Source organism: Xiphophorus maculatus, chromosome 9 (genome assembly GCF_002775205.1).
Source record: "Xiphophorus maculatus strain JP 163 A chromosome 9, X_maculatus-5.0-male, whole genome shotgun sequence".
Classification (NCBI taxonomy): domain Eukaryota; kingdom Metazoa; phylum Chordata; class Actinopteri; order Cyprinodontiformes; family Poeciliidae; genus Xiphophorus; species Xiphophorus maculatus.
In genome coordinates, this window is record NC_036451.1 from 20,204,045 (window position 1) to 20,264,992 (window position 60,948).

Below are 60,948 nucleotides of genomic sequence, written 5' to 3' on the forward strand. Positions count from 1 at the left end.
AAAATGCCCGGCCCGAAGCTACAGCACGTTAAAAAAAAAAAAAAATTACACTGAGCTCCAGAAAAGGTAATTAATTTGACGCAATGTAAATAAAGCATTCAAATGAAGGCTTTTAAATGTTTCAAAACAAGGCATTCCTGCAAGTAGAGGGACTGTGTGTGAACGGAAAACACGGCCTGACATGTTGCATGCATTAATGTTTGCAAACTGAAACGCGTTTTTTTCTACTCAGTTTTGTGAAAATTAATCTGATTTATCATCCCAAACTGGCCTGACTCCAAAGTCCTACAAGTTAAAATAAACTTGTACGAATTAGCGGGTGGTTTAATATTTATATATGTCTATAACAAATCCATAGCAGCCGGTTGGGTTCTATGAAATGAGTTTCGTTTGTTTTTGTTTCTGCGGTTTATTTAAAAATAATAATAACAATAATATTAATGCAATAAAATTGCATACATTTTTTCCCCATTATATTCATTACATTACTTCACACTTGTAACTTGTGTACAACTACTAACACGACAAAGAACTCGATTGAAATCTTAATGAAATTGTTATGAACATTTTATCGCGAGATTTGACCGTTGAACGTTTACACGTGTAGCTCGTTAAAGTCTGACATTTATTTATCTTTGTTTGAAATGTTATATTTGTGGAGAGCAAATCCAGCAACAACGTGCGCTTTGGGCTGACAGTTCACTCGAAGCATAAAAACGACAATTTTCTAGAAATATAATATTTATTTTGTTGAAATCGCGATCTTGAAGAAATACATTACAAAATGTAATGCTGTATTTTACATACATACATGTGTAAATATTAAAATGCCTTCTTATCTCTTATTTATTGCATAAAGATGATTTTGTAACAAATCAGCTTCAAAAGGAACGCTGTTCATCCTTTTAAATTAAATGTCAAGATTTCAGGATGAAAATGTTGCATTTTCATGTTTAATTAATTTGAATTAATTCAATTGATTTATAATATGCAGATTTTGCTGAAATTAATGTTACAATTAATTGCACTTTAATGAAATTGTACTTGAATAATAACAATAATAATAATGTTCAGCTATATGCACATTGTGAAATAAAATGTAAAAGTATGGCATTATTATTATTTTCTACATTTGGATGATAAATAAAACATGACATAGCAAACACTAATAGAAGATGCGGCCTAAATAAAATTCTTAAGATTCCAATCTTCCTCGTCAGAAAATGAATCCACTTTGCTTTCTGCAAGGATGCATTCTTGTTCCACTTAAATCACCACCATCATCTATGACCTAAGTGAGCCCTGTTGGCTTCGGTTGCCAATAACTGACCAATTCAAGTGGCCACTTTTGGGAATTGTAATGACAGAGCTTCAAAGAGGTCTGACCTGACACAGGAGCATGAAGATGTCAAAGGTCAGGCATGCGAAACCAACAGGGTGCCAATATTTGTCCCTCCCTCTGTTGTGCTCCCAAATCAGAACCCTACGCTGCAGTGCTGCAGCTCATTCAGTGTGTTGGAGACGACCACTCGTGTGCAATTACAAAAACTTTGAGATGGACTGAAATTAAATTGCATGAAGATGTATTATCTATCCATACTTAGTGCGGAAGAAATCCACCTATAAAACCAGCAACAACAAGTTTCTGCTATCTTTTAAACTGTGGCAATTTGCAAATAGTTTAATTCCCCAATCTTGTGGTACATCCGTAATTACATAATTATTGAAAGAGAGCAGTTAAACCAGAGGGGAAAAAGCTTGTAAATGGCATTTAAATAACCCGATGACTCAACTGTCTCCACAAGATGAGGCAGCATCAGTTTTCTCTGTTTTAGATCTTTAAGACCAAACAGTGCTGCCAGTCAAATCTCCCTCTGTTAGGTTTACCTGAACGCCCTGAAGGCATAGAAGACCAGCTCAATCCCCCAATCTCAAATGTTACAAGATTAGAGCATCTCTTCGGATCCACATAAAGTTGTTGTCAGTAAGAATCATTAAATACTCTAAAGCTGCAGGAACAAGTGTGTTAAAGCTTCAGTTGAGGTGGAAAGCATAATACAAACTATCACAATGTTTCACACCAGCCAGTATAGGGGTAAAAAAAAAAATGTAGCAATCCCAGTTTAATGTTGAAACCATTTAAAACAAAGCAACCCCAGAGCTTACCCACAGTTCAGCTGCAGCTCCTGGCTCTTTGTTGGTCTGTCTGCAGAGGAGATGCTGGCCCATTCCCGGCCATGTGAAAACAGATTGATGGCCTCCCCGCTCTCCTGGTTTAATTGGGAACAGGCTGAAATTTATGCTAATGCGATGACATCAGTCCCGCCAACCTCCTCTCTCCATAAAAGAGCGGAGCAGAGCAAAAAAAAAAAAAAAGGGGGGGGGGGACGGGGGGCCAAAGTCGCGCCTCTTTTCCCAGCCAGTTCCGTCGGTCGGTCAAGTTCAAGCGCGCCGCCGGTCGCGCTGCTTTTGTCATTTAAATGCGTGACCGCGCTTATCAAATTAACGCAAGGTGGAAGGGGAAGGTTGGGGGAGGGGGAGGGGGTGGTACGTAGGCACGTGAGTATATCCATGCATCTGGTTTGGTTATTTTATTGGTGAAACTTTTGTGTCACTAGTGTAACAAAACGGGGTTAGTTTCCACCGGCAGCAGAGAGGGATTGTGCACCCGTGTTTAGGTTTTGAATTGCAACCGGACCAGATTTGTTTTGCAACGGATCTAAAATAAAAAAAAATGTGACAGAGATGCAGCCTGCCAGCCAGTACACGCACGAGTGCGACTTTTTAAACATTTGTGAAAATAACATGAGTCATCCGCTGTCACACTGTCCACCTATGACAAAACAAGATCCCTGTAGCAGAATTACAGACAGAGGGTTCCTTGTTTTCTCCAAATGCACAAATTGTGTGAGGACATAAGCAACAACTTCAAGAACCACAGCGGAATCGAGCTGAGCCTTAGTGGATGTGAGGCCTCTACATGATGTGTCATGACGGGCCTCTAAAAAAAACAACAAAAAAAAAACGTGCAATCACTTCCGACTAGCATTAACATCCAAAACTCCCTCCCAAAAAAAAAAAAAAACCCAAAATAAAACTTTGTGTGAAGCACAACTGAAAGACATCTACCATCCTTCTTTCTTTATTTCTTTATTTCTTTCCTTTAGAGTCGTGGCTCTGTAACTAGACTCAAGTGATCAGAAGGTTGTAGGTTAAGGCACTTAACCCCAAGTTGTCCACCAATCTGTGTATAAATGTGTGTGCGTTTGTGAGTATAAATGGGTGAATGTGACTCTAATGTGAAACGCTTTGAGTGGTGAAAATGATTGGAAAAGTTCAGAACATTTTCTTTCTTTCTGTCTTTCTTTCTTTCTTTTTTTTCTTTCTTTCTGTCTAGTAAGTAAGGAACCCCCTGGGTCACGCTGCGCATGGTATAATCTACATCGAAACCAGCACTGACTCTCCATAAAAGATAGTCAAGTCTGTAGATAGGCATCAAACAAAAACACGTCGACCAAAGACTTCATAGTCATATAAACAGCCAATATTCAATGTAGTGTTATATATATTGAGTAGAAATTTTGCTGTCTAGATTAAAATCTCAACACGTGTTAATGTCAGCTAGGTGGGTTGGCTGAGGCCTTTCTACATGGAGTCTGCTTTTTCTGCCCATATGTATTTTTCTGTGTAAGGCTTCCTCCCAATGTCCAAACAGCAACAACTGGATATTGGCACCATGCTCCTCTGTGAACCCGATGGACATAGAAAATGAACCAATGTATAAAAATGATTCATTTCCTGTATTTGTTCTGTGGACACTGCAGGGATTAATGAGATATCATGCTGAACGACAATGTACCACCTACTCAGCCTCTTTCCATGCACTTCCTTGTTTCCCTTAGCCTACCATGAGCCTGCTAATTAACAGTCATGAGTTGTAGTACTGTTTTAAAAAATCCCTGTGACAAAACAGATCTGGTCCTCCTTAGCTTGTTCCCACAATTCTTCCTCTCTCTCTCTCTCTCTCACACACACACACACACACACACACACACACACACACACACACACACACGCACACACACATTACAGAAGGTGCAGCAGTTAGGACTGAGACAAAAACAGACAAAAGCGGGTAAAATCAAGGCAGATGATAGGGGGGACAATAAGCACAGAGGGAAAGGGGCAGTTTCCTTTGACAGGCCACCTCTGCAGCATTTGCATATATTCAAATCAAGGGGTGAATGCCATGCGTGGGGGTTGACAAAGACGAGCCAATGGGAGGGCTGCGTTCCTGCTGCAGGCTCAGAGGCTGCCTCCAGTCTTCCAGCAGCACCCTGGGAGAAACCGAGGGAAGTGGTGGGAACCAAGAGGCCCCAGGAGCTGGACAGAGGGAGGGGAGCCACTTGTAGCCCGTGATGGATTTGCATTTTATTTGTGTCCATTTTGCTCAGTAATTTCTGCCCCTGCTCTTCAGCCACAGATGGCGGACATGATAGAACGATTAGCATTTGTGTCAAAGGTGATAATGATGGAAGTGTTGTTTTTTTTTTTACCCAGACAGATTTTTCGTCCTTTTGTTTGACTGGCACGGTAATGTCGGACATGATGGGCAAACCTTAAGAACATTTAATAGATTTTTGGATCATTTTGTTGTCTATTCTTGCTTCAAAAATGTGTTTTGTATATTTTAAGAGTTACAAAAAAATCCTAAACTGTTCTGAATGATTTCAGCAACTCACAATGTGCCTAATGGATGTTGAGTAAGACAAAAAAAAAAAAAAGAGATAGCAACTGGTTTTCTAAGGACAGCACTGTGCAAAAGCATCCATCCAGCCATGCCATGTTTTCGCTCCACGTTGCCCCATGTTAGTTTTATCTACGTTTCACTGAACTCTGACCTGCTTTGGTATCCCGTCTAAAGAAAAGCATCCCTAGAGGATGATGTAATCATCGCCATACTGAGTTCATGGACATGTTCAGTGTTAGTTTTCCTCCACATATGGTTTGCACACCGAAAAAAAAAAAAGTCCGGTCTCATCTGGCATTCATAGCATCCTTTTCCACATACTTGATGTGTCACTAATATTATTTCAGGTTAGAAAAATGTGAAGAGGCCATCCTCCGGCTTTCTTTCAATGCCACAGTCTGCTTCTCTGAAGAATGATTTTCCATCTCAACTCTGTCAGTGAAGGTTGACAGCCATTCTTAATGTGTACGTTTTGTGCCATACTCTTTCCACTTTTAGAGGATGGATTGAGCAGCACTATGTGAAATGTTCAAATCTTGAGATGCTGTTTCACAACTTAACCTTGTTTTAAACCTTTCCATAACTTTATATCTGGCCTGTCTGGTGTGTTTGACGGCTTTCGTGACCCCTGGTTCTTCAATCATTTACACCACAACCCTTCAATATGATGCTGCATTGTTTCATTACTTGAGTACTTGGTGTTTCAAGAATATTTGTTGGATTGTTTTTTGTGAGGGGTACAGGAAAACAGGGGACTTAAATGTGCACCCCACTGTTTTCTATTTTCCAAATGATTTTGTAACCACGCATCATTTTCCTTCAACTTCACAGTTATGCACTAATTTGTGTTGGTCTATCTCACTAAGATCCAATGCAATACATTAAGGTTTGTGGTTATAACTAAAACAAAGGCAAGGAGTTTTAATATTCTTGTCAGGAACGATATAGTCACAATGTCAATAAAGTGCACTCAGTTTTTTCTTCTCAATGTGTCTCAAATTCAGGCAGAAACATATAGTTGCTAAAATACCAATAATATAAGTTGACCAAATAATGTGATTTGGTTTACACAGCTCTGGAAAAAATGAAGAGACCACTGCAAAATGACCAGTTTCTCTGATTTGACCTTTTATAGGTTTATGTTTGAGTAAAATGAACATTGTTCTTTTATTCTATGAACTACTGACAACATGACTCTGAAATTCCAAGCAAAAGCTTAGTATTTATTTGCAGAAAATGAGACATGGTCAAAATACCAAAAAAGATGCAGCGTTTTCAAACCTCAAATAATGCAAAGAAAACCAGTTCATATTCATTTGGAAACAACAATACTAATGTTTTAACTCAGGAAGAGTTCAGAAATCAATATTTGCTGGGATAACCACGAGGTTTTCAATGGTTCAGTGGGCTCTTCGTTTCTTCCAGAGCTGCATTTCCAGAGGTTTTCCTACCAGAAGTACAGCATGAATCTCCATCTCATCAAATTCCTAATTCTCTCTGAAATGTCACGCTCTTGTGAACAAACTACAAAGGATCAGATGTTTTCTTTTTAACAGAGAGGGAGTTGCCAATTAGCCAAAACTGAGAATCAAAGCCACAGTGGAAGAGCGCTTCAATAACATACCCAGGCTCACATCCTAAACACAGATTTGAGTCTTGTTGGTCTAAGAGGTTTAGAAGCAGATACTTTTCGCTGTTGGTGGCACATGGGGATGAGCTGACATTTGAATGCATGTACAGGCTGTGGCTGTGTCATTCACTCATTAACACTGGCCAAGCTGCGCCTGAGCAAGGCATCTGTGCACCCCAAGCTTTTGCCATGCATTGCCGTCTAAACACAGCGTACATATGTTAGTGGATTTTAGGGTGCAGAAAAACATGTGGGCAGATTAAGAGGCAACAAAGACATTACCTTGGTGTATAATGTGCACCACGCTGAAGCTTTTCAGAGTTTTATCCTTTAAAGTGGAAAAGAATGCTCTAGTGCACAATTACATCACACAATTATCCCTGTTGAGCAGTGTTTTAGTGCCAAAGAAGAGAGGAAGAGGAGCATATCTGAGACCTTAAGCTTCACCATTTGCATATTGTTTGTTTTCATGCAGTGAAATGTTAAGATGCATGATGGTGAAGCATGAGACCTGGGGATTATCATTAGGAGGATCACGGAGATGCATTCAGGGGTATGCTGAGGAACAACAAGAGGATCAAACTTTACGTTTGGAAAAGATTTGATGAGTTGAAGCATGATGGTAAATTAAAACTGCTAAGGGGTTTTCCTTGTTTGTGACGGTTTTCTCCAAGCTTTCCACAGTTTTTGTACATATGGTGGTCAATGTGTAAAGAGAGAAGTGCAACAATTATTAACTAAATCTTCACAAGCTGTTGAAAATTCTTCAAAGAATATTATTCTTTATATTATTATTCAAACATAAAAAAAACATTTTGTGATTTATTCTTACAACATTATTTAGCTAAATTTAGGACGTTTTCTAGAATACAGGACACAAATTAAAAAGAAAATATTTCATTTTCTTTATATGAAAGTTTTATCATTTTAAAGCCTCTTCTTAATGCAACGTCTTGCATTAAGAAAAGGTTTTATATACATACATACATATATATATATATATATATATATATATATATATAATATTCATATTTTTGGAACACTGAGAGGCGACAAAAATGCACGGTTTTACCTATTCCTCTGGTGCCTTCATGAACATCGGAAAATTTTCCTTTTGCATCGGATGTTTATATTTCCAATGCATTACTATTACTTTTGTAAAACCTCAAATGTTAGTAGCACGGAGAATATAATTTAAAGGTTGACTAAATTCTGAAACCCCAAACAGAAACATCAACTGACATATTAAAAATACATAACTAATTTAGAAAATGTTGACGTAATAGCGAAAAATAATTTATTAGCAGAACAGCATATGGAAACAGCTTCAAAAATATGTAAAAAAAAACCCCCAACAACAAACAAACAAAAAAACAAAACAAACTTGAAACTGACGATTTTCCTGTTTCTTCTTGATTTGATCATTATAATTTACCTAACTTTACTGAAGTACCTGAAGCTAACTCGGAACCCGATTCTACATCCGGGGCATTCAGTAGTTTCACATGTAGGTGGGTTCAGCTCCCATAGAGTGTCCTGGTACAGAAGCTCCGGGTGCTACTCTGGTGTTTACATCCACATTTGACAGAGATTATGGTAAATATTTACATATTAACTCAACAGTCTGTGTTTGTCTGGCTAACAGGCTCGCTCTATGGACTTCTAGCGAGCATTTAGCTAATGCTAAATGCTGCTTGCAGCGGGCTGACAGGTGCTGGAGTTTTGGCTAAATTTAGCCGGACAGACATCTGCTGAGTTTCATTCATTCTTGCTGGGGCTTTTCAGCTAACATATGTAGTTTAATTTATTACTTTTTCATCGAACGGTTTCACTCTTTGCAAGCGTTTTTCCTTCACAACAAAGTCGGAGTATCACTTGTTTTCTGGACACTTTTTTTTTTGGGGGGGGGGGGGGGGGTCATTTATGTTTAGTAACTGAAATTGTGCAGTCACAAATTAAACCATTCGAGCAAAACAAACAAACAAAAAAAAATAAATAAAATTAAGCTGCAAACATACCTAACTACAGTTGTTAAAAATGTACTTCATTCCTCTGCCAGGCACTAATAGGGATTCAACTGGTGGTCAGCTTGCTGGCCGCCAGCGTCATGCAGAGGATGGCCCCACACTGCTCATTTGCACGATGGCTCGTCTGCAACGGCAGGTAATGTCACACGCAGGTATCAGTTTGTGTGTTATACATGCAGTATAGACTGTGCTAACACGCGTGTTTTCTCCCAGTTTGTTCCGATTCAAACACCCGTCAGAGGGAGAGTTGTTCGCGTTGGCAGGAAAGCAGATGCCTAAACAGAACAGAAGAGACAGGTGAGTGTTTTTTTTTTTTTTTTTTAATCAATAAACTCAGCTTATAGTTATCGTGAGAGTTTTCTCCAAATTTGCCCTCTGTGTTGTTTTTTTTTCCCCCTAAGGAGACAGAATGGAGAGAACAAGCCTCTCACGGTGCCCAAAGACATTGACCTTCACCTGGAGAAAGCGCCGGTCAACGTGATGGATGCTCTTGGTAAAACAAGGCACTCCTCTATGTGCATTGCAAATATTATTAGTCTAAACTCTGTTACTAATCTGCAAACCGAGAGATTCTATGAACTAATCAGAGCCTTTTTGTTTTACTATTTCTGTTTGCAGTCCTGCGGTTTTTCCTGGAGTACCAGTGGCTTGTGGATTTTGCTGTCTATGCCATGGGCGTCTTCCTGTTTACTGAGTGTTATTATAGTGTGGCGGACGCCAGTAAAGAGGTCAACATCGGAGCCTTCTGGTGTGTCCTAACGGTTGTGTTTGGACTGTATCCTTCTGACTTTGTCTTAAAGCTACAGCAGCATTTTAACAGTGTTGGGATAGCAGAGGCAACAAATGCTCTCGTCACATTTGTGTCACTGGAATACATTTATATCAAAATATGAGACGGAGCAAAGAAGATGCATTAGAAAATAACTTCTGTTTTAAGTCTCTGTCCGTCCTTCTGTCCAGTATCTACACTTCTTTCAATTAATCCATATGACATCTGTTTTGTTTTCCATCCATTCACTCAATCAGTTGTCGATCTTTACAGGCCTAAATAAAATGGTCAGATGGATTTAACTCCAACTGATGCAATAAGTAGCTTCACATTTCTTGAATAGTCATAGACACACCCTGTGGTCGTGGAAAAGATGCTGGTATGTTTAAGAAAGATTGAATCAAGCAGAGAAAACGTCTGAAAATTTTGCAGAAACTACACCACAAAGTTTGGACCTTAACCCAATTGAGGATGTCTGGGATGGGGGCTTTGTGTAATTTTCAAACTCTACCATTATGAATACAAGATCCTGCAGAGTCTTATTGAAAAAAATGGGACAGTAAACACATGGTGTTATCAGAGCTAAAGGTCTAGGACAGGGGTGTCAAACTCCAGTCCTCAAGGGCCGGTGTCCTCCAACTTTTAGATGTGCCTCTGCTGCACCACACCTGAATAGAATAATTAGGTCATTAGCAAGGCTCTGGAGAACTGATCTACACAAGGAGGAGGTAATTAAGCCATTTCATTCCAGTGTTTTGTACCTGTGGCACATCTAAAAGCTGTAGGACAGCGGCCCTCGAGGACTGGAGTTTGACACCTGTGGTCTAGGAGATCCTGTCCCCTTTACTCCTTTTCTTTCTATTTTTGACAGAGTATTTTTTCCTCTCTCTTTCTTAATAGTCTTTGTGGATTTTTTATATTTAAACCAAAAATATTGTAAAAAAAATATATATATATATCTGCAAGAAATTTAGAATTGGACAAAAATGGTTGAGAACTTCAGAAGGTCGAATAATGTAACTTTAAAATAAAATATATTCAGGAATCCTTTAACCTGCTCTTTATTCCACGTATGAAGTCGTGTTTGTGTCGTCTTTTGCTTCCCATTGGCTCTCAGCCTGCTACCGGTCGCTCCTCCTTAGCCCGTCGTTTTTCAGAAAGGCCCTTCACACTCTGATGAGTCACTACTTTCGCTCGGAGGAGGGCGGCGAGCGCTCCGTGTGCCTCGCCTTCGGCTTCCTGTCTCTGCTGGTGGCCATGCTGGTTCTGGTGGTCCGAGAGGACTACCTGGAGTTCGGCCTGGAGCCCGGCTTTTCCAGCCTGTTCGACAACTTGGAGACGTTCGCTAAGCATCAGGGTTACGCTGATTGGTCGTAAGTAGAGACGTGGACTCAGCAAGGCGCGCTCGCGTCGGGAGGCGCTGTCATGCTGAATTTTGCGGCTGTTTTGACAACAGGATCCCGGTGACGAAGCTGAGTGTGAAGCTGGGCCTCGCTGCTGTCTGCGCTTACATCGGGTCCCTGCTGGCCTTCCCTGGACTCAGGCTGGCTCAGACTCATCTAGATGCTGTACAGATGAACTCTGACCGCCCTCTCATTCAGTAAGAACTTTTAGAGGGAGGGAGAAAAAAAAATAAAACTGTAGTCCCATCTTTTTCCAAGACATTTACCATTGTGTTTGCATCTCTCTGATTGCTCTACAGGATTCTGCTGCACATGAGTTTCTTATCTCCCGTCGTCGTGTTGGTTTTGTGGGTAAAACCCATTGCTAGAGACTTTTTGGCCAACGCGCCCATGGGAAAGACTTCTGTCACCCTGTAAGTGTACTTTTTAACTTTTTTTTTTACTCCACTAACTGTTTAACCTCAGTATAAATTAAGCTGGGAAGTTGTCGGCAGGAAGAAACCTCGCGGTTTGTCTTCGGCAGGGTGAGCAGCGCAGCATTCGACAGCATGCGCCTGTGGATCATCGTGGCCCTGTGCGCGCTGCGTCTGGCGCTGACCCGGTACCACCTGCAGGCCTACCTCAACCTGGCTCAGAAGTGGGTGGAGCAGATGAAGAAGGAGGCGGGACGAATCGCTGCCATCGATATCCAGCGGAAGGTCAGACACACTTTTTTTGTGACAAGAGAATTTTTGGCATAAAAATAAGAACGATTTTAATCGCTGTCACGGAGAAACCTTTTAACTTATCCCACTTTCTGTCAGGTCACGCGTGTGTTTTGCTACCTAACGGTGGTTACACTTCAGTATTTGGTACCTATTCTGCTCATCCTCTTCTCCACGTTGGCACTCAAGGTGCTGGGTAAGTGAAGTACTGGGAAAGTAAATTTTCTGGAGAAACCCTGATCAGGAAACCTTGAATGCAAAGTGTCATGACTTTATGCTTTTCTAGGGAACTTCTCCTGGGGTTTCGATGTCGAGGAGACACCGGGTGTGACGCCAGCGCTGGTGCTCCCCACAGCAGCACCCGTGCCGTCTGGCGGACTCGACGAAGACGAGGACGGGATGGAAGACATGGAGGAGGACATCCAGGCCACGGTGGCACGCCTGTCAGAGACGTTCGCCGCGCTGCGCTCCGTCCTCACTCCTCTCTTCCTCCGCGGTCTCTTCGCCTTCCTCACTTGGTGGGTCGCCGCCTGCCAAGTGATCAGCTCTCTGTTTGGTGTCTACTTCCACCAGTACCTGATGCAGAACTGAGGAAACTGGAGCGCCGGATGCACGCACGTCACTTCTAACTCTTGCTGTACGAGACGCTGCTGGAAGGGTGATGGACACAGGGACAATAGTGGATGACCACAAACTGAGACTGAGTTTGGTTGGAAGAGGTAAACCAGCAGGTCTCTGGCATCAGTGACACAAATATAGAGAAAGAACCGTGACTTGTTTCACAAAGCAAGTTCAGCTTGTATCAATTTGTACGACTTCACTTGGTCATATCATGGAAGCAGCATTTTTAGCAAAGGAGGAATGACCGAGAACAGATCTATGTTTCCTTTTTGGTTCAGATCTAACTTGACTGTACAACTTTAAAGGTATTCAAACCTATTTTTTTTATTCTCACTCTAGATCAGGGGTGTCAAACTCCAGTCCTCAACGGCCGGTGTCCTGCAGTTTTTAGATGTGCCACAGGTACAAAACACTAGAATGAAATGGCTTAATTACCTCCTTCTTGTGTATATCAGTTCTCCAGAGCCTTGCTAATGACCTAATTATTCTATTCAGGTGTGGTGCAGCAGAGGCACATCTAAAAGTTGCAGGGCAGTGGCCCTCCAGGACTGGAGTTTGTGCTCTAGATGAACCTCTAGAATCCAAATAGCCACTTCATTCTTTCCTTCATTCCTAATAAATCATTGTCTCCATTTCCAAAAACATACTCGTCCCCCTAGTGAAAGGACGACTTAAGATTTATAAATATGTTATGTTGAGTTGGTGTGACTGTAACTGTGAATCCTGGGAATGAAGGATTCCCAGTTAATTTTTAAAATTTTAAAGCAAAACTGCAAACTTTTTCAGAGGGAAAAGAGCTTTCTTGAGTAGAGAAAAAGCCAGCTTGAGGCGGTTGCATATATATGATGCACATGATGAACAGTAACTTCAAATGGCAATAATGGTCTAAGAAAGAACAAGCAAACAAAAAAAACAAAAAAAAAACATTGGCACTGGTGGTGTCATCCTGCTGTGGAAGTTCTTTGCAGATTTTATACAAAAAACATTTCTGTTGCCTTTATATTTAAAATCATTTCTTGATTCTCTTATCATGTTTGATCCAAGTTACCAAGAGCCTCTCTGGAAGATCTGAGGAGCCACACTCACATCAGTCATAGTTATATGTAAAAATGAAGATGTATTGTTTGAACCACTCATCTGTGCATCAAGAAGGCAAAAAAAAAATATTTTATTCTCTAGATTTGATTATAACTCACAATGCATCACTTTGTCTGTGCTGCCAGTTCCAGTTTTTCACGACTCTGATGTTGGACTCTATCTTTGACTCATCGGCTGCCACTAGCATGGTGATTGCAATCCCTTTGGTTCCCTTGACTCCAGCTTTTTGAGTTTAGCAGAAACTTACCTTGGACACAGATTTTCTTTCCAGGAAAGTTCATGAATATAACTCAATTAAAAGTCGCAGTATTTGCCTGCACAAGCAAGACACAGCAGTAGTTATTCTTAAAGCATTGTGTGTGTGTGTGTGTGTGTTTTTTAAACAAATTATTATTATTTTGTTGTTACTCGCGATGCTCTGTGAACCCAGAAAGCATAACCTTCCTTTTAGTACCGTGCCAGTTTTCAGTCCCTTTTCCTGCTGTCGCTGCTCTAAATTGCCTCAAAACATATTTTCCATATTTAAAAAGTGGAAATTATGGAGCATGTACTCATGGTGATCTGCAGCTATTAAGTGTCTGCTAACACCATAACGATTAACTTTCCATTAATTTTCTTTCCAGTCCTTAGCTTCAGTGTAAAAGCATCTTCTGCAGCTTTTGCCATGCATCTGTATAAGTGTAATGTGGACAGTCTGCTGTTTAATGCTGCATTTATATAATATGTAATTGTACCAGTGCAGGTTTTTGTGCCTCCTCCCAGAGCTGGAAGAGGATATATTTTGTGTGAGGGACTCCGTTTCCCTTTAAAGAACCGATTTAAGAGTGCTAAACAATTTCTTTTTTTTCTTTTTTCTTTATGTGAATGAGTTCAGACAGAATTCATCAAGAATAGACAAAGCTGTGTTGAAAGTGTCTGAAAGCCAAACACTGAAGAGTTATTTTGTTGTGACCCAAGTGCCTGGGAGCGTCAGGGATTGTTAGTTTCTCTAAAACTCCCTCTCTCCTTGTTTGTTTTGTATTTATTAAAATCAGCTTAATCACATTTTTGTTTATATATATACTGTATATATTCACAAAAGCAGTTATGGTATTTTCCCACGCCAGATAGCTAAAACATTTCATGCTACAAATGAGTTACGTTTTATTTATTGTGCGTCACCTCATGTTGTAAGTAATAGAGGAATTTAGCAGATTCTGACGTTTTGAACTTTAATTTTATTGTGTTTGTTGTTTTTTCGAAAATCATTATGCTGTGAAGTTTTTACTGAGATTTCAGATTTTGAATGCATGGTGTGTTGTGTCTTAAGATTTTTTTTTCGTGTGTGTGCGCAGCCTAATTAAAGACAACTTTCTGATTTTATGTGTTTCAGACATTCTGACTTTGTTCTGTTTTTGGGAGATTTCTGATACGTTTCTTTTGTTGAAGTAGCTCTCCGTTGATCATTAGCAGAAGTCTGGAGAACGCGACCGCATACTGAGGTCATCCAGGTGCGTTGGACCAGAGACGCATCTAAAAGCTGAAGGGTCCTGACCTTCGACCCCACCCTCCAGAGAGGATCATACTTCAAGGACTGGTGATAGCTGTGAACCTGATGGGCCTGAACAGTCTGGAAAAATCAAGTTTGCCGCTGCTCAACTTAACTGTGACAAAAATAGTCCCTATTAAGACGGTGGGACGTTTCAAACCTCTCAACTGTTTTAATACTTTGTAAAATTTCAATGCATTTTCATTAGGATTTCAGGTGACAGACCAAACTTAAGTTGAACATAAAATTGCTGTACATGTAAAGTGGAAGTAAAACCATGCAATATCTGTTTTTTTTTAATGCAAATAAAAATATGGCAATTGTGACATGCATTTACATTTGGTTTTGTGTTTCATGGTGGGGGTGATGCGTTCAGGGTCAGTTTTCCTCATCCCAGGCCCCATCGAAGACTAGCAGTGACGCTCATCCTGACTGACCTGTCTGCTCTGCTCCTGTGTCTTCATGATGTTTGCTCTCTAATGTTCTCCAACATTTTCCATTCATTCATGCAAAAGAAGGCAATTAATTAGTGGCACCAGAGGAAAGGAGGCTAATGCACGCCACAATTTTGAAACTTCGATAAAGTTTTGGAATGTGAAAAAGGGAAATGTACCCTGTGTTTTCTTAGAAAGTTCTTATCTTAAATCTGACATAAATTTCTGATAATTGTGCTTTATTTCCATTCTTTTTTTTTAAATCACAAATGTCCCATGACAGCAGTCAGGAGAGGAAATTTGAGTTGCAGTTTAATAAAATATCACATTTATAATAAATCGGGGAGAATTTGTGTCCGACGTCATACTGAAAGGTGACTCCATCTCCTCACCGATGTCTGTGCAGGAGGCCTCTGGTCACTTCAGACCTCTCTGCGCCTCCTCAACCAAAAGCTGCTGGCTACGGTTGCTATAGTGATTTCCTATGTATGTCTGTGCAGGGGACCCAGACATCCCCTACAGACTGGGCTGAGGCTGTCCTCAGGGGAGCAGACCAGACATGACCCTGGTGAAAGTCTCTTTTTTTTTTTTGGAGGGAAGACAACAGAGTCGGTCCATGCTGGGGTCAGCCTCTCCTCGATCCCCGTTTGGCTGTGAGCGGGAAGGCAAATTCTCCGCGGGTGGGGTTTCCGTAAAATGCCCCTTCACAGTCACTGCGAGACAACCAGCTGTGGAAATGAGCCTTTTTATACTGAACAATTTTAGTTTCTTTTCTCTCTCTCCAAGCCAGACATAAAGGTCTCTGGGCTTTTAAGCAGCCCATTCTCGTTCTCCACTCTGGCGGCTGCGTGGTGAGGAGCGTGACAGGGCCGTGACATGATAATGAGGGAGTGTGTTTGCATGTGGGTTCAAAAGACAGAAAGTAGGTGAGAAAAGAAGAAATAAAGGGAAACATAAAAGGTGCGCAGTAAATGGCATTTTTTATCAGCCTTCAGACAACGCAAAACATTCGCATTTTCTCTTCAAAGCGAGATATTTAACTAAATGTTAGATGTTAAAGAAAACGTAAAAAAGGACGAAAGTAAGAAGGAAAGAAACCAGGAGCATAAGGTACAAATTAAAATGTTTTTATTTAAACGGATTCACGACAAATATCAAATAAAAATCTGTCTCTGTTCTGCTGGAGAGGAACTCAACAAACATTAGGAAAGAAAAGAATCTGCAGTAAAATAAGAATACTAATAAAAACATTTTTTTTTTTTTAGATAGATATAAACGCATGAAATAAAAACAAAGCTAACTCCGCCGCAGAGGTTCGATGTGGCGACCTCTTTTCACTGAGGTAAAACATGAACCTGAACCTCCATCAGGTCATGGACATCCTTTTTTAAGTTAACCAATCAGCAACAGAAAGCTTACCGCATACAGCCTCAGCCTTATTAGGTGCGATAGTGTGACATAATACCACCCCCTGGAGGACAAGAAGAGGAAATGATCTGAACGGCCACCAGCAGTTTTTCCTACACATCAATACAATAGAAAAGCAAAGATTTATCACGCAGATATCTGTGAGCAGCATAAGCAGTAATATCTACAACATGAAGAGGCGAGAGACGGCAGCCATGGTAACAAAGTCTTATTTGACCACCTTCAATTCAGCACCCATCCACATTTATTATTGGTATTAAAGATGAATACAATAAATTCGCTGGGTTTTTTCATTTTATTTTTTATTGTAGCGTAATATTACACTGAAAAATGCAAGCTTTAATTTATTAATGATTCCCATGTCTTTTGGCAACTCGTTAGAAGGAAGGCATGTATTTTGTGCCAACACACAGTGAACAGAATGAGGGGAGAAGGAAAATCTGAGCAAATGGGGGATTTTTTTTCAGGTGGAGTTATCATAACTATCAAATATCAAAATCGTATCTTTTGGGGAGCCAAGTCGGGAAAACTATCTAACTTCTATTCGTAAGTATGGTGGAGTATCTATGGCGCTAATTATCTTCTGCAGGTTCCAGAAAACCTGCTGCAATTCATCACATGTTTATTGTTTTTGTAAATACCAGAAGATTTAGGGAAATTTACTGGACTCCTACCAGAAGACTGAAAATGTGTCGCCTCAAGATGTTTAAACACGTGAGCAAATTAAGCCAAATAGCTGATCAGGCAAATAATCCTGGTCATTTCAGGACCTCATCAGAGATGATAAGAGAGGATCCAGGACTTTCAGTGTGACATGATGCTGCCGCCATCAATGCCTAACGCTTTTACACATCTTTACCCGGGCTGCACATGTGTGCACAGGACTCTGTGAATATTTCTTTTGGTTTCGCAGGATTTAACATAAAGCTTGGGGATCACATTTGTGCATCATTAAAAAAAAATCTCCCTCATTTGAAGATATATATATATATATAAAAAAGAGAGTTAAAGCTTAAAATGTGTCAAACCTGAGAGCAAGAAGAAAAAGCATCAGGTTCCAATTCTGAGAACTCTGATTTTAAACAAGTCAGGCGTGTTCACATGGAGTCTGAAAACGGTTTAGACGTTAACGGATTAGCTTAGCATCACGGAACAAGAGCTGCTCCTACAGGGGGAAAATTAGTCTTTTCAAGTTTACATTTATGATTGAAGAACAGAATAAAAAAAAAAGATTGCTTTTGCATGCAAATGAACTTCACTGCATATTTTTAGACTGGTTCTTAAACAAGATATTTATTTATGTCAGACTGAATCCTTAAGTTTCAAATCAAGCCTCTTGCTAGTTTCAAAAGCCTTTTTTATTATATTTAGAGGTCTGTTTTTGACTGATCAATTATTCAGTCAATAATTAGCTTGAGCATTTTTTAAAAAAAATCTACACTTTCTAAAATAAAATAAATTTCAATGTTTATTCATAGCCTTTAAAAATGCTGTTTCATGTCTTGGTTCATTCCTGACTTGGAAGAGATGCTGTTTTAAAGGCCAAATGTACTTTCAGAAATCTTTAACCCAAAACCTGGGGAAGTTTTTTTCCCAGGTTTTTAAACTGGGGAAAACTCTTCCCCAGTTTGAAAACCTGGTCTCAGCTAGTCTTGAACTATTTTCCAAAAGCTGCAAAACAAACAAACAAAAATAAAAACATAATCAAACTGTATTTTGTTTCAGCACAGAAAAATCTAAAAAAAAAAAAAAAAAAAGAAGGAGAAAGTCTGTATGCGTCTATCGCCTCGTGGGATCAAGCGAGTGACTTGAAGGGAGGATTTCTTTCCCACCCTGAAGAGCCCAGCTCTGCGAGACGAGACGTCCCCAACGGGGCTGGGGGGAGGGGACGCTCTAGAAAACATCTCGACCCCGTCGGGTTTTGTTGGCAGCCGTTGAGCGGGAGGCGGTGGCAGCTGGCTATCTCTGCCAGCCGTCGCTCATCTCCAGCTGCCTGACAGGTTGCCCTCGCTCCTCTCCGTCCTGCGGGTAGCCGGCTTTGGGAAACTCCTTCGTCCTGTTGGCCGGGTGGGCTTCCGGAGGGCTGTGGCGCGCCACGTCGGCGTTGCCCGTGGGCGAATGCTGCCTGAGGTGGTGCAGACGAGGGGAGGACGGAGAGCACATGTGGTCAGGCGAGCTTCGCTCCGACTTGATGCTGAGGTTCAAGGAGGCAAGATGAGAGGAGTTGGAGGAGCAAGACTGAGGTGGGAAGGAGCACCCCCCGCTGGACATTCTGGGAACAACAAGTTAAAGTATTAGTTAACGGCACATTCACGCCACAGGGCCATCACCCTGCTGAATCACTGATACTAGTTAAGTGTCCAGTACAGTGCTGAACTATTCCTTCCCCTTGTCCTATGCTTGTTTGTTTTTTTTTGCAATTTATCCCGGTAAAGCAGCAAGCCTCTTGGCTTTTATGTTTTACACACCAACTCAAAATATCTCATTAGTGTAAAGTCAAAGAAAAATAATTTTGAAATAAAATAAAATGTTTAAAAAAATATCCTTCAAAGAAGAGTAGAGAGAATAAAATCAGTTTTGGAATAAAGTTCATTTGCAGTTTGCCACAAGTCATAAAGGGACACTGCAAACCTATCAAAGGAGGTGCTCTGGTTAGATAAGACCAAAATGTAGCCTTTGGCCCATATGCTTAACGTTATGCGTGGTGGAAAACTAAGATCGAGCACACCGTCCTCCTAGTGACATAAGGTAGTGGCGGTATTATGCTTCGGTGACGCTTTTCTTCAGTGGAGATAGAGAAGTTGGTCGGAGTTGATGGGAAGACAGATGGGGCTAAAAAAAGGGCGATGCTGAGAGAAAACCTGCTTGAGACCACAGAGGACTTGAGACCTGGGTAGTGGTAAACCTTCCAGCAGCACAATGACTCTAAACTTACACCCAGAGCTACAAAGAAATAGTTCAGATCAAATCATATTTCACATATTGCTTGAAAATATCTTGTTAATGTCAAAGTTGAGCCAATCTGACAGAGGTTGTGCTTTTCTACAAAGATGCAGAGCTAGTTGAGACGTTCTCCAAAACATTTGCTGATGTAATTATGGCAAAAAAAAAAAAGATAGCTGATAAACTGCTGACCCTACTACAGTACTGACTGAAGATGAATGCAAGCCACAATTTTCTTCCTCTAAATAATTATGCATTTTTATACATTTTTTTTAACTCTTTCTCATAAACTCACTAAAAACTACAAAGACATTTGTGTTTGCAATGGGAGACAATGGGGGACAGTTATATCGTGCTTTTGCACATAATTTCTGCATGTATAAGAAGAAGAAATCATCATTTCTTTTTTTTTCCTATTTTGTACTTTGGTCTTTCCCGTTTTCACAGTGTGACATGCATTTTTATCAATGAATGAATTATTTATTTCTTTGATTTCCACATTTGTGATTCAGATGCGAACACAGATTGAAAACCAAGGTTTTTAAGACTTTTAGACAACTTCCTCCCGAGGCGCCTGCAGTTTCTATTTCAAGGTTGAGATCATCAAACGCTTCGCATGTCATGGCTACCAGAAAGACAGAAACAAATACTATTTTATGTGTCATTTGCTTCGCTTCTACACTTCATCTGGAAGTTTTCTTTTCGTTTCTCACGATTTATCGTTTCATTAGAGCTAGTGTCAATTTTGGTTTTACTTTCAACATAGAGAAGTCTGACTAGCACTGTATTCTGTCATCTCTCAGTGACCTGATAGATAAAAACAATATTTTCCCTTTTCCGTCACAGAACTCTATCTTGAGGGTATCTATAGATGTGTCTCTGTTTGATAAGTCAAGACCTGCAACATTATTCCTCTTGCTTAAAATAAAATATACGTCTACAGTTGGTTCTCTTCAGGAAATCCGTTACATCGCCGCGAGACAGGTTCGTGCATTTTACTCCCCTAATTTTATGAAACACAGGTGGACACTACGAAATGAACATTTGAACGAGAGACAATCTCCTGCAGACGCAGGACCAGCTTTATGACTTACCCTGAGCTGATATGAGGAGTCTGAGACTCATGCTGCCAGGGATTCACCGGTCCTCGCTGTAAACTGACAGAGTGAAAGAAACCAGGCTGGCTGTACTCTAAAACAAAGAGACAGACAGGAATGTCAAGAAAATAATCTCCGAGAGATGGGAGACAACAACAACAAAACAACTACGCTGTATGAAAAGATATACCAGCTAATTCTTTTAGGAAACAACTCAAACCAGCTTCCTTTCTTAGGGTTGTTGTTTTTGAATTTGGGCGCAAAGCTTGAAAAACTGAACAATAAACTACTCGCTGCTCGGTTGAGCAAACTAAACTGAGGTTCCCTTAAGTATTTCTCACTCTTTACATGAGGGGTGTAAAACTCCAGTCCTTGTGGGTCGGTGTACTGCAACTTCAAGATACGTCTCTGCTTCAAAACTTGAGCAAGGCTCAGTTGTACGCTGAGGAGGTTATCTGGGAATTCAGCTCAGGTATTCATGACCAAGGACACATCTAAAAGTAGCTTGACAGCAGAACCTCGAGGCCTCACTTTACAATAGTCACTGTCACTTCATGTCACCTGATGTCCTTGGTTGTCTCCAAACATTGGTGTAGGAGTATGCTGGAACATTTGTCTTTCATAATTACGCCGTTAAAATCGAACTCCATCAGTCTTTTGGAGATAAAAATGACATTTATGGTTTCATTTGCCAATTTCATAGTAGTCGGTGCGGACAGCTGTTGACCATTCGGCGAACGCTAACTTGCCAATTGCTGTTTGAAAGCTGCCTTTGAGGAACGGGCGAGCTCGAGTCAGGAGACTGTGAGGAGGCTTCACTGTGCTGGTAAACCAGGAAAGTTAAAAATAATCACAAAAACATAAAAAAGCTTAAGAGAAAAATAGAAGAGGGAAGTTGAAACTACCGACAGATTCGAGATTCGTCTCTAAAATGGATGTAGTTCCCAATGCAATAGAGGTGTCACTTTCTTATTAGTGTCACCTGCCATTTTTAGTCTTAACTTGTGAAGAATGCAGCAGGTTGACTGCACCTCAAGCACAAGCATTTACATTTGTGGTCTTGCTGTGAGGTCAACATTTGTCCGCCCTACATACAAGTCGAGTATAACTTTTATCTTGGGCCTGGCTTTACTGAGGGCTTTTCAGCCTTTAGCATAGACCTTAGCCTTGGGTCCGTTGCATGTCCATTATACTATATAGCAACATATAATCAGTTAAGGAAACAAACTGATGCAAATTAGTGAAAAATTGAGGAGGTAAGAATAATAATGAATATTTTCTCTTTTTTTGTTTTGTTTGTACATATATGTATATGTTAAAAATATGATCTGGATTTGTACTTTGGCCCCTTTAGTCTGATATCCCCAAATATCATCCGGAGCAACCTTCATGAGTCACATTTAGCAGATAGACTCCCCCTGTTTGTCATGTAATTTCAGTATAAATCCAGCTGATTTATGAAGGCCTTAGAGGTTTGTGAACATTAGTGAACAAACAGCATCATAAAGACCAAGGAACACAGCAGAGATAAAGGGCCGGATAAAATCACGCCAGGGTTAGGCTTTAAAACCTAAACTAACAAGCCAGGCAAGGAGAGCAAAGTAACTCTGGAAGAGCTATAGATATCCACAGCTCAGGTGGAAGTTGACAGGAAGTATTCCAACAAAGTTTAGTCTGGAAGGCAGAATATAAACACAGGCTACAATTTTCAGATTTTGTTTTTGTAAAAAAAAAAAATATATATATATATTTTCTTTTTCCTTCTGCTTCCCAATTATGCAATGATTTCTGTTCGTGACATCAAATCACTTAAAACAATACAACTTAAAAATAAAAATTTGAAAAGAAAAAATTTACATAGAGTACACAAATATCTTCAAAGCATTGTGTACACTGTATTATATATATATATATATATTTTTACTGTAGAGAAAAATAATTGAAAACAGATTTACCAGAGGCTCCAGCAGGGGGGAGCCCGTAGCCCCCCAAACTGTGACTCAGGAGACCCGCTTTACCCATCGCCACCATCGAGCTGCTGCTGTGCAGGCCCTGGTACAGCAGACTCCTCTGATGATGAGAAGTACAAATAGTGAAACACAAAATGTGCAGTGATGTCACTCCTTGTGACTTGTAACCACTATTGTAGTGAGAGATGAGGATGAGTGAGAAAGCAAACTGTGAAATTATGTTACAACTGGCAGGTAAAAGAGTTGTGCACATTGGCTTATAAGCTCAGCAAGTGGCAGATTGTTTCATTTTGATCGCAACGCAATAGATACCCACAGCAGAGTTGTGGTTTACTCTTGTGGCCCCCATGGCCTGATTAGCAGGGTCTGCCCGCAGGTTTTCGCTGCCCATGCTCAGAGGAGGAGGGCTTTTCATGTCCAGAGCTCGGTTCAGGTTGCCATGGGAGAACACGGAGTAGCCGATGCCTAATCAGAGGGAGAGAACAGCGGGGCGTGAATGGAGTCCAAAGCTTACTTCACCTATTCACGACTCATTTATTAAGTGCCACATTCTTCACCTCCTTCTTCTGCAAACTAAAAGCTCAACACTAATACATTTCTTGATGCAAGTAAAAAAAACAAACTAACAAAAAACCACAGGAGCTTTTTTGCAGCGTGACCGAATCTGTCTCGAGATGACAGAGGTAATCATGTTGTCATTTAAAACCAAAATCATTCTGAATCGCTACGTGAGATCGGCAGGTAAAGATGAAAATGGTAAAAGAGGCCGACATGACAGGCAGGTGTGATGCATTCTGTGCAAAAACCACAAAACTGGTTATAGCTGCTGTTACACTGGTGGAGGGCCAGTTTCACAAAAAAAAAGGCTCACTGCATGTGTGGATTAGTGTACACAAACACACACACACACAGACACACACACACTTCCTGTGAGTTCACAGCCAGCTGCACAGACGGCTGACAGCATACACATGAAATTCACTGTGAACTCTCTGTGAGAATATAACAGAACGCTGGATGGATTTTTTTATGCTGTTCACTCTGCCTCAAATGGAAAGCTCTACAATAAATGTTTCAAATTTGACTTAGCATGAAATGTAATTTCGTAAATGATTTAAGATATTGTTCAGGCTTTGCTTTTGTAAAAAAAAAAAAAAAATCATTTGGTGTTTTATGAGAGCTGCTGTGCACACCTGGATGTGGGGACATGAACGCCGGGTGCGGTCCTGCTGGACTCGCAGAACCCGGACGAGAGCTCAGCGCTTTAAACCCAGGGGGCCGGTGGGAGGCTGCGCTGGACGCCGAAGAGTTGGGGAAGCCGTTCTCACACCCGGCGGACACGAGGAACTGAGTCTCCGGTGACAAAAGAGAGGGAGGCTGGAAGACATGAGAAATGGCGCAGAGGATCAGAACAACAGCGCAACTTCTAAACTGTCACCACCTGAGCATCTGTGCTGCAAAAAAAATCTGTGTCGACTCGAGCGAGTGAAAGCAGAAGTGTGTGTGTGGACTGACACAGAAGCGCTGGCGAGCCACAGACAGATCCATGCTGTCGCTGCCGGGATACTTGTCGGCCGCCGCCTGCGCGCTCTCCTCGCTGTCGAGCTCGGAGCCGTCCAGGCCGTGGCCTTTCCTGCGCAGCGTCTGATGCAGGAAAAAAAAGGTTGCATGTTGAAACGTGCCAATCATGGAAAAATGGTGTAGAAACACATCCTCCTGCGTTGATTTGTTTCGGAGTTTGCAATCTACAACTTTATAATGCATCAATTTATCATAAAACATTGTAAAACATTCTGCTAATAAAACTCTAGCAGGGCTACAACGACCACATCAGTTAGAATAAATTCAGATTTTCTTCTCTCTGTTTCTCATCTCAATTACGTTTCCAACATTCTCTCTTACCTTTTGTATTTTCGGCACTGTTAGATGTGTATATGGAAACTCAAATGTATACTAATGGCATGCAAGTTTGTGACCCTTCTACTATATGTGGAATATAAAAGCACCCAATTATTGCACTCCAAACAGTCTCTTGTGATGTCAATTTAGCAACAACTGATGTATTTTGCCTAGACTTGATTTTTCTAATTTCATGGGGTTTCTTTTACAAAGCTCTCACAGTACCTCCAATATGTCGGTGTTGGTGCGACTCTCGTGCGGCTCGCTGTACTCTGTGTATTTCAGCAGAACTTTGTCCATGTCAGTGCTGGCGTACTGGAACAGACGGTTGGTGCTGTTGAAGATGATGAGGGCGATTTCGCAGTCACAGAGCACGCTCAGCTCGTACGCCTTCTTCATCAGGCCAAACTTACGCTTAGTGAAGGTCACCTTCCACAGTGAAGGGGAAAAAAAACAAACAAAAGACAAATCAGCATGCTGTGAATAAATGCAATATGTTATGTCCTTTAGAGAGCTTAACACTGTCATTTTTAGTACCATTCATCAGTTCTTCTGCATGTTGTTAATGAGGATAAACAACAGGAGGGCACCAATGACAAAAGGTTTTCATTAATGGAGAGAGAGTTCACTCAGGTGGCCTCGTTCAAAAAATAATGTCTTTTGTTGTTTTTCTTTGTAAAAGATGACTTATTTTGTTCTAAAATCTAATAAGTTGAATTTCATTAGCTTTCAAATTTTTGTTAAAATTGATCAGATTCAGACAAATGTAATTTTTTAAAGCATCGGGGTAAAATTAGCTCTTTAAACCGAAAAGGTTGCTGACCCCAAATCTTAACTGTAAAGAGCACATCCTCAAACAGGCACTTTCTACCTGGACTTCACAGTATGTACAGTAATAAGGACTGTCTTTCATCACACGTGTAAGATACTTAAAATATCTCAGATTCAAATAACTCAAAAAGAACAGTGTTCAACGGACAAGCTGCGAACATCAGTCCTCTTCTGTTGTGACCTCAAATTTCTTTCATCTTGGACTTCGCTGTGTATTTTTAAACTATAATCGTCCCTGAACTGCAGGTTTGCACAAACACCTCAGAGTCTAGTGTCTACGTAGAAAAAAACTGCTGTATATAAACTTTCTTGACTCTAAAATATTTATTTTCTTTATCCTGAAGCCAATTTCCTCTTTTCATTTTGGTGTTTTGGTGTCCTCAATTCATTTTCTAAAACCTCTGCAGGTTACATAAATTTATAGGCAATAAGAAAAAGTTGAGTTGTTGACACCAGGACTTAGACCTGATTAGACTTAGAGCACTCCATCATAGCAGAAGTTGCCTCCTCTTACCAGACAATTCAGCAAATTATCATATCGACCCACTTTGATGGCACTATTTCTGTCTTGTCAAGACTTAGATAATAGTTTCAAAACCTTATTACTCCTGAAAGTATTTCCTTTATATTTTGGAGATACAAATGTTTTGTATTGTATCTATGTTATAAAAATATAGAAGTTTGCAAAGTGTTTCTTTGTTATTATTTTTTTTTAACTTGAGAGGTGTGCAGAGGTTAGCAGAGATGCAGCAAAGTATAAACCCAAGACAAAACAAGAAAACCCCTCCTTGTCAAAATGCAACACAACGAGCTTTTCTGCCTATCTGCTAATCAAATGTCTAAAAGTCATTTTCTGACTAAACGCAAAAGTTCATAAATGCGTAGAAGCAGAACATTTTAATCGCATCACACTGATTTACATGTCAGATAGGGCAGTGTTCGCTCTGGTTGTTTTGAACATGCAAAACACCACGGGATATTTTTTTCTTTATCTCTAACATGGAAATCTAAAGGATATTGATAAAAATGTGTGCACTGAAAATAACAAACTCTTGACATCCAAACTGCAGTCTCTACGGTATTTTTTGCTTTAAGAGGTGAAAACACTTTTTTTTTTACGTTGGCTTTTAATTTGATCTTTTATGTTGGATTAGCCGCTTCTTTTAGCCCGTTCCTACGCTTTGATTTTCCTGAACGTATTTTACTGAGTTTTGATCTTCGCAGCTTTTATTTACCTGATAAAGCACATTAGACATTCCATGTATTGCATTGCTTTGCTGAACATGAGAATATCAATAATGAAAAAGAAAATATCGCCAGAATAAAAAAAAAAAAGTCAGTTTGGTATCAAACATCTCTTAGCAACAGATATGAGACTGATATTAAAAATTCACAAAAAAGTCTGAGACAGTTATTCTTGTGGTACGTGAAGGCTCACCTGTCTGTTTCTCTGGTCAAGAATACGAGAAATTTGGATTTTCTTTCTCCCCATGTCTTCTCCCACGAGTCTGAAAACAAATGACAGTTGATTACAGGACTTTTAACGTTTTTTGCATTTTTGTCGCAAACCTGCCAGCTTCCCTTTCAAGGTTAAAAAAAAAGCATCCCCATACCACGATGCTGCCACTACCATGTTTCCTCATCAGGATGTTGGTCCCATCATTTATGTTTTTCTAGAAAATGCAAATGGCCCTTCTGATGGCTTTCTTCCACCAACTGTTTTGTCTTGCCACTTTTAAATAAAAGCTGGATGTGTGGTCTGTCGCTAATAGATTTTTGTTCAATAATGTTCTCTAATAAATTTACATGACAGCTGGGTTTATATTTTAAAAATTAAAGTAAACACATCTGGACTTTTTATTGAGCAGGTGACTCCAGAAGGCAACTGGCAACACAGGAGTTTTTTGGGGGTGGTATCTTGTGTGTCATTTAGGCAAAATCCTGATAAATAAAAAAAATATAAGAATAAAGGACATTTTTATGTTGTTCTATTCTTATGTGAATGCACATATTTAAGTTCAACACTTCTACATCCCGACTCCTGACGGAGTTAACTCAGCCTATTTCTGGTTACATAAAACTAAAATAAAAAATGCAAACCTTAAGATTTTACAAAATTATTTACTTTTTCAAGCAAAATCCACCTTTCTTTAACAAAAAAAAAACACAAGAAAAGTCTCTCACATCCGTATATTTCTGATGAGAAAATATCCTCAGTTTGGTTTAAGTGACTCAGGTTCCTTCCTCTCAGTTCATGGGGGGTGGGGGGGGGGGGGTGTTTATTTTTACCACCATAAGGCGATGTGGTCTGAAGTCAGAGCCACTTTTGCCAGACCATTTGTCCACGCAGACTCTTTCAGTCTGCGTGTGTTACTCTCCCCCCCTCCCCAGCCTAGCAGCGCGGTGCTCGAATACACCGCTTGGCCCCAAGAGACGGGGTTAAAAATACAGTCCACGGCTCCTTTTTAGAGGTTCAGCAGGCAATAGCTTAAACCAAACAGTAGAAGGAAAACGGTATGTGCGTGCGCGTGTGTGTGGGTGTGTTTGTATGTGTGCTTTTGAAAGATGGCCCGACGACGTGAGCCACCCACTCCTCTCTCATGCACAGCTAGGTCGGAGAAAAAGCGGGACTCTGAGGGGCAGAGGGCATAGACATGGATGGATTGCGGCTGGCTTGAGAATGTTTTGAAACTCTGTTTTCTTTATTTACTTGGTGTCAAAAACCTCGCTCTCACTCCTCTTCTACTGACCATGGGATTATAGTAGATAAAAATTTGCTACTTTTGCTGGACTCTTCCGTGCTTTGCAGCAAAACACTAACTTGCACCTCTTGTTGGTGACTTCATGATGACTGTACGATGCATCTCCAAACCCCTGAGGAATTTTCCCTGGTTTTCCCCTTTAATTCTAGACGTGTAGCAGAGTTTTCTAAATTTAGTCGCTTGCCCCCGCTGATGCTGCTTGAGCGGATATGGCGCCCATGTTCCCATGACCCCTGAAGTGCCCGCTTGCCCCTCAACATAAGTTTGGCACAAAGACATCTGGGTCACGTCTGGTGGAATCTGCTTCTTTGACAATTACCTTATAAAGTTAAATGAAATCCAATGCACCGGACATGTGACACATCGTCACTAAACCTACGATGCCCTTTGGCGAAACAGAGGACGTAATGGACAAATAGGACCACAAAAACCAGTGTTGGTCTGTCTGACTGACAACCTTGATACCACAAAGAATTCACACAAGGCCTCAGGCAAGCTCTTTAGCTTCTTTCACACCAGAAGTGAGACAATTTAACCTCATATCAAGACATTTTATGGGTGGAAAGACAGGGAAGTGGGACATATGTTTTAAGCAGCGCAAAAAGATCTTTATCTCGCGTCTTTACAGAAGGTTCCCCTCGTCTTCCAAATAACCAAATTACAGCTACCAAGCGCCACAGACTGCTCTGTGAAAAACACATCACTAAATGAGTAAATATAGCCCTGCATCCAGCCAGGCAGCGCAGAGCTGGCTGCAGTTCTCTTTGTGGTTTCACAGGTTTGTCAAGAGCCTAAAGGCCAAGACGGGCAGGAAAAGCCTGGCTGTGCCTCACGGCTCATAATGCAAGATTTCCCATATTAAAACGGCTATTTGAGGTCCGCGTGTGTGCAGATCTGTAAGGTAAACCAGAATCTACCTGCTCCTTGTGACCTTTCATCTCGCAGGTCGACTCCTGAGCAAGCCATCTCTGAGAAAAGGTGGAGATGAAAAGGAAAAAGAAACGTGTCTCGTTTGCATGTACTTGAAAACCTCGTGAATACGAGACAGAAGTACGATCATAGAGTGTTGATTGCACATAAAGAAAGCTGCTCATGGGTCTGTGATGGAAAATGACTATTAGATCCAAAAGACAGCAGAAAACACACCGGCTCTGCAACACACCGGGATCCTCTTGCAGATCACCAGGAACTGCACCAGGTGCAGAGAAAAGTAAAAAGAAGAGAAAAAAAAATCAAACAGGTCCATTTCAATCAGTTCGATTCCAATTAACTCACACTGACTGTTTTACACTGTATGCACCATGTGATCATGCTGAAGTAAACTTCACGCATGAATGAGAAAGGGAAAAAAGTAGGGCATTTGCACAGAATTGAGGGTTCTGCTTTGATGGTTTTCTTTCCATGAGTCATTCAGAGCATGGTGGCGAGTAAATGTTTCAGAAAGTTGGTAAACACGTGCAGGCACATCAACTGAGGCAGATTATAGCTGATTATCTGACATCAAAAGAGAGTACAGGGAGTCATCAGGAATTAACGTGTGTTAAGTGTGGCTATAGGAGCCTACACGTGGTTAGCAAGAGACACTGAGTCACTGTGTTATTCAGTTTGCTGTAAAACAATATTATTCATGTTCTTGACAGAAACTTGAGAAAATTCAGACAAGTGCTTACAAAATCTAACTGCAGCAGGAGCAAAGTGCATAACATCATAATCAATATGAAATTATAATTACAGCTGAATAAAGTTTGATCACTCCAGAGAAAATATTTTTGAGTTCTGTAAATGTAGCTAGAGACACAAAAATCCACTTCCTTTAAAATTTCTGACAGAGCAGCGTACTTTTAGGGAAGGTTCAAAACCAACAATATTTAATCCTCAAAGGGTTTGATCTCTAACAGCGTATGAGCCGTTCTTTGGGGAAAATGTTAGTTTAGTTCAATTGGGTTTATTTGTATTAACATAACATACAACAAAAGCCTCAAGGTACTTGGCAGAAAAAACAACAACTTATTTTCAAATTCACAGGTTCAAATTCAGTCCAAACCAGGTCAATTCAGTCTAAGAAGGTCTGAATGTCACATCCAGCACCAATAAAATATCCTGATCACAGCATTATTGATCCTAATCATAGCTGATCATTTAACACCACTTGGTAAAAAGCAGGGTACCTACGAGCAGCGGACCACCTTGAGCCATTGACTTTACAGAAATCCTTCCTCCGAAGCGAGCATGTAGCGAACACGAATGTCAGCAACACTAACATAGACGTAGCGTTATGTTTACCACTCAGTAACGCTTGGTAACAGAAATCCTTCCACACGGCTGTAATAAAGTCCAGGAAACCGTTTCTGTATATTTAGGTCAGTTGCAGTCTTTTTAAAATAGTGCCACAATGTTAGTTGTTCAGTGTTTGTCGCTCATTTTTTGACAATTTATTGTATCTTGAGATTTTTTTTTACTTTTTTAAATTACAGTGACCACTGCGGAAGATTCCCCGCACCAAGCAGGTCTGGAGAGATCGAGTACAGTTAAGGAATTATAATATAGTGGCTCAGCCAAATGCCGAGAGCAGCTTTGTCAGATTTGAAGAGCATCTTGGTATCTTTTTTTACAACCAGCCTTTTAAACATACATTATTTGTACCTCATTTTGAACCGTATTTAATTACTGCAGTAGTGTTAAACTATACTTCTGTATTTTTTTTTTTATATTTTATTTTGCAAATGTAACAAAAGAAATGCAAACAAATCACAGACAGTTTAAAGGAATCCATTAAGGTCGCATAAACAGAAGACTACTTTATAATACTGTATCAAATAATATTTTGCTAAACTATGTGGCATGTACAGACGTTGCGCAGACGGCTTCGGTTCCTCCTTTCAATTTAAGAAAGTTTTTTTTTTTGCCTAAGTGGCACTCAAGACGAAAGAGGGATTCCAGTAATAAATGATCTAAAGAGACGGACTGGGAAGGAGTGACAAAAAAATCAGCACCAGGTGAGTCCAAGCAGAGACACAGTCAACCTACTGATAACTGAAGTTTAATTCCCGTGCAAAGAAGCGTAAGCACTCCAGATCCCAAAGTTGTACTGCATCAACTTTGGGTTAAAAAAACAACTTTTGAGTTATGTAGTTAGACTTCTTAAAAAACATGTGTATTTTTAAATGTACTTATGATAACTCATAGCTTCTTAATAATTCACATCTACATGTAGCACAAAAGCCTATGTTTGTGTGCGTGTGTGTTTGGGTGTGTGTGTGTGGGGGGTGGTGTACGGGGGTGTGTGTCAGCTTGAGGGTCAGACAGTTCATAAACTCACGACAGGCCCGAGCGCTGTAATGGTGAGGAAATTTTTGTCTAATTTTAACTGGAGATAATTCAATTGCCTTGATATTTTTGATCAGAGAAGCAATGGTGCATACTCCGGGCGCAATCAGGACATTTGACCTTTCAGTAAATAGAGAATGAAAGATTTCAGGACTTTGTGTATTTGGTGGGCAGCCATTTAAAGAATTTTTATTTTCTGCAAATCGGAACCAGCCATCAGTGAAAGCTTACCACAAAATGGCACGACCTCAATTTCCTGCAAAAATCTATCTATCTATCTATCTATCTATCTATCTATCTATCTATCTATCTATCTATCTATCTATCTATCTATCTATCTATCTATCTATCTATCTATCTATCTATCTATCTATCTTGGGAAGAGGAGGTATCATGGCATGGGCCAATTTTCACAAAGGAGAGATGTAAATTGAAACAATGACCTCTATAACCTTAGAAATAAAAATAATGCCACGGTACGAAACTGGGGAAAATGTTTGTGCATTATTAAACCCAATGTATTGTTTACGTCAGTCAAAATAGAGCGTATAAGAATAGCCCGCCTGTCCCCGAGTTGCCAAGCACCTCTGTCTAATATAGCTTCATCTACAGACAGATCTTAATAACACAGCAACAGGTACTTAACACACAGCTGTGTCATGAAATCTGCCGCGCAGGAAACCCAAGGAAACGCTGCTCATTTCCCTTAAAACACCCCCAAAAATTACACAATGACAATATCTAAACGTACGCCGTTAACAAGCTTACCTTTCTCTTTTTTCTTTTTTTTCTGTCGATGTCCTCTCTTTTTGTTCCTACTTGATTTGTTTAGCAAGTGTTACGCCACACTTGACCAGTTTGAGAGACGCGAAAAAAGAAACGTGAAGTCGACTATAAGAACCGCAGGTATCTACTAAAACGAGCAGGAGGAGTCCCGACGTGTGCACTCTGTTGCTGGGCTGATGAACAAATATCCACCTGATGCGGACGCAGCGGGAGGTTCAGGAGCGCCGCGCGCCGCTTTCCAACAGCTGGCCGCTGCTGCTGCGCCGCCCGCCTCCCCGCCACCGTACACCGCCTCCCCGCCCCTGCCATTGGACGCAGTCCCCCTCCGCCTCCCATCCAGATTCAAACGCACCCCTCTCCAAAACATACCCGCAGTTTTTGAACAAAAAGTAAAAAGAAGAAGAAGAAAAAAAGTATTGTATCGTACTTTTTAAAGACAAAGCAGACGAACTAGCCCAGACCGGGACAATTTCTGAACGTTTTGATTTTATGTTATTTTTCTTTTGTGACTTAAAGGTCTTCACAAGGAAAGTTGGCAGGGTTTGCGGTGCAAATAGAAAATGCCACTTAAATTCAACTTTTAATCATTACGTGATTATATATTTAACATTAAATTAAGCAAAGCGCTAAATTAAATAGAAGATCCGCCTTGGAAAAAGTCACATATTGTATGACCGTTTTTCATCTGAAATCCCACATAAACTGTTAAAATAGTTACAAAAGCACACACTGGTGTTAATTTAGGCCAGCACTAGTAGATTTAAAGCAGGCATGTGCCGTATTCAATGTAGCAAAATCTGTTTTAAAAAATTTCAAAACCACACAGGTTTTCCATAAAAGCATTTCTACAATCTGAGGTCAAAGTGCTGGAGAGTTGTAACATAGGTTATCTTAACTGCCCTCCCCCAACATGTTGCTGCCCAGTAGCACCCATAAAACACACTTCCACAGTTTGTTGCTTTTTATTCATGGATATTTATGGCATGGGAATAAAAGGAGAGGCACCCATCCACATTAATTCATCGCTGTTGTCATTTTACAACAGCGATGAGTCTTTGTCTCAACTGTAATAATCCATGTCACATTATTTTAACATGTTTTCTTTTGTATGAAACAAATTATATACTGCAATACATTTATGCTTTAAATATCTGTGTTAATTACAGCAACATCTTTACGAATGGTTATGAATCTTGTAGTGGCTTCAGCCTAAAAGATTCATAACACTCAGAACTTATATGGAAAAGAGATAAATAAACGCTGTGCATCTTCTCGGGTCAGTACAGAGTAGTTCTGGATCTTGAAGCCCACTTGCTCAGAAGCTCTCAGAAAACAGCATTGTGAAATAACGCCTCATTTTCCATCATGGTCAGGTCAGTAACACAACCCCAAACCATGACAACTCCTCCACTGTGTTTAACAGTCAGAAAGGTGTTATTATGAAGCTCTGTACTTATCAAATTGACATTATCTTCAGTCCGCCAGAAATGCTTAAGGCAGCTGAGTTTCAAAGCAAAACTAAAAGAATTTGATTCCTGGAAAAGCTTTAAAATCTGCATCATCTGCTTCTGACCTATGTCATTAATAGTGAACTTAAATCTGTTAGGTATGCCAGAAATGGTATTGACTGGTTTTGATTAAAATGTTTAAAAAGAACGTTTCCTCTGTACGTTTAAGACCATGTACAAAAATGTTGATTTACGCTGCCCAAGCCTTGCAGCATATACTGCTATATAAAGCCTTGACTTCTTGTGAAAAGTCGTCACCATTTGCAAACTTGTGAGCAGTTCAGAGTCATTTCCCCTTTTAGAGATTGCAACCTGGATATCAAGTGAGTTTAAAATACCAAACACTGCATAATCATGAAGCAGATATTAGAGAGAAGGTCACGTATTTATGTGTTTTTGAAGCCTGACATATCGTAAGACATCTTTCAAAGTGCTACAGAATGAAAGGGCAAAGAAAATTATTTCAAAGCAAAACCTTGGTCCTAAAGATGCAAAAAAAAATTGTAAAAACTATACAACCGGCATTACCTCTCTATAAAAATAATGGAAATATCTATTTGAAGATAACAACTGAAAGTGCAGAATAAAGTTTTCATATTTCTGGAATCAAATAGCATGCTAATGTTGTCTGACTTAATTTTAACATAGCATTTCAATTTATTTTAAAGAGTAATTTTTTTATTTAGAAAAAAAATCCCAAGCAAAATAAACGTTTATGTCACTGAGCGCCTATTAATTGAGAATTTACCACAGAATTTTAACCAAGTTTTATAGTGAGTCACACTGTAGATTTTGTCCAAACAAGAATGAAATCAAAGATGAAAATCATTAAATCGGTAAATAAACATCTTGTTAAAAAAATTTAACATGGAAAAAAAAGAAAAAGAAAACATTTAAATGAGTGCCTTGTTAACCTTCCTTAAAAATAATCATTTATGTTTATTTAAAATAAATCAGTCTACAATAGATCAGTGTGTGGTTTTAAAGTTTGTCAGAATCTTTACAAGGCCTATTATTTAAAAAAAAAAATTAATATGCATTTTTTTCTGTGTTTTACAAAAAATATAAAAAGGGGTTATCAATCTTAAATGGGAAAGGTTGCACAACATACCACAAATCTATAAATTTAATGCAGCATTAAAAGTGAAGAAGTAGTAATTTAGTTCAGTAAATTACTATTGTCTTTTATCCCAAGTCATACAGATGGCAAACTTGTAATAAATTCATCTGCATAATTTCCTGAAAAGTTGAGAAGTTAGCAGAAATTGTAGCCTTTTATTTTAATGTATATCCATTGCATTTTCAAATGCAGAAGGCAGAAGGCAGAGGTGAGAAAGGTCCTGTCCATAATTTAGTGAAACGTGAGGGTGTCACAGTTTAGCACAAAGGGGAGAGATCAGCAAAGGCTTCATCTTTTCAAGAAAGAATAGGCCAGTGCAAAATAGCAATCAACTTAAGTATCCTAAAACATTTAATGAAGATATTACGAAAAGAGTTAGGAGGCTTGAGAGGGAAGACACTAAAAATTCAAGGTGTTCAACCATTTAAGTCGTCTGTTGAAGAAAAATCGCTCACATCACCATGACTGGTGTATAAATTGGAAGAACATTTGAAAATCAGAATCTAGTGCAATCTCAAACTCTATTCTACATGTTGGCTTTGTGTTTTAAAGCCTCGTAACTTTGTTGGTACAAGCTCACCTCAGATGAACAGAAAGACAGCCTACCCTTGTTCTGTGGTCAAATTAGCCCATGTTTTGGATCCACTTTGAAACACTTGGACTTCACCTGCTAAGAAAAAGCAGAAAGGTTTGTGTGCTTTACTGATCTGTCTTCAGTCCACATTTGCATTTGGACTGATAAGGAAGAGAAGAGTCAGATGAGCTCAGGCCTTGGAGCGACTGAATTAGTGTTTGTAGCAAGAATCGAATCAAATCCAATCAATTTATGTTCATGTCACTGAATAGCAAATAGTATGCAAAAACTGCATACTGTTCATCAGGGATTATTAAACAGATGTAGTGTGAAAAAGATACATGTACACATGCACACGCACACCCACCCCGCGCCCCCCCCACACACACATATACTGTATATATGGTAACACTTTATTTGACGGGTTGTGAATAAGACTGTCATGACACCATCATAACCATGACATAACGTCTGTCATGAACAGGAGTAAGTCTTCAGGAATATTTATAACTGTTGTCATAAAGTGTCATTCGGTAAATCATGACACTTTTAATACAAAGTTGACATTATTCAAAATGTCTTTGTTATGACAACTTGACATTAACCAAGAAATCATGATCTGACATAAATTTGTTACAAAAGTATTACTGATTAAAGTTTAAAAATTATGTAGTTTTATGTTATTAAAGTTAAAGTTTAATCAGTAATACTTTAGTAACAAATTTATGTCAGATCATAATTTCTTGGTTAATGTCAAGTTGTCATAACAAAGACATTTTGAATAATGTCAACTTTGTATTAAAAGTGTCATGATTTACCGAATGACACTTTATGACAACAGTTATAAATATTCCTGAAGACTTACTCATGTTCATGACAGGCGTTATGTCATGGTTATGATGGTGTCATGACAGTCTTATTCACAACCCGTCAAATAAAGTGTTACCATATATATATATATATATATATATATATATATATATATATATATATATATATATATATATATATATATTGCCCACCCTTCAAATATCACCACCAGCCGCCGCTACCTATCAGTCTTTCTCTCTATGGTATGAAACTGCAGCAGCATGTTGGCTCACTTCTGAATTTACAGCATCTTCAGCACTTTCACAGCTTTCAGCATAGGCTCTGGTGGTTCTGTACTTGATGCACCATTTGCCTGACTCCGACTGTTGAGAGACATTTGAGTCTCTCAAAATGTTCAGAGCCCCGTTCCTGCTGCCACCCTGAAATAGATCCTGCACAGAGAGGGAGGCCCCAAAGATGAGTGACCCGTTCAGCTCCCCTCACTATCCTGCGCAGGCCACTCTTGTCTGTCATACGTATATTGCCACCGTACATTAATCTAGAAACTCTGCAATGACGCCTAAAATCGGTAAAAGTAAATAAAAGAAGCAATCATCTAACTTGCAGAAGATTCCCTGATGCAACTTCAGTGGGGTTGGGTCAGTGGGGGATCGTCAGGAGGAAGACAGGACAAGAAAGAGTTATGTGGACGAGCTGAGGGTCAAAATTAAAACAACATGGCCTTTCTGAACGCTTCAGAAGAACCACAGGCTGATTTTCTCCATGCTGTGCTGCATTGATGCAGTAATTCATGCGAAAAGAGGCCAGATAAGTAACAGCCCTGAGAGCATTTGTTGTTCAGTACAAAGATATATGTTTCAGAAGCCTCATTTTTTGTACTGAAGTCTTTTTTTTTTTTTTTTGTTGACTATTTGTCACATTTTCATTTTCTGAAAAACCTAATTTTGGGTTTTCTTTAGCTGTGATCACCAAATCCCCAATAATAAATGCTTGGAATGTATAACTCTTTGTAATAATTCTAGTACGAAAGCTTCACTTTTTGAGAAAAAAAAAAACAATTATTTAACTGAATTACATTTTTATGACATTCTAATTTATTGCGATGCGCCTGTAACCTTCTGTGAACCATTTCTAAATAAAACTGAAATTTCTCATTATAAACAAGCATGTAGGCCATCAGAATCTGTTGCTAAAATGGATTAGATCACCTAAATATAGCTATAAAATATAAAGAGCAGGTGACCAATAGCAAGTATCAAAACAAAAACAAAAAAAAAAGAAGGAAAAATAGGATGATCAAAATCAAAACGGGGAGCAGACATGTGGTCAGTTATTATATTTAGAGGTAATAAATGAATCTCTGCATGAGCCACATTATTGTCTATTTCTGGGAGGCACAACAATAAATGGTCCTCCTAAAAATAATAGGGCGACAAATTATTAGCAGAGATAATCTGCGTAAGTGTGGATAACAGCTCCATCTCACTGCCTCACACAGACAAACAGCATGCAGGCACAGACACACTCAAAAATGCAGGTTCAGACACACACAGTTTGAAATCCCGAGGGGTTTAGTCTCAAACTGTACATCTGATGCAATACTTAGCAACATCCGCTGCAGACCGCCACAGTCTATACCTTCAGGATTCGTCTGTAGGAGAATAATGCCAGGTCCCCCTCTATTCATACAAGAAGCAGATCACCTGCTGCGGAGAGGAAACTTTATGTTTCCAAGTGGGATTTTGTACACACACATATATATATATATATATTTTTTTTTTTGTGACTTTAGGTGAAACCTCTAGCAGTGCGGTGGACCGTCGGGGTAATCGAATCACAACCATATTCATACCATACTTGGAATCAAGTAAAGGAGAAGAGCCGTGCGGAGATAAAGGTGCCTTTGAGATCTTCTCATCTTTTTCTTTTTTTTTTTTTTCATTTTCCTGAAACTTCTCACTTCTGCTTTCGACAAGATCAGCCGCGTCCCTTTTAGAGCATGTGGTGAAGCTGTCGGATTCAGAAATAGCCTGCATGGTCAGTGTACATGTGTGAGAGCAATTCTTCACATTGTGCGTCTTTATAGCTACAGCCTTATCTGCATCTCAGCAGAATAAGGGTTACACCTTTACCTTCCCACCAACCCCCAACTTGTAACAGAACAGACAGGCCTTTGTAACAAAAGTCGCAGGCTTTAAGTGTGTCAAGGTGCTTGTGGTTTATCACTGTGTTTATGAAGAGCACGTAAAAAAAATTACAAAAAAATCCCTTCAGTTGGATTAAAGCGAATGGTAAAGAACTTGCTGTAAAAATTTGGCAAAAAAAAAAAAAAAAAGTTTGTCTTATGAAAAAAAATTTAATCTTTGATAAGTCATGCTTTTTCTGCAGAAGTGAGAGAGGTTTTACAAAAAGGCCGAACAAAAATCAAAAATTAAAAATCATGTTTTACAATATAGGGAATATAAGCCAAAAGAGAGATCTCAGCTGCCTGCAAAGTCTTCAAGCTTCAGTGTAGCTTGCAGCTAACAAGGTCCCATTTTGAACACAAGAAATTCTAAGAATGCCCAAAGCATTCGCGTTATTTATTTCGTCTCTCCTCAGTTTAAATGCTTTATTCTACCTGCAGTAGATAATGTAGTGTCCTGTTGAAAAGACCAGCAGTAATCCTTTAATCACTTCACGAGGAGAGGATGGCTGTTCATATTACAGCATAAGAAGTAGGCTAATCTTAAAGTAGACTGGAGCCTTTTGTCATATACACACATTTATGTGCCGATTATTTTTGCAAGATGTAGAAGTATGCATAGTAAGATGCATTGGTGTTGTGTAATTTGAGTGAGTTAAATAATGCTAGATTTCAGGAATCCACAGAAACTGACTTAGAAATGTTTTTGTTAAACGATTTTTTTTTTTTAGAGATTATTACTTACAATACTTTCTGTGCAAAACCTACTCTGAATATTACAAATCTGAAGTTACTCAAGCTGAGTTGAAAGCCTGCTTTTGCGCTACAGATGTGAGGTTATTACTTTTTCCTAAATATATTTATTACAGTTGTTTATGACCTGTAATAAGCAAATGCATCCACTTTTGGTTGAGGACGTCTGACCAAAGGAAACATGAAACATCTCCCTCTTCTTACACATTGTAAAAATATGTAAGAAGCTTTCTTGTTTATCACAGAAGCATCATCTTCTTAACTGATCAAGTGGTAAACACACAACCTTCAATGTGAGTATGTTTGATAGCTGGGAAGAATTGTGGCACATATAAAAAATATACACATTTTTTCTGAAATCACATCTAATGGCGCACTAACAATTCTTGTAAAATAAATTTTATTTGTTAGCAATACGTTACATTTTAGGTTGATCAGAGGGTCCACTAACTTTCAATTGCAACCCGTGTCTTACTGTTTTCTTTGTTTAGAAATGTGACATGGCACAGGGGCCCATTTCTCTTGGCCACTCCTAACACTGGGAAAGACAGGAGAACATGTTGCTTAATTTATACTAATTTTTGTTGATCTTAAAGCTGGAAATGCTGGAAAAAAAAAAATTAGCTTCTGGACCGAACTTGCTCACATAAGTTCAAGTAAAACTTGAAAAGTTTAAACCATCTGGAGAACTGTGATGAATGAAGCTTGTAGAGAACGCACATTCATGACATGAAGCACAGCGAGGAGGATGGCGGGAGAGGTTAGAAACATATCCACAGAAGAAGAGACGTTTTAAGCCCATCACTATGAGGGGGTTTAATTTTGTGGATCTTGTCTAGACACCCCAATCTGCAACTTGTTGAAAATGGTCACAACCAGCAAGCCTGTGTACAGTCAACTGTAATAACAATCAGGGAACAATTATTTAAGGAGGAAGACATTTATAGAAACTTTGCCAAGTTCCTAAGGGACATTTTTAGAAAGGACAACTACAGTTGATGCGTTTGCAATAGTAATTATAAAAAGCTTCTTATAAAAGGGCCCCTGGGACCATCATGCTCATAATTGTGGCCCTGATAACAGTGATAAAAATGTATTGTATTCCAACAGAGCTTTTAAAAAAAAAAAAAAAAAATTAATAAAACACTTACCAGGAGTGAGAACAAGTGTTTAGAGTGCTATATATTGCATCTTCAGTGAAAACAAATATGGATGAAAACTGACAATAAATAATAATTTAGATTAAGTCAACAAAAATAATAATAAATGTATTTAAGAAGAGCAAATCCTGCTTTACTCAGAATAGTATTAGTTTATTTAATAACTAAACGCTTTTAAAGTAGTGGGCTCATAACTATCAGTTGAAGTTGTAACTCTCACAAGACAAATAAAAGAGTAAGCACTTTTTATCCACTCATATCGTATGTAGGACATTATGCTCAGTCCTGTCATTGTTTGATGACTGCGTTCTGCGCGCTCTCCCGTGAACACGCCAAGCCATTGTTTCCGACGTTCCCGGAGAAAAAGTCCATTGTTGCCGCGAACTTTTTAATCTGGGGGATTTAAAGCCCATCACATGCTCAGACAGAGCAGCGGGGCGCCCTGCCACTCAGCTGAAACCCATACCGAGGAAGAAAAGGGTTTCCCTCCGGACAGGACCTCCGGGAACATTTTCCACACGCTGCAATGCCTGCCCACGGCGCAGGACTGTAGGGAGTTGGGGAGTCCCACTGGACGACGGGAAGCTTCTCTTTCCGCCCTTCTGGAGCCAATTTCAGGATAAACATGACGCTCAAGTACAGCCAGAGGTCTTTAATTGTCCTGTCCTTCCTGGGAGTGCTGTCGGCCATCATGACCGTCTTATCGGTGATCTTAATATTCCAGCTGCGGTCCCACCAGGCGGCGGTGAAGGAGTCCACCACCGTCGCCTCCTCCTCGGTCATACCCGCTCACGTCTGGCCCGTACTGCTGCCCGTCTCCACGGTGCTCTCAGCGCTGTCCCTCACCCTTAACTTGAGCTCCGTGGTCGTCAGTCTCCTCCACAGCTACTTTTCCACGGAGGTCTGCAGAGGGGAGCAGGACACCGAGAGGTATTTGGCCCGCTGCAGCTGAAGCAGCTGGTTCAAGGAGCAGCCAGTTGTGACGCAGATTTAAACCATAATTTGAAGCTAATTAGAATATTAATTCAACCTGTTGAGGGGTATTGGAACTGCTTTCAAAATGGGACAGATTTATGTTTCACTTTTTTGTCGCTGAGAAGTAAAATTGTTCAGTTTTGGCAAGCAGACTGCCTTGTTTATCAGGCAGTCTAGCGTCCAACGTTATTGATGAAAAATACACCATTTTAACCTTACTGGCTGTTTTTTTTTTAAACGAAAAACTTTCCTTTTAAAGTGTTTTAAGGTGGAAATGTAAAAAATAAAATAAAATACTTACAATTCTGTATTAAAAGTTGCTGAATCTTCTGGGAACTTAAGTAGCTCTCAGAAAGGTTGATATTAGAACCTTCTGTAATTCTGCCCTCCACATGTTATCTTAAGATTACATTAGGAAAGTTGTAGTAACACTTCAGGTAACATTCCCTAAAGGTTCTCTAAATGTTTCTAAAAATAGATGTTCCTCTAAATAATGAGACATGCAGATACACCCTGAGGTTGTGGAAGCTGTAGATAAAATTTGGGGAACCAGCAGAGTACTCAGAAAATCCTACAAAAGTTGAAGATAACGCTAAGAATCTAACTTGTAGGTTCTCCAGTGTTACATTTTGAAAGTTGTAGATTGTTATATTCTGTGCAAGTTCAGAAACTTTATGCGTCAGTGTGTATCAGTATGGAAAATCAGTAACTTTTTCTGAATTTTCTGTGAGGGTCACTTGTTACAATCTTATGAAAACATAATTCATTTAGGGTCAGTAAGGTTCGTTTTTGCTTGGAAAGGTCTTGAATGCTAGCCCAGTTTGTTCTTTAATTTTTCATTCAGTTCCAAAAAGAATGTTCTCCGCGATTAAATTGTAAATGTTGTGAACGTTGTCTGAGGATTCTTTAAAGATCATTTCATAAAAAAACACAGATAACAGATGACATTTCTGGAATGTTCCCATAGCGTTCCTCAACATAAAAGTTGTAGATAACATATAAGGAACCTCCAACATTATTCCCCTTTACCACAAACGTTCGCTGACAATGTTGAAACTAACCTTTCAGAAACATTCTCTAAAGGTTCCCTGAAGGTTAGAATATCATTTAAGAGGGAATTGTCTGAATGTTTTTTCAATAGGACTCTTCTTTTTTCCCCTTTGGGTTCTAGTAAGGTTAGTATTTGCTTGGTACGGTCTGGTATGCTAGCGTAGCCTCCAAAATGTTACCTGTGAATTGTAGAAATCCTTAAGAGAACATTCAATCAATGGTTCTTTCTTTTGTGTGTTTGTTTGTTTAGAAAGTTATGCCTTTAGGCAACATTTACTAAAGGTTATCAGAAGATTATATCCTTAACCTATGGCCAACATTTCCTGACAGCAATTTGAAGTTTATACCTGGTCAAAACTTTGGGGAACATTCCCTGAAGGTTCTAGTGAAGTTAACACAAGCTCGGATAAGTCTGACATTCTAGCCTAGGTGAATCTTTTTGTAATAAATGCAGCTCCTCCAAAAGTCGATATATTATTTTTAAATCAATATTGTTTTGTTAGTTTAGTACATAAATTAAACAAACACATTTTTGTGTGTTTCACAGGTATCATTACTTAGGTTTTCTCATGGCTTTCGTAATTCTTGAGAATAAATGAAAATAATGTCCTAAGCAGGGCAAGTCCTTGGAATTCATCACTTATCTTAATTTTAAGAAAAGAAAGTATTTCTGCTTCACATCCTACATTGGTTCCTCTTTTCTGTTCAAAACACTGTTGCTACCGTTGAAAAAAAAAAAAGAAAAAAAAAAGCTGTTTGCATGTGTTTCTCCTCGTGCCCACACAATCTTCTTTCGTTGTTAATGCTACTAACCACAGCCTTGTCCTGGATACTAAATTTAACTATTAGGTTTTGTGTAAAGAAAACATGGTTTCAGAAGTATATATATATATATAAAAAAATGGGGCTAGCTTATGTGTCAGAGAGCAAAGGACTGCAATGCCTTTGGTCAACACCCCCCACAACTCTTATGAATCCTATCTAAACAATGGCCTTCCTCTTATTATGCACCCAGCACACGGCCTCGCGCTGGCCCTTTCCCACGTCGGTATACTAATTCAACACCAAAGCCTGGGACCTCCCTGCTGACATAAGGGGGCATTCCAGAAAAAGGGGAAATAATAACTAGTGTCACAATATGCATATCAAATAAACCCAAATACCCAGTAATCCCACGATTTTCGATTGACAAAACAAACTTTTCTGGGAAAACAAACACATAAACACAAAGATATTGTTCTATTTTTATTAACCAATACATTGATTTCAAAAGTGAAGCATCAACGCGAAAGTGCAAACATACTGTAGGTGCTGACATGGGATCTCTTTCAACAGAGCAGACTGGTTCCTTCTGGATAGCAGAGCTGTACGACATGTGGCGATTGGACTATTCTGCCTGGGGGTGTCTGTCTATTTGGCAGGTAGGAACGACAGACAGAAAACAAAACAGTACATTTTCACATTTTTTCTTAATCACTATTTACTACTAAAGCACTTCATAGACACCTCTCTGTAGCTAAAAATCCACAAAAAGCTTCCACAGCAATGTTGTGTTAGTTGTGTTTTCAGCAGCAGAGGCATACCAGCGCTGCTGCTTTTCCTCTAATCCAGCCGTCCAGTTTCAGAGAACAATGCATTCTTTGAGCAGCCATGACTTAAGTGTTTCTAATGCTGAACCTGGCAGTGCTGGTGCACCCCACTCCACAGAGTGGCGAGTTACTTTAGCAGAAGGGTGGAAGGGGGGTCACTTCATTGTGATGGTTGGTCGTCTCCCCTTGACCCCACTTCAGCCACAGTCAAATGGTTGTGGAGGCCAACTCAGGAGGTCTCTTTACATCCCAGAGTTGTGCCTTTCTGCCCCTTCCTTCAACATTCCTGGGTCTATGGTCCGTTTCCTGCAGGCAAACAGGATATCGATGAGACAAGCAGCGTTCAGTATGTGTTTGGTTTGCAGTTATCTGGGTCTCTAATGAGTAATATTGTTTGCCGATAGTGCATTAAAATACTGTCTGCACAGGTAAATCAAGTTTTCCACGACCTTCTCTTCTTTCTCGGCAGCAATGTCCATTTTCATGCTCCTGATATTCGAGACGGAAACGGGCATCGCCAGCGCCTGCATACTCTCCTCTGGGATCCTGATCCTGCTGGTGGCGGTGATACACTCCCTGGTCAAAGCTTCCCGAAGCGCCAAGCACTACAAAAGCGACCTAGCCGACACCCTCTATCAAAACGACCACGGAAGCAGCAGCGTGCCCATCTCACGGCCCTGTGAGCTAAGAGTCGGAGTGGACAAACTGCGGATTCACCGCAGCCAGTCTCATCATATGCAGCATCCGATCTCTTACCCAACGTGTGGCAACGTCAGGCAGAGGGAGCATTATCAGCAGCAGTACTCCCCCACCGAAGGCTCTCAGAGCCACTCTAGCGATAAAGATGGATACAGCGCAGGAGAGAGCTGCCCTCGAATGCACCGGACCTTGTCTACTGAATCTGGCTTACTACAGGCCCAGGTGAAACCCTGGAATGGAGTCAATAACGAGATGAGGAGCGTTTTAGCACGCAAATCAGGGATTTCAGCAAAAGACTCAACGCTTGTGTGAGCTGACATTCTTTCCAGAGGAATGAGGAATTAGAGAACTGATATCTGACTGCAAGTTTGTGGAGCAAGTGAACCCCCACCGCTGAGGGAAAGCTCTTTGTTTCTTCAGTGTACAGATGGCAAGTTGATCTTGTCTGGCTGCATTCAAAATGGCCAAGTTTCAGGTATACAGTCAACTTTAAACACGATCCACCAATCTGAATAACACAGGTATTGACTAGTGTTGGATGCTGACAGTATGATAACCTTAACGAAAACTACCCCTGGTTTTACAGGACAGTGTGATTTACACCACAAATTGAAACAACAATGTATTACATGATCAAATTGCTTTTCTATAAAACAAAAAAGCCACTAGATGCAACATAATTACAGCCATAGATGTTAGAAATACCAGCAGTTCTAAAGCCGGGGTCACGACCCCAAATGGGCTGCAAATCAATAAGTTTGATTCCTGAGATCCTCCTCAGGAATCAAACAAAATTCTAACATTATTCAGTAGTTGTCAAATACAGAATGTTTTTAAAAAAATTGGGCATAATTTGCAATGGTTTCCTCTTTTGCATTTTATAGATGAATAACAAGCTGATAATTACTCTGACAATATGCTCGAGTAGCCAGCCTGCAGCTTAAATGTCATGCTGCTCATAGATTGACCGCTACTTATTGTGGCACTGTATTCAATTTCAAACCATAACTGGTAGCGTTTTTTCATGTAGAAATTTAACTGAAGTGATTCCAAAGAGCCGTATTTGTCTTTCTCTGAAGTGATGGAAAATATTATGGGAAATATTAATTCAGCTGATCAGCAGTACACAGTGGAATTTAAATTATAGGAACAACTTTAAAACCTTGATGTTGTTGACCAGTCCAACAAAATGAGCTATAATACACCAACTGGATATTGAGCTGGCACATCTGCAAACTTTATCATAATACTGTAAATACATAATTTCACTTTATAAAGTGTTTTTATGTCGGAATTGTGTGCGTGGAGCGATTGCATTTCTTGACGTGTTCAAAAATATTTTATGTAGAACCTTAAATAAACTGTAGAAAGAAAGTACTTGTTTACTTAAAACATATCTTCTAGATATATCTAGAAGAACTACTAACCTTGGACACGTGTCCAATGTTCATGAGGAAGCAGGTGAGTTTTGTGGAGCAGGTATGGAGGGAGGAGGAGATGCGGTCACATCATTTTGTCTGCATGCAGGTGTTGATGGGAGAAAATGAGCAATGAAATAAACAGAAAAACAAACAAGAAAACTGAAAAGTGGTTCAAAATACGCATAAATTAAAATAACAGCAAAAAAAAAAAAAAAAGGTAATATGATGCAAATTAAAAACTGAAAGCACAAAGTCATGTAACTGTCAATTTGTTTACCTTATTGGGAAATCTGGACAAATAAGGTAAAATCATTTGTATAAAGATGGACACTCAAAGCCCAAACTTACATGGGATGCAAACTTTGATACAAACATTTCGATGGCTTTTTTTACAGCCATTTCAGCTCAGAGAAATTCACATTTTACAGAAAGAAAAAAAAATCTCAACATACACCAAGTACAACATCCCTACAGTGTGAAAAAGTACAACATCCCTAGGAAATAAATTGTGTCAACAGGAGGTGGCGAGCAAAAATGTATCTTGTTTCATTCATTAAACAAATACATAAGATGCAGTAGTCTTGTTTTTGAAGACCTCTGAGATCTCCTGTCTAACTATGGTGGTTGCTCTCTAATAGTCAACCCAGAAATTGCAATTTTTAAAATACAGAGCATGTTATGAAGTCTTGCATTCAGTTTTTATTGTTTATATTATTTTTTCAATATTTGCTAAAATTTCAATCAAATAATAATGTGTCCAAATATAATGAAAATATACATGATTGCTTCTATTGTACAAAACTGCTGCTTAATTTCAGTCTCACATTAGGAGCAATTTTTGGCAATATTTTGAATTATTTATGTATTTATTTATTTTATTATTTTTTTTGGAAAACCCAGTTCTTACTCACTTTGAAAAATATGGTAACTTACTTTGGTCACGGTATAATTTGAATTTAAAAAACCCTAATGTTGCTTGATAATTTCAAGAATGTAGGTACAATTTATTCATTGTAAGGGTAGAGGCGATGTGGGCTAGACTTACTCAGTTCTGACTGTCGATTCTGGTAAAAATGGTAGCACTGAATTTGGAGACTAAGGTCAATAGTCTTAAATATTGCACTGCATGTAAACACAGATATTCACTATTTATGGTCTGTGGAAAGAACTGTGTGAAAGCCGTCTTCAGAGACATACAAGCTGAGTTCAAAAGTTTGAAGTGATGAAGGACACCTGAACTTACAAAGTACAAAAAAGTAATAAATAATGGCAACCTGACAATATCCTTCCTAACAGACAGTTGGCAGACAAAAGGATTTTGCTACAAATTAAAGGTCATTTGTACTCATTTTTTAAATTTTATTTTAAAATGTTAATGTAAGAATGGAGTAAAGTCAACTGAAACAAGACAATGTTTATTTTGAAGCACATGTCATACACAGCTTGTGAAATTTAGGTAGGGGACAAACACAGCTCTTAAGATAACACCACAGCATTTCATTCAAGTGCTGGTCTGAACTTTGACTAGATCAAAACAACAATTTGATTATTTTGGTTTTCTATAGGTCTCCTTTGGTACTGTGTTCTGGATCAATGTGTTATATATTTTCCTAATAAGGCTCAAGGTTCAGCTGTCCATGAGATATTATATTTTTTACTCTACCACCACTGTGTTTTAGAGACATCAGGGATTATTAGTAATGCTTCCATGTTTCTAGTATCTCATTTAAAATGTTTTGTTCAAATTTAACACAGCAAATGGAATACTGTATACTTTTATTTTTATATATAAAAAAGTTCTCCAGTGTACCCTTCAAAATTACTCTAAGGCTGTTTAGAATTGTTTAAGGTACTTCAATAAGGTACATACAGTACTAGGGCTTATAGACGGGGATATAAACTTTCTACGGGTTACATTTATACTCATATTTACAAAATGTTTGTACCTGCGTCCATTAAAGTTACTAATCTGCTCCTTCATGGTGATGGTTTGTCGAAGAAGGGTGTCAATGTTCTTGAAATACACACTGCTGTTTGTCATACTTTTCACGGCACTGCAAAACACAGACAGAATTAACTTTGTCGGATGGGGTTCGGCTTAATTCAAACATTGTGAAGCTTCTCACCTGCATGCATACTCTACCGAGTAGATGGCTCCCTGACTCTGTTCCTCCCAGCTCTGCATGTCTGTCTGTGAAAAAAAGGAACAAAGAAAGAAACAAATGTCGACATAGAGTTTATCAAAATACAGAGTTAACAGTGCAACTTGATTAAAAGACATCACGTAGCATGCTTCTCGGAAAAAATTATTTCAACAGCAAAAAAAAAAAAAGGTTTTTTGTGAAAAAAAGAATTTTTTTTGTTTGTGTGTTCCTTGAAATAAGCTGTGATTCACTTAATTTTGAACTCAAGTTATTTTAGACCACTGAGTATTAGATTGAGACAATGGGGAAAAGATGACAAGTTTATTAAGCGGAACTTTGACAAATTTGATCAGAATTCCCTAAAATACAATATATCATTTAGAGGCATTTAAAATTACTTTTTAAAAAATATATATCTTAACTTTGAAAAAAATAAATTCACACATCCTTGTTGCCAGTGTGCAGCAATAAACACAAGGATGGCATAATTCAAATAAAAACAAGCTTCTCCAAAACACCAAGTGATCTGTTTGATTCATCATCTGCTGCTGGCTGGTAACACAGCTCAGTATGCTTAGTGTATATGGTAAGCAAAGCTTGGTTTTACATAACAACCCCCCCCCACCTGCAATTGTTCTGTTCAACAATTCCCATAGTTTAAAGTATTTGAAAGACTTTAAAATAACTTTAAAGAAGAAAGTTGGAGTGACAGCCTGTGTCTTAAATATGTCTTACAATCTAAACAATATATAAATGTTAGCAATAATAAAACTATAATTATTCTAACATCGATATGAATAACTAGGGGAGGTCAGCATCTTACACTGGATCAATAAATTAAATAAGGATGAGTTAAACTATCCAATGCATTCATAGCTAAAAAACACAACATTTAGTGCGTTAGGCAGATCAGGAGCCAATATTTGTTTGTAAATAAGTTTCAGACTCATAACTGGATAGTCTAAAGATGATTGTTCACTCAAATTACAATGTGTTGCTGGAAGATTTAGTTTTTTTCTTTTTTAATGCTGCAGACAGCTGTAAGGAGTAACATCGATTACCTTGTGCTGCACCAGCTCAGGCAGGGACCTCCTGACGTGCTCCTGCAGCCTGTACAGAGCCACTGATGGCTCGTTAGCCAGGACATACATACTCTCCGTGAATTTGTCACTCACTGTGGAGTCAAACAAGCCAGGACACAGCATTAAATGTGTAATTCGTGCCGTGAAACATAACAATAGCGAAACAAACACTTAAGGGTATTATATGTAGGACTTAGCTTGGCCGCTAGCTTGAGCAACCATTTCTTAGCGCTGTAACGTTAATGTATGGTTACAATAAAAAGTCATGTACGGATTTGTTTTGCTGCTGTTTACCTCTCCTCACTTTCAGCTGCATCTCTTGGTCATCCATGACAAAAGCTTGTCTCTCCTCTCAGAAGCACAACAGCGCGAAGAACGGCGTCAGCTGATTCCTGCTTCCGTATTATTGTCCATCTGTGCAACACGACGAGATTCCGGACAGAAACACCGACTCCAACAAACGTTTTTCCTTAGTCAGAGATGCTTTGATGCCCGAAACGGACTGCTGATTCAAACGATATTTCATCTCGTCTGTTCCCTTAACATTGTCTCTAACTAGCAAAACAACCGAACAACGTGAGAAGTGTACTTTCCAAACTGTTCGGAAACCGAAACGATCCGGTGTTCGAGCGGAAATTTTACACTTTCTGTTTTCCCAAAAGGAAGTGGGTCTGTGAATGTGGCTGGATGAGGTAAGGAATTTCCCCCCGCAGATTTTACAAACTCTTTTTTGTTGACTCTCACTTGTTTGTGCAGACGCATAATCTAGTGTCAAATTGTTCTCTGTAGTTATGATGGAGAGCAGAGATGATGAAGAGGTTACAAATGGCCATCACATTCAGCAGCCTAATGCTGCTGAACATTCTTCCAGTTCAACACGTGGAAATCCAAACGGTATTATATCTTCCACAGGTGCTCACATTCTTGACACTTTACACTACCAGAGTATTCTATGTCATCTGATTATGGTAGTCTTAGATTGGATGGACTGTAAATAAAATATCCCCTCTGTCTATGTCCACTAACATGGATGTGTTTTCTCTGATTGGTACTCTAGAGATGGATGTGGAGGAGGATGACATCTTTAAACACTCCACTACTTTGACCAACAAGCAGCGTGGGAATGAAGTAACAGTACGTCCAGCAACATTAGACTGTAAGTAAATGCACTTAGAAATGTGCAGTTTCAAAAACCAGGAGACTATTTGCAGGCACAAAAGTCCATATTTATTTGGGACTTTTGATGGTGCATCCTAGCCGTCCACACATTGGCAGTGTTTAAAAAAACAATAATTGAGTAGAACACCTATAATTTATAGTATGTTTTCCATAAGCTTAATATAACCTGGAATATGTTGGAGCACCAGTGCCACTGTCCACAGTGACAGTAGTTAACAGGGCCATGAACTGAAATGGTGCAGATCCAGAGGGAACTATTTGAGCTGTTTTCCACATTGACAAGAAGTCCATTTGGAGTTGTCAAAATATGGTTCTCAAACCAAAGATCACCATGTCCACCATGCTGGACAGCTGGCAGCTCAAATCCTTCAACATCTTAACAATTTCGTCATTACGTATTTCAGTGCCATCCTCAACCATAATTGATAAATTCATGGACTATGCTTAAAATTATGCTTGAATTTAAAAGTTCATTTAAATGTGTTGGTTCACCCAAACAAGTGGTCATATATTCAGCCAGAAGCCTGCTGATAGCTACAAAAAGTATTCCGCAGGGGTATTTATGGCTAAGAAACATTTATCCAAACATTGGTCATGATGATTTTATGTATTAGACAAAATCTGCAATAAATTCAAATGAACAGTGTTTTACTAGCTCTTTGAAGTTGTTTGTCATATCAGTCCATCCAGAAAAAATAAAAATAAAACAAGATAAAAAGTTGTCAATAGTTAAAAGCCCAAAATGGAGATGACTTTTATTACCCCCATGAATGCGTGTAAACCTCTGGTCAAAACAGTAGGTGTTTCATCATCGTTTCTGGATTATTTGCATCAGTTATTTTTTAACCTCCCAACAGCTCTGTCCATACATCAGCTAGCAGCTCAGGGTGACGTTTTGCAAGTGGCTGCACATCTAAGTAAAGGTAAGAAAAATCCCTTCCTGTTGTTTTGAAAAATACTTGATTCCACAATCCCGAGTGTTTTGTGTTTTTATCTTGCAGACGGCTCAGTGCTCACCACGCAGGATGATCGGGGTTTTACGCCCCTCATGTGGGCGGCTGCGTTTGGAGAAAAAGCTATGGTGGACTTTCTCTTGGAAAAGGTTAGGAGAAAAAAACAAGACACGCATTACATAGAAACTCTTAAGTGTCATTTTCAATGAAATAAAAATTTCATAGAAATATACTTTAAAGGGTGCGGATCCCAACACAATTGCAAGGGAGCGAGAGAGCGCCCTGACTCTGGCCAGCTCTGGCGGCTACGTGGACATCGTCGAGTCTCTCCTCAGACATGGAGTGGACATTAACACCTACGACTGGGTACAGCTGGGACTTTAGACATTTCCTTCACACATGCTGAATATATATCAGCAGAACAAGTTATATGTTAAAATATAACCACTGCTTTTTTTTTTATTCCCAGAATGGTGGAACTCCTCTTCTTTATGCTGTACGAGGGAACCACATCAAATGTGTAGAAGCTCTACTTGGTACATTGCATGTTTTTTTTATACAAAATAAAAGAATATATATAATAATAGTAGTAACACTCGATTAAAGCAGGTTTATTCTAACAATGGTAATCTCTTACAGGGAAAGGAGCAGATATGACCATAGAATCAGACTCTGGCTACAGTCCAATGGCCTTAGCTGTTGCACTTGGACACAAAAAACGTATGTATTAGATTGTTCCAAGGAGTTACATTTGCTCTCATTTTGTCATGTTAAAACCACAAACTGCATTGTAATTTATTAGAATTTTATGTGATAGAAAAAAACAACTCATTTTGAATGCAAGTTAACAAGTTTAAATTTTTAATCAGATTGTTCTGCTATTAGCTTTTAGTGGCTTATTATTTGACGTAACCCGATTTCAAACCACCCAACAAATTTATTCATGGCCTTGTTGTTCTACATGACTGCTCAGTTCACAAATGTTCTTTAAAAGAAAAAAAAAAAACCCAAAACATCAAAGGCCTTCAAAGTGCAGCTGTAGTTACACTGAGATTAAAATACACTCAAACTATTTACCCACTTCTGGTTATCTGTTGCACAAAATTTTATTCAGGCATGACAAGTTAAAACGTCTTGAATAAATATTAAAATCACACTTTCAGATTTGTGGTAAAAAGAAAAAAAGGAACACCATGAATCCATGTACCATGAATTACTATTTTTGCTTAGTTTTCTTTTCTTTTTTTTTGCATAAAATCCCAAATAAAGAAATTAAAGATTATAGTTGTAATTAACCAAAATGTGTAAAAGTTAATGGAATATGAATACTTTTGCAAGGCAATAATTACAAGTATCAATTTAAACCATTTTTAAAAGTTTTTGTCATAAATTATCTGTAAAAAAACAAACAACATTTTTTTCCTCCCTTTCTCTTCTAGTTCAGAAAGTGTTGGAGGACCACATCCTGAAACTCTACAAGCCAACATGACGTCAAATAAACCCGTAGAAACATTAGGCAGAAGACGCTTTGCTCACATCAATGCAACATTTAGAGGGTAAAAACATCCGTCACATCGACAAAACACAACAGAAGATAGAAATGTAAAATGGATTTATTTATGCACTTACAGTTTAAAAAAAAGAAAAAAAACAGTTGGTTTTTTTTTGACAGTTTATGTAAAAGCTATTTTGAAAGAATGAATGAAATGTCAATTGTTCTGTAGAATTGTTTTGAATGGAATTGGGGGAAAAAAAGCCTTAATAAAATGCTATTTTTCGATATATCGGTCGTGTAATTCAAAAGGCACAATATACATTTTTAAACGCAGCAAACTTTTCACATCACTATGGCCATCAACGTGTCCAATGTGTGCATTTTCCTGTTTCACTGACGTGAAGTGAAACTTCCACACAGACGTCTGAACGCAGCAATACCAAAAAAGGCCACGTTTGCATCAGTTCACAAGGTGGCATTACAGATGACATGTTTTCCAAGTGTCACCACACCACCCTTTACTTTGGCCACGGGTTATTTCCTCTCTCATGAGAGCATGAAAAAAAAAGATGCTCATGAGGTTTTTTCCCCCAAAATGTCCAAGGAATAAACAATGATTCTCCCAAAAAAGTCGGTGCTGTTCTCAAACAGTATTTTTACTTTGTCCACGGTGGGGGCCTCCTGTATGGGAAAGCTGTGGGTGTGGAGTTAAGAACAAAATACGGGTGGCGATAATGAACAACATGGTCAGAAAAATATTGTCCAATAACTATTATGAGCCGAACAGAACAGCAACAGGAAGCGTGCTGTTCTTTGAAGTTACATTTCTGTAAGAAGAGCAAATGCGTAAAACTGTTTCATTTTCTGTTTTATATTAACTGCTGGATACAAGAAAAAAATATTAGGTAATTAATGCAAATGTTTTTGTTCTGATTTTTTTTATTTTTAAATGGCACTTCAAAATGGCTTTAAGCCGTTACTAATATTTTCATTTCATCAAGTCATCTTAACGTGCAGGTGCTTCTCAATAAATGTTTTTCAGCTGGAAAAGTGAAAATCCAACCATATAAATTCATCACACAAAGATTAATGAGTACAAAAATCTTTTAGACAAGTAGTAGTGAACATACAAGTTTCACGTTTTGAAGTAAAATATTAACAATGTATTGTCGCCTTAATAAAAGTAATTTTTTTTTGCCAAAAGTGATTTTGGCAGAAAGAAAATATATCGCTGCCTTTTAATTGCCAAAATATGAATTAGGCAAAAAAAAACAAAAAAACACTTTTGGCAAAAAATGACTTTAGTGGCAATATTAAGCTTTTCCCTAATGTTTAATTTAATGAGAAGCACCTGCAGGCATGTCTTGTGAACATGCAACATGCATGACAGTAGTCCTAATGTAAACATTTGAGTGAGGATATCTGAAGACAGTTATTGTCCTCTGGGTAAAACTGGCTCAACTCTGTGAAGTCTCCGTCTTTGCAGCAACCTGCAGAAAGCACAAACAAATATAGTTTGCATCATCTTGTCGCGCTTGCTACAGGAAACTCTAAAGTTAGAATGGCAAATACTTCTTTCAAGAAACTGCAACGTTTACCTTCTAATCTGCATGTTTTAGCCGAAAAGCCGCCCTGGAATTGGAGTTTCACCACGGAGACTTTTACCGATCGAGGAAACTCCAGCAGCACCCACTGACAGTCCCCCTGACAAAGAGAAGACAACGACTGAGCCACACTGTGACGTGGACAGTACAATATGTCATAAAAAAATGCAGTTTTCTATTTTCTGAACTCCTGGAAGTCTAGAAAATATGCTGCACATTGGAACAAAACCCTAATTGTTTATAATCATTTCAAGTAAATACGTATTCAACAAAATTCAAATTTAAGAAATTCTGATATCTTCAGTTCTGATTAAGTAAAAGAACATTTACATGCAGGATGTTCAGCTGAAATTATTATTTTTGCCGACAATCACTGTTGTCAACTTTAAAAGGTTTAGGATCTATTAATAAGTTATGCTGCAGTTGCACCTTTAGAAAGCTAGAGAAACTTATCTGCAAAAAATCTGGTCAATTAGTTTCCTAAATGCCCAACAGAATGCTAATTCTAATGAATGTTTTGTAATTCTGTGCTTGGTGCACATACTTATTTTGAATATAATTCTTAACTCAATAAAGCTAACTGTGTTGAGGCAAACGGTATCATTTAATGTCTCGCTTATTTAAAAAAAAGCATCCTTATCAATATTAGGCCAACATGGTCTCAGCTTTTTATCTTTTCTATTCAAGTCTGACTTTCAAGAAGAAGAAATGTTAGAGAAAAAAAATCCCAAATGATAGAAAATATGAGGACTGAGTCAAACTAACCATCTTTGGCTGCTACACTCACTTTTTGCACAACCGAAGAAGGAGGAGAAAGTTGAGCTATCAGACAAACAAAAACAGAGTAACCAGGCTTTAGGGTCAAAGTCGGCATGCTACGGGGATTAAATAGTGCAGAGAAACGTGTCCCCAGACCATTATACCACCTCCAAACCTTTTTCTTAATGTTGTGTACATCAGGTTCTGACTTAACCATCTGAAGGTTACTCTGACATTTGCCAGGAGTTTTTGTTAACTCAGTAACCACTCCCTGGATATTTTTTTTGTTTTACTTCTTTTGGACTATCAAAACCCCAATATTACGCAAAACAACAAGAGGTACAAAGTCACTTTAAATCCTCATTCTTTCTCACCCTTGGTTTCTAACTCAAGTCATCTTCACTGGACTAGATGTCTAAATCAGCTTTATTTCTTCACGATGCAACACTGTTTACTGTAAAAAAATAAAATAAAATAATAATAATAATAATAACATGAACTTGGAACAAAGCTGTCACTTTATTTTCTTACCTGGTCCGAGTTCCAGCAGGTTTCTTCATTACAGTCGAACATGAACTTTTTCCCAAACTGCTTTACGTCTCTGTTTAGCACTGAACTCACCCTAAAAGGACAAGAATTTGGGGATATTTAGTATCTGGAGGAGCATAGTAATTATTTCTGAATGAATAACAATTTTATTCACCTGCTTTGAGTTTCGCTACAGATCAGCTGAGAAGCCATACTCACAATTTGCCGTAAAGCGTTGTGTCCACGTGGTGTTATTTTTACGACGGCCAACATGGAACATCGTGCTTCCCACGGCCACTAGATGGAGCCCTCGATCCATCTTCACCTTCTCCTTGAGTAACACATTTATGTCTGTTACTGATATCACAGAAAGGGGAAATAAAAGTCAGCGCATATTAATCAAGATCTCCGTAGATAACACACAGTATTGTTTATTTACTTATTAAAAACTCTCTTTGGTCATTACAGGTGAAATTACAGTTCTCCAGCATGTCCCTGCCATGATCATTGTTGATTAAAGGTCACCGAGATAAACATGTATTCAGAAGAGAGGAGCCTGGTCAGTGAAGTTGAGTCAGTCAGCTTCAAATGACGAAAAGATTAACAAAAGGGAAAGGTTGTACACGTTGATGTTTTTGGCATTTCACAGGTGACTGCATATGCGGCATAAAAATAATCAAAAATAATGTCAGCTCAAGATTTTAAAGCTTTTCCCAGGGACCATATCCCCACGTCTCTGTTTCATAACCTGGCAACCAATAACACGGAAGAGCAAGTGTGTGTGACTATGTGTGTGTATTTGTGAAGAGGTTAGCCTACTCATTACTGATGGAGAAGTCCTGCTGAGGCTTTGTCACAGAGTCCCCTCAGTGCAGATAATCAATAGGTCTGAAATACAAAACCTGATGAAACCCAGACTCCTTGAAGACTGCCCATAAGGGAGTACTGAAGGGTGATTGTATTGTCAGGTTTGGACTCTGCCCAACCCCCTTATTCAGGAACCCCCTCTGAGACACGCACACACACAATCACATTCTTACCGTATCTGCACCCAATGTCACTTTGACTTTGTGATCTATTAGAGGAAATGCTTGCTCCCAAACAGCGATTAGGTAGATGCAAGAAGGACACCCACATGACTTCCAGGTGGGAAATATTTCGAGCTTAAGAATGCGGCGCAGCAATTTATTCGGCGGAAGCCACTCTAGTTGTTTGGCTGGTTTGTAAATACCTTTAAGTATATGTAAAGCTGTTAATCAGATGTGCTGCCTCCACAATTAACTTACCAGGTGCTCATTAGTCTGCATGACAAAAATAATATCCTGAACCAAAGCCGTGTGCAATGCCCACCTGGCAAACAGTCCCACGAGGGTCTCTCATGAGTGAGTGATGAGCTGTTGTTCTGACTCATAAAATGGTGCCCATGTGGGTCTCTAATGATCCCAAGGTGGGCTGCAAGTGGGTCATTTGCTCTGAGAACACATGTGCTCTTTTTGTGTCGTGTACGTGACTAGATAAAACCAGACAACCAAAGTGGTCTTAAGGAGGTTAGCTCAAAACCTAAACTGGAATACAACATTGTACCCTTTACTTGGGAAACTTCAATACAGTATGTATCAGCAAATTCAGAAACCCAATGTCCAGTGCCTATAAAAATACTCCCCCACTTGGATGCTTTACATTTTTATTGTTTTTGCAAATCAATCACGATATTAATATTCATCCCCTTCAAGCCATTATTTAGTAGACAGGCTTTTGGCTGCAGTCACAATATGGCGTCTGTGTAGACAGGTCCCAATTGGGTTTTCACACCTGGACCCTGCAGTTTTACTACTTTCTTTCTTGAAAATCCATTCCAGCTCTGTCAGGTTGCATGGAGATCAGCTGTGAACAGCCCTTCTTACGCCCTACTACAAATCGTCTGTCGAATTCCAGTCTGAACTTTGACTTAGCCACTTCAAAACATCCGCCTTGTAGTCTCCAAACCATTTCTGTGTAGCTTTAGCCGGATGGTTTTGGTTCAGTGTTTTGCTGGAACATAAATGCTCCCTGAAGTCATACTTTTCTTGCAGATGGAAACAAATTTCCATCCAGGATTTTATTCTGATTAATTTATTTCATCTTCTACCTTTTTCAGAAAAGCCTCCCCACAACATGATACCGCCATGTGTCACAGTGGGGATGGTGGCGTGTTTGTTCACCAAACATAGTATCTTGTCTAGTGGCCAAAAAGCTTAATTGGTCTCACCAGACCAAAACATCTTTCTTCCACTTGACCAATGAGTTTCCCAAGTTCCTTTTGGTAAACTCTAGTCAAGTCTTTCATTCCCACTCTCCCATAAAGACAACATTTGTTGCATGCAGACTCTCTCCAACCAACCATCTTCGCTCCTTCTAGAAGTCAGAAGTGTTCTGGTGGCCTCGCTCACTGGTCTCCTTCTTGCACACTCACTCAGTTTGTGAAGACAACATGATCCATTCAGTTTTACACACGTGTCATACTGTATTTCTTCCATTTCTTGATGATGAATTTAACTCCAGAGGATGTTCAGTCCCTTAGAGATTCTTTTTTGTATCCATCCCCTGACTTGTTCTCTTTAAAAACCTCTTTTTCAGATTTTTTTGGAGTTTTGTCCTTGGGTGAAAGACCTTGCCTGTTTGTGGCAAGGAGTCTTGCCACCAGTGGCAAGATGCACAGCAGCCTGCCCTAGGTGAGCTGTGGATGCAATGTAGCTCACTACCATCAATGGCTACATTGATGGTAGATGGTAAAGGGTTTTGGGGCACTCTGAACAAGATAACTCCAGAGGATGTTCAGTGCCTTAGAGATTCTTTTTTGTATCCATCCCCTGACTTGTTCTTTTTAGAACAAGTCAAGCACAAGTGCAATATTCCTTGCTAGTCATCTCAGAAAGTGATGATTAGTGATTATTGGTTACAGGTAAAGAACACCCAAAATTCAGTATCTCAGACATTTAGGTGTACTACTATTACAGCTATTTAAAAATAATTCCTACATCTGCTGCTTGAAGTTACAACCTTTCCCTTTATAAGAATCGATAAATCAGAAGGTGCTTGGAAAATAAAATGCTGTGGTGTATATACCAGGGAGGTCAATGTATCAGGTTCCTTGAAGATTTTGGTGTTTGAAGTTCAGACTACAGTCCGCTAAAAGGGACATTTTTGAGGCTGGTGCAGACGCCAAACTGACATCCTTTCTGGGAAAGTTCTGGATAAATTGTGCTTATTAAATCGGTAGGGTTTTTCAAGCAGTGTATGCTGTCGGTAATTTAAATATAATTTTAAATCTTATTGAGATGTTTGAATGTTTAGAACAAAATTAAAGTGAACAAATCTGTAGTCCATAATTTAAGAACCTTAATGAGTCTGTAGATGTATTCTTCATAAGTTGTCAGAAATTATTCTAACACGAAGCCCCTCAGTGGTTGCAAATCAGTCAGGAAGACAACATTTGGTGTTCTTTGAGGCTTGCTAACTTCAATAAGGCAGGAAATGGGAAGAAACATGAGGCACATCTGTCAAAAACTGCAGCAATTACCAGGATATTGAGGTTGGATGCTGCAGTCTGTAAGAGTTCCTCGTTTATTTCCATGTAGAAATTTTCTGCTGCTCTTTAAATGAAGCTCTCTTATTACGTTATTTAAAAAAAAAAAAAAAAAAAAAAACAGAACATTGTTCTGTTGTCTTAATTTTAGAGTTGAATCTTAGTGTTGGTTGGTTAGTAAGTGAGCTCATGCTCTCACCTCAAAGTGCTAATCACAAGAGAAACAAAGTACAGTAGCAAATTGAAGCATGGAAATCTTATTTCACGTAACACCCAGCCATTTCAAAGATATTTCCCAACAATTCATTAAAAGAAAAAGAAAAAGAAAAATCTGAAAATAAGGCCCAAGACACTGCAAGCTATACAAGACGGAGCATATGGTGATTTACAAAAAGCCACAAATTAGTAAGAATGACTTTGAAAATTTGAAAATTTTAGGAAACAGAAATATCATAGTCCAAACACATTGACAAAGCAGATGAAGGTTTAAAAAAACAGCAAAACAACAAAAGTAAAATAAAATTATGTTTTAAAACATCCAGTTATCAGTTTTCTATACCCCCTTATCTTTTCAGGGTCACGGGGGATGTGGAGGGCTGGGGAAAGCTGGGGCCTTTCTCCAGTGGTCTAAAAATACTATATATTTTTATATATATAGCACAATTTTCCATTGTGCTTTGGAAAATAGCATTTTCCAAAGCACAATGTTCTAAAATGTGTGTCATGTATGCATGCAAAGATGGCTCAAAAACAAAAAGGGATTTTTCAAATCCTAAAACAAATTTATAGACTGAACAGAAATGAAGCAGCAGAATGACTGAGCTACATCCAAATACTCATAAGCATCAATAAATAAAGGCAGATGACATCACAACAAACACACCATAGCAAGTCTTCCCATTGATGTTTGGGACGGAGATACCTCCTCCCCCCCACACCCCCCCAAAAAAACAGCTTTAGTAAAAACTTAGTATTATGTGTTTTTCCTCATTCACACATTTTGATGTGTACACAGCATGCTTTCACATACTGAGCTGGTTTTGACAATCAGTTGACCTTTAGAGGGTGATGTTTGCCCCATGCAGACCACATGTATAGTTTGTAACTGGATGGAAGCCGAAGCTCTTGTCAATGTTGTCACGATATGTTGTATTTTCTACCAAAGATGGCTGGATGCTGTAAATTCAGAAGTGGACCAACATGCCGCTGCAGTTTCACACCATAGAGAGATAGACTGGTAGGTGAAACAAAGCCAGGAATACAGCATGGGAGTGGACACACTTTGCTTTGCTAGTTAGAAGATAAAGAACACAAAATAAAAATCAAAAATCATACACTCTCTAGAGACTTGTTTACCAAGACCAGGCTAGCTGATGCCTGTCAGTGGACTATAAGACAGGTGTTTTGCTGCTACATATAGCTGAAGGCAGGATTTACAATCACCAGGGGTACGGTTCCTGAAGGCTGTGTATAGTGCAGTGACAGGTCATGGTTCATGAAACGTGCCTTTTCCTCCTTCATGCACCAGCAGTCAGAGTCCCTGCTTGCTCGTGATGTGGTTTAAGGCCCAAAGGACAAGCTTCGATCCCCCTACCCCGTACGAGCCCGTAATCCCACAACCATAACTACATCACTGGCCTCTGATATCTGAGCCCATAGTAATGAGTGAAGCGCCGGCAGGTCTCACAGCAGACCGAGGTGTGATGAGATGCTCGAGCGTGTCATTTTATGGTTGGGTCATGTGGATTTGTCCTGAGGAATGACGGG

The 60,948-nt window shown here is 39.2% G+C and overlaps 6 protein-coding genes and 1 long non-coding RNA gene across 12 annotated transcripts in view; 3 read left to right on the top strand and 4 right to left on the bottom strand.

Annotated features, from left to right (window-relative positions):
- LOC102221011 overlaps window positions 1-2,251 on the bottom strand; it is a 51,597-nt gene extending 49,346 nt beyond the window's left edge. The window contains exon 1 of the long non-coding RNA XR_002753296.1: window positions 2,167-2,251. This is a non-coding gene — a long non-coding RNA (uncharacterized LOC102221011). The remainder of the gene's footprint in view (window positions 1-2,166) is intronic.
- Window positions 2,252-7,871: 5,620 nt separating this feature from the next.
- On the top strand, window positions 7,872-12,293 carry tmem161a (transmembrane protein 161A). The gene is made up of 11 exons (XM_023339216.1): window positions 7,872-7,976; window positions 8,440-8,543; window positions 8,621-8,704; window positions 8,809-8,900; window positions 9,026-9,182; window positions 10,334-10,549; window positions 10,633-10,776; window positions 10,879-10,992; window positions 11,103-11,277; window positions 11,383-11,479; window positions 11,570-12,293. Exons 1-11 carry the CDS (start codon window positions 7,974-7,976, stop codon window positions 11,872-11,874), a joined length of 1,491 nt encoding a protein of 496 aa, XP_023194984.1. The 5' UTR covers window positions 7,872-7,973; the 3' UTR covers window positions 11,875-12,293.
- A 5,834-nt stretch (window positions 12,294-18,127) lies between these two features.
- On the bottom strand, window positions 18,128-41,008 carry mef2b (myocyte enhancer factor 2B). Of its 2 annotated transcripts, none has more exons than XM_023339752.1 (9): window positions 40,605-41,008; window positions 26,571-26,640; window positions 24,527-24,730; window positions 23,918-24,046; window positions 23,596-23,779; window positions 22,719-22,867; window positions 22,388-22,502; window positions 20,430-20,526; window positions 18,128-18,664 (listed from the first exon to the last, which is right to left on the bottom strand). In XM_023339752.1, exons 1-9 carry the CDS (start codon window positions 40,919-40,921, stop codon window positions 18,352-18,354), a joined length of 1,578 nt encoding a protein of 525 aa, XP_023195520.1. In that variant the 5' UTR covers window positions 40,922-41,008; the 3' UTR covers window positions 18,128-18,351. The 2 variants fall into 2 exon arrangements, with proteins under 2 accessions (XP_023195520.1, XP_014326885.1); XM_014471399.2 differs by lacking the exon at window positions 40,605-41,008 and adding an exon at window positions 31,990-32,241.
- A 2,387-nt stretch (window positions 41,009-43,395) lies between these two features.
- Window positions 43,396-49,538, bottom strand: borcs8 (BLOC-1 related complex subunit 8). 2 transcript variants are annotated; one of them, XM_023339759.1, is made up of 6 exons: window positions 49,393-49,538; window positions 49,078-49,190; window positions 47,999-48,063; window positions 47,819-47,926; window positions 45,879-45,968; window positions 43,972-44,058 (listed from the first exon to the last, which is right to left on the bottom strand). In XM_023339759.1, exons 1-5 carry the CDS (start codon window positions 49,427-49,429, stop codon window positions 45,899-45,901), a joined length of 393 nt encoding a protein of 130 aa, XP_023195527.1. In that variant the 5' UTR covers window positions 49,430-49,538; the 3' UTR covers window positions 43,972-44,058; window positions 45,879-45,898. The 2 variants fall into 2 exon arrangements, with proteins under 2 accessions (XP_005795642.1, XP_023195527.1); XM_005795585.3 differs by lacking the exon at window positions 45,879-45,968 and having other exon boundaries at window positions 43,396-44,058.
- Window positions 43,505-45,825, top strand: tmem221 (transmembrane protein 221). Its single transcript, XM_023339757.1, has 2 exons — window positions 43,505-43,584; window positions 44,222-45,825. Exon 2 carries the CDS (start codon window positions 44,224-44,226, stop codon window positions 44,761-44,763), a length of 540 nt encoding a protein of 179 aa, XP_023195525.1. The 5' UTR covers window positions 43,505-43,584; window positions 44,222-44,223; the 3' UTR covers window positions 44,764-45,825.
- Window positions 49,539-49,698: 160 nt separating the features above from the next.
- On the top strand, window positions 49,699-52,860 carry rfxank (regulatory factor X associated ankyrin containing protein). Of its 4 annotated transcripts, none has more exons than XM_023339753.1 (9): window positions 49,699-49,790; window positions 49,888-50,010; window positions 50,156-50,254; window positions 51,135-51,200; window positions 51,279-51,379; window positions 51,456-51,596; window positions 51,700-51,766; window positions 51,870-51,950; window positions 52,670-52,860. In XM_023339753.1, exons 2-9 carry the CDS (start codon window positions 49,890-49,892, stop codon window positions 52,717-52,719), a joined length of 726 nt encoding a protein of 241 aa, XP_023195521.1. In that variant the 5' UTR covers window positions 49,699-49,790; window positions 49,888-49,889; the 3' UTR covers window positions 52,720-52,860. The 4 variants fall into 4 exon arrangements, with proteins under 4 accessions (XP_023195521.1, XP_023195523.1, XP_023195524.1 ...); XM_023339755.1 differs by having other exon boundaries at window positions 51,471-51,596; XM_023339756.1 differs by having other exon boundaries at window positions 49,888-49,992.
- Window positions 52,826-55,848, bottom strand: nr2c2ap (nuclear receptor 2C2 associated protein). Its single transcript, XM_023339758.1, has 5 exons — window positions 55,792-55,848; window positions 55,620-55,710; window positions 54,324-54,429; window positions 54,148-54,215; window positions 52,826-53,421 (listed from the first exon to the last, which is right to left on the bottom strand). Exons 1-5 carry the CDS (start codon window positions 55,827-55,829, stop codon window positions 53,299-53,301), a joined length of 426 nt encoding a protein of 141 aa, XP_023195526.1. The 5' UTR covers window positions 55,830-55,848; the 3' UTR covers window positions 52,826-53,298.
- Between the last annotated feature and the right edge of the window lie 5,100 nt (window positions 55,849-60,948).

Coding starts and splice junctions, on each gene's coding strand:
- nr2c2ap (XM_023339758.1), bottom strand. CDS start 55,829: ATGGCTTCTCAGCTGATCTGTAGCGAAACTCAAAGCAG. Junction 55,711..55,791: donor TGTAGCGAAACTCAAAGCAG/GTGAATAAAATT, acceptor TTGTCCTTTTAG/GGTGAGTTCAGTGCTAAACA. Junction 54,430..55,619: donor CCTGCTGGAACTCGGACCAG/GTAAGAAAATAA, acceptor TCTCTTTGTCAG/GGGGACTGTCAGTGGGTGCT.
- borcs8 (XM_023339759.1), bottom strand. CDS start 49,429: ATGGATGACCAAGAGATGCAGCTGAAAGTGAGGAGAG. Junction 48,064..49,077: donor CTGAGCTGGTGCAGCACAAG/GTAATCGATGTT, acceptor TTTTTTTCACAG/ACAGACATGCAGAGCTGGGA. Junction 45,969..47,818: donor AGTAACTTTAATGGACGCAG/GTACAAACATTT, acceptor ACCTGCATGCAG/ACAAAATGATGTGACCGCAT.
- rfxank (XM_023339753.1), top strand. CDS start 49,890: ATGATGGAGAGCAGAGATGATGAAGAGGTTACAAATGGCCATCACATT. Junction 50,255..51,134: donor ACGTCCAGCAACATTAGACT/GTAAGTAAATGC, acceptor ACCTCCCAACAG/CTCTGTCCATACATCAGCTA. Junction 51,767..51,869: donor ATGTGTAGAAGCTCTACTTG/GTACATTGCATG, acceptor AATCTCTTACAG/GGAAAGGAGCAGATATGACC.
- tmem161a (XM_023339216.1), top strand. Junction 10,550..10,632: donor CAGGGTTACGCTGATTGGTC/GTAAGTAGAGAC, acceptor TTTTGACAACAG/GATCCCGGTGACGAAGCTGA. Junction 10,993..11,102: donor GGAAAGACTTCTGTCACCCT/GTAAGTGTACTT, acceptor TGTCTTCGGCAG/GGTGAGCAGCGCAGCATTCG.
- mef2b (XM_023339752.1), bottom strand. CDS start 40,921: ATGACCGAGGAGGAGGCGACGGTGGTGGACTCCTTCACCGCCGCCTGG. Junction 24,047..24,526: donor CCAACACCGACATATTGGAG/GTACTGTGAGAG, acceptor TTCCTGCATCAG/ACGCTGCGCAGGAAAGGCCA. Junction 22,503..22,718: donor GAGTAAACCACAACTCTGCT/GTGGGTATCTAT, acceptor TCTCATCATCAG/AGGAGTCTGCTGTACCAGGG.
- tmem221 (XM_023339757.1), top strand. CDS start 44,224: ATGTCCATTTTCATGCTCCTGATATTCGAGACGGAAACGGGCATCGCC.